This window comes from Schistocerca americana, chromosome X (assembly GCF_021461395.2).
Source record: "Schistocerca americana isolate TAMUIC-IGC-003095 chromosome X, iqSchAmer2.1, whole genome shotgun sequence".
In the NCBI taxonomy this organism is placed as follows: Eukaryota; Metazoa; Arthropoda; class Insecta; order Orthoptera; family Acrididae; genus Schistocerca; species Schistocerca americana.
The window spans coordinates 359,953,676-360,025,764 of NC_060130.1; the positions used below are offsets into that span (position 1 = coordinate 359,953,676).

Below are 72,089 nucleotides of genomic sequence, written 5' to 3' on the forward strand. Positions count from 1 at the left end.
GTGCCGATTAGCCGTGACAGCATCTAAAACACCTACTTGGACATCATCATTTATTGCAGGTCGTGGTTGACTTTTCTCATGTGGCTAAACACTTCCTGTTTCCTTAAATAACGGAACTATCCGGCGAACACTCCGGACACTTGGATGATGTCGTCCAGGATACCGAGCAGCATACATAGCACCCGCCCGTTGGGCATTTTGATCACAATAGCCATACATCAACACGATATCGACCTTTTCCGCAGTTGGTAAACGGTGCATTTTAACACGGGTAATGTATCACGAAGCAAATACCATCCGCACTGACAGAATGTTATGTGATACCACGTACTTATACGTTTGTGACTATTACAGCGCCATCCATCACAAAGCGAAAAAAGTGGTCCAACTAAAACATTCATATTTCTTTACGTACTACATGAATATTTAATAAAAAATGGGGGTTCCTATTTTAAAAAAACGCAGTTGATATCCGTTTGATCTATGACAGCGCCATCTAGTGGGCCAACTATAGCGGCATCTGGTTCCACCCTGCAAGCTAGACGAGTTTCGTTCTTCGTAGATTTTTCGTTTGATGCTTATTTCGTGAGATATTTGGCCTGGTCACTATCAATGGACCACCCTGTAGAGTTACAATCGAAAGTTAACTACTTTTCAGCATTAACTCATACACATGCACTTCTATGTGATGATCAATGCAAAGCATACTTGCCTCAGGGCTTCTGAACTTTCGTTCTGTCTTAATGTATGTAACAACTCATCCCTTTCCTATGCTATTTCTGGATGAGTAAGCTGCAATAGTGTACTTTCTTATATGTAACTTATCTAACCATGTGGTTATGTGGTGAACAGACTGGCACAGGATGTCTGTCTTCTCAAAGCTCTCTAAATTTATCAAAAAGACGAAAAGCTCTTCTACCGAATTACTCAGTCTTCCAATATTTTGATGAAATAAGCTAAAGTTACCTTCCTGTGAATTATTAAGCATTTTGTGTGGCTTTTATGTTATTTTCATTTCTTGCAAAACAGGGTTCCTGAATCCTGATCCAACTTAGGAAAAGCCCCTCTGACATCAATAAGTACAGGCATCTTGCTATGTGTGATGATAGCCCAGTGTGTATTAAATGCAAGAAGCTCAGCCAACCTATCTTTCCCTCTCCTACTCAGGCGTAGGCCTTATCTATACTACTGGCCATTAAAATTGCTACACCAAGAAGAAATGCAGATGATATACGGGTATTCATTGGACAAATATATTATACCAGAACAGACATGTGAATACGTTTTTACTCAACTTGGGTGCATAGATCCTGAGAAACCAGTACCAAGAACAACCACCTCTGGCCATAATAACAGCCTTGATACCCCTGGGCATTGAGTCAAACAGAGCTTGGATGGGGGGTACAGGTTCAGCTGCCCATACAGCTTCAACACGATAGCACAGTTCATCAAGAGTAGTGACTGGCGTATTTTGATGAGCCAGTTGCTCGGCCACCATTGACCAGACGTTTTCAATAGGTAAGAGATCTGGAGAATGTGCTTGCCAGGGCAGCAGTCGAATATTTTCTGTATCCAGAAAGGCCCATACAGGACCTGCAATATGTGCTCGTGCATTATCCTGCTGAAATGTAGGGTTTCACATGGATTGAATGAAGGGTAGAGCCATGGATCGTAACACATCCGAAATGTAACGTCCTCTGTTCAAAGTGCCGTCAATGGGAACAAGAGGTGACTGAGACATGTAACCAGTGGCACCCCGTACCATCACGCCAGGTTATACGCCAGTATAGCGATGACGAATACACGCTTCCAGTGTGCGTTCACCACGATGTCACCAAACACGGATGCGACCATCATGATGCTGTAAACAGAACCTGGATTCATCCGAAAAAATGACGTTTTGCCATTCGTGCACCCAGGTTCGTCGTTGAGTACACCATCCCAGGCGCTCCTGTCTGTGATGCAGCGTCAAGGGTAACTGCAGCCATGGTCTCCGAGCTGATAGTCCATGCTGCTGCAAACGTCGTCGAACTGTTCGGGCAGATGGTTGTCGTCTTGCAAACATCCCCATCTGTTGACTCAGGGATCGAGACGTGGCTGCACGATCTGTTACAGCCATGCGGACAAGATGCCTGTCATCTCGACTGCTAGTGATACGAGGCCGTTGGGATCCAGCATGGCGTTCCGTATTACCCTCCTGAACCCACCGATTCCATATTCTGCTAACAGTCATTGGATCTCGACCAACGCGAACATCAATGTCGCGATACGATAAACTGCAATCGCGATAGGCTACAATCCGACCTTTATGAAAGTCGGAAACGTGATGGTACGCATTTCTCCTCCTTACACGAGGCATCACAACAACGTTTCACCAGGCAACGCCGGTCAACTGCTGTTTGTGTATGAGAAATCGGTTGGAAACTTTCCTCATGTCAGTATGTTGTAGGTGTCGCCACTGGCGCCAGCCTTGTGTGAATGCTCTGAAAAGCTAATCATTTGCATATCAGAGCATCTTCCTCCTGTCGGTTAAATTTCACTTCTGTAGCATGTCATCTTCGTGGTGTAGCAAATTTAATGGCCAGTAGTGTAGTATATTCCCATCTTCTAATTGTAGCAACTGACACTGCACTCATACACAATGTGATGAAAAGTATCTGGAAACTCCCAAAAGATACATTTTTCATATTAGGTACATTGTACTGCCACCTACTGCCAGGTACTACATATCAGCGACCTCACTAGTTATTAGATATCGTGAGAGAGCAGAAGCGGGCGCTCCATAGAACTAACAGACTTCGAACGTGGTCAGGTGTCTGGGTGTCACTTGTGTCATACGTCTGTACGTGAGATTTTCACACTCCTAAACATCCCTAGGTCCACTGTTTCCATTGTGGTCGTGAAGTGGAAACATGAAGGGACATGTACAGAAGAAAAGCGTACAGACTGACTTCGTCTGTTGACTGACAGAGGCCGCCCGCAGCTGAAGATGGTCGTAATTTGTAATAGGCAGACATCTATCCAGACAATCACACAGGAATTCCAAACTGCATCAGGATCCATGGCAAGAACTATTACAGTTAGGGGAGAGGTGAGAAAACTTGAATTTCATGGTCTCAAGGCTGCTCATAAGCCACACATCATGCCGGTAAATTGAAAACGATGCCTCGCTTGGTGTAAGGAGTGTAAACAATGGACGACTGAACAGTCGAAAAATGTTGTGTGGAGTGACAAATCACGGTACACAATGTGGCGATCCAATGGCAGGGCAAGGATATAGCGAATGCCTGGTGAGGCTTCTGAGGCGGGGTGTTATGGTGTTCTTGTGTTTTTCATGAAGGGGCTTGCACCCCTTGTTGTTTTGCATGGCACTGTCACAGCACAGGCCTACATCGGTGTTTTCAGCACCTTCTTGTTTCCCACTGTTGAAAAGCAGTTCAGGGATGGTGATTGCATCTTTCAACACAATCGAGCACCTGTTGTGGCGGAGTGGTTGCACAAAAATAACATCCGTGTAATGGACTGACCTGCACAGAGTGCTGACGTGAATTCTATAGGACACTTTTGGGATGTTTAAGAACACTAACTTCATGCCAGGCCTCACTGCCCAACATTGATACCTCTCCTCAGTGCAGCACTCTGTGAAGAGCGGATGGCCATTCTCCAAGAAACCTTCCAGCAGCTGATTGAACATATTCCTGCGAGAGTGAAAGCTGTCATCAAGGCTAAGGGTGGGCAACGCCACACTGAATTCCAGCACTACCGATGGAGGGTGGCCCAAACTTGTAAGTCATTATCAACCTGGTGTCTGGAGTTCACAACAGTGTTTCCCCAGGGCTGGTCAGGGCACTGTAGAACCTCTAAAAAACTCACATTTGTGTATGTGGTTGCTACTCCTATTTCATCCAGGTCACCCATTATTCAGTAATTCCTGTTCTTAGCCAGGCTGTTCTCTGCTCCACCAACTATAGTAACCTGATCCTCTTTGCACAAGTTTCCTATGTCCTCTATCACCCGGCTGAAGCTAGTGCTTGTCTTCACAAACTTGTGACCTAGTATTCTTCCACTAATTTGTCCCATACTATCTGGCCTCCACCTCTCTTATGACTACTACCTAGCAGCAAGTCTCTTTTGTTCCTACTCTCATTTGGTACTGACCTACATTGAGTTGCTTTGCTAGAAGTCTGCTGCACCCTACAGTTGGATCAGTAACGATCATAGAAAGACCAAATAACTGACATAAAACATAATTGTATTCATAAGGATGTAGACAATGGTTCAGTTCTTCGCCTTACATCTGATCAGAATTCCAACCGGAAGATATATAAACAAAGTCACTATCAAAAAGAAAAGGAGTGGACAGATAGTAAATCATTATCAATTGCTTCTTTAAAGTCAGTCAGCAAAACTGATAACGTTGCTTAGCACAGATTCTTGTCCTGATTATGTTTAACTGTTCTTTTGCATGTATTATTTTTGATACATTAGGTTTTATGTCTTCAGTAATGCTTACAGCCTAGACATACTTTACCTCAATTCACTTCCATTCTGTTTTGTACCTGAATATGAAGTCTTGAAAGAAACTCTCTTCTCCGTCACCTAATCAATAAAATAGTGATTTATAAATCTGCTACAAATTACTACAACCCTGGCAATGAAAGCTCACACCTACGGAACTTTGTTATTGTATTAATATAGATCATTGGTCTATTAGTTATGACTGAAATACATAATACAAGTGGCTTACCTTTTATATGCATCCCCAATTCTACACAGCATTTGTCATCATTGTAGGTTTTTCTGGGAGGCTGCAGTGCATATGTTAATCTGGTTTGTAGTTTTTGAAAAATTCACGTAGTGAAGGACGACGTCGTTCAACATATGGGTTCGCATATGTCAGGTGGGAACCTATTGTATCACAATGTGGACAGTAATGTTTAAAATACTCGCGAAGTGTTATGTTGCTTCTCATAACCAAGTAACGCCTGAACGATTGATGCTCTACCTCCTCCTCCTTCTCCTTCTCCTCCTTCTTCTCCTCGTCCTCTTTCTCCTCCTCCTCCTTCTCCTTCTCCTCCTCCTCCACCTCCTCCTCTATCTCCTCTTTCTTCACCTTGTTCTCCTGTATCTCAATGTCCACAATGAGCTCATCCGATTCCTCCCTCTCTAGCTCCTCTCCCTCCGTCTGATCTTCCTCTGCTTCTGGCTCCTCTACCTTCACCTTGTTCTCCTTTATCTCAATGTCCATAATGAACTCATCTGATTCCTCCCTCTCTAGCTCCTCTCCCTCCGTCTGATCTTCCTCTGCTTCTGGCTCCTCTACCTTCACCTTGTTCTCCTTTATGTCAACGTCCACAATGAACTCATCCGATTCCTCCCACTCTAGCTCCTCTCCCTCCGTCTGATCTTCCTCTGCTTCTGGCTCCTCTACCTTCACCTTGTTCTCCTTTATTTCAATGTCCACAATGAACTCATCTGATTCCTCCCTCTCTAGCTCCTCTCCCTCCGTCTGATCTTCCTCTGCTTCTGGCTCCTCTACCTTCACCTTGTTCTCCTTTATCTCAATGTCCACAATGAACTCATCCAATTCCTCCCACTCTAGCTCCTCTCCCTCCGTCTGATCTTCCTCTGCTTCTGGCTCCTCTACCATCACCTTGTTCTCCTTTATGTCAATGTTCACAATGAACTCATCCAATTCCTCCTTCTCTAGCTCCTCTCCCTCCGTCTGATCTTCCTCCGCTTCTGGCTCCTCTATCTTCACCTCTGCCATCTTGTTTCCTGTCTCTGCATTCTTCAGCACTCTCTCTTCTTGCTCATTTTCTTTTCCCCTTCCCTGGCTTGTAAAAGACTCCAACGATGCATCTGCTTCACCTTCACATACCCCGCATTCTGCCAAAGGGAATAAATCATTAGTATCCAATTAGGCATCAGCATAATATGAGCAGTTAAAAACAGCAAAATTACATCTGGCATTAGAATGAAGTGTATGGGTCTACATTCCACGTTAGCTTTTGAATTCCCAGAGGAATTTCAACAAAACTTGTTACATACATCTTTAATGCCAAGATACTATTAATGCAGGAGTAAGACACCCCTAGTACCACTGTGGGTGTGATGGGGGTCTCAATGTGGCTCTATGATAAAAATTGGTAATGGAATATTGTAGAGCTGAAGTCATTGGGATTGTTACATTGATTGGTTACAGTCATGATGATGTTTAATCCCTCGAGGTGGACACTGTGGTAGAAAGCAGTAACATGTAATTGCTGGTGGACCCAGCAATGCTTTGCAATAGCTGAATATGTTTTGGAACTGGATATACATCCTACACTCCTTCCCCCCTCCCCCCTGACCACCTCCACCTCCCCCTCTCTTTGTCTGTTACTCCCCCCTCTCTCTGTGCATCACCTCTTCCCCCTCTCTCCTGTCTTTGATACAGTTCTCCACAGTCATTTAATGAACAAAGTAAGAGCATATGGATTATCAGACTATTTGTGTGATTGGATTGAAGAGTTCCTAGATAACATAGTGCAGCATGTCATTCTCAATGGAGAGAAGTCTTCCAAAGTAAGAGTGATTTCAGGTGTGCCTCAGGGGAGTGTCGTAGGACCATTACTATTCACAATATACATAAATGACCTTGTGGATAATATCAGGAGTTCACTGAGGCTTTCTGCGGATGATACTGCGGTATATCAAGAGGTTGTAACAATGGAAAATTGTACTGAAATGCAGAAGGATCTGCAACAAATTGACGCATGGTGCAAGGAATGGCAATTGAATCTAGATAAGTGTAATGTGCTGTGAATACATAGAAAGAAAGATCCTTTATCGTTTAGCTACAATATAGCAGGTCAGCAACTGGAAGCAGTTATTTCTGTGAATTATCTAGGAGTAGACATTAGGAGTGATTTAAAATGGAATGATCATATAAAGTTGGTTGTCAGTAAAACGGATGCCAGACTGAGATTCATTGGAAGAATCCTAAGGAAATGCAGGATCATTTAGTAATTGCGAAAGCGTTATGGAGATGATAGATAAACTCCAGTGGAAGACTCTGGAGGAGAGACGCTCAGTAGCCTGGTATGGGCTTTTGTTGAAGTTTTGAGAACATACCTTCTCTGAGGAGTCAAGCAGTATATTGCTCCCTCCTATGTATATCTCACAAAGAGACCATGAGGATAAAATTAGAGAGATTAGAGCCCACACAGAGGCATACCGTCAATCTTTCTTTCCACGAACAATAAGAGACTGGAATAGAAGGGAGAACCGATAAAGGTACTCAAAGTACCCTCCGCCACACACTGTCAGGTGGCTTGCGGAGTATGGATGTAGATGTAGATGTAGATGTCCCCCATCCTTCTGTCCTCCTACACCTGTATCTGATCTTGGACCTTGTTTATTGTTGCTGCAAATGAAATTTTCATTGGGAATTTAAGTCAATTAAATTGAACATGTAAATCACTTAGAATAATTTGCATATGGGGTAAAAGAGATTCTTGTCCAGAATAGTAGCTTCAACAACAGTATTTTGCATAGTTTAATAAGATCACAAAGTTTTGGATGATTCAGATTCCCTAGTAGTACTCTAATCATAAACCAAAAAACCACAAGTACAACTTTCCTGTTTTCTGTAATACTGATGGCAGGGAAGAAAACAATACAGCACATTTTTTGTCTTAGTGTTTGAAAATATATATAAGGGGAAAGAATAATATGAGTGGAACAATTTGTCTAATGGTTTACATGCCCTCCTGTCATAGCTGGAACTGAAGGTGACAAAGAAATTGAAGATGCACATTTTGAAACCACAGGACAAAAGTTTTTTTCCTATATGCAGCCCATGCCTATCAGAGTGTTCATTACTGCATCATGTTAAAAATATGAAGTGAGCCAGTCAAGAAGTTTTCAAGATTTTTGGTAACAACATTTCCCTTCAAGTATCGTGTGAAACTCTGAAGTAAATCAGCCAAGTGCTTTTTGAAATTTTGGTAACAAAGTTTCCAGTTTATGTATCATGTATACACTTATAAATTTTCTTAAAAAAAGTGTAGCATATGTCTATCTCAATGTTATTAGCATATCATGGAAAAGTCTGAGTAAATCAGTGAAAAACTGTTTGAGAACACTGGTAACAATGTTTCCATCATAAAAGTTATATACATATTTGTATAAAAACACACACACACACACACACACACACACACACACACACACACACACACACATGATAGTGTATCATGTAAAATATCAAGCACATCAATCAAGTTTGTTTTGAAATTTCCGGTATCAAAATTAGACAAAAACTGTATAGATTTATTTAACCTGATTTGATCAAAGCCGTCAGGACCTCTCTTACTTCAGACCAGCATTTCACTTGTGCAGCACATTTTTTTACATCATAATTGCCTAAGAAATAACAAGTTTGATGTGACCAATTGTTTTAAAACGATTTGAGTGGTTATAGTTACAATGTGAGTAAATAATACTGTGAATTAATTAGGTTGACAATGGAAGTACTTCCACTGTGGTTGCCACTGCCACTAGTAATGATACTAGTAATAATAATAATAATAATAATAATAAGGACAGTAACAATAAGATTATAGCAATAATGATAGTGGTCAATGCAAAAAGAATTTATAGGTGTACAAAATAGGTGTCTTCCAATATAATGAGTCCTAGGGAAAGGAAATTTAAGGAGGCTGCACCAGCTAAGAGTACTGCAAAATGAGGAAGATCTGGCAGGAAAGAAGAATGTACAAGGGTAACAAGTGTGTACAGGGACAATGGCAATAGCTGTTGTTGCTTTATTAGTATGTCATTAACTGTCTTCTGAAGATGTTACTCAGTTCTCTAATATGACACAAGAGGTACTTCCACAGATCACTGCCTGCTACTGAGAAGAACTCATAGAATGCGACTAAATGATGGAGTGTGACAGAAAGGATTTACCTCTGATGTGAATGCCTGTTTCTGCCATGTTGTTCAGATAAGAGCATTGAGGTTGAGGAGAGATATGAGGGATGGTGTACATTGATGAGACAGTAGAGAAGGCAGAATGTTCTGTGCTTGTCTGCACACAGCCAGAACAGCTGTGCATATGATGTTGAAATATGATTAAAGAGTCAAATATCACAGATATAGCAAACACAACCATTCATAACCAGTTCCAGGCTGCACGAGCTTTTCTGAGAAAGACCTTGCAGGATAACATAACAATTGGAACTATACACATTTCTACAAGTTCATTATTAGGTCAGTAGGGAAGAGCTTTTTATGTTATTGTAGGGTATGGGGAGAAGCTGATGTCTTCTTGTACACTGCAAAAATGTGCTCAGTTTATATTTTCATATATTATTACTCCCAGATTCTTTACTGAGGGAGAGAAGTTGATATTAGTACTATTTAGGGTTACAGATGATAGTGATTCTTGATATTTTGGGCAAATGAGCTCAGAATGACGAACCAGTACCACATGGGTTTTGAATGGGCTGAGCTTTAACTTTATATCCTGCACCCATTTTGATAGTGCTCACAGCTTTGCATTGAGATTCTTGATAGCTGTCTTCAGGTTTATTGGTTTTGCTCTTAAATACAGCTGACAGTCATCAGGGTACATGTGGTATTTGCAGTGGGACAAAACTGATGACACATCATTTACATAGTTTACATACAATGAGAGGAGTATAGGAGCTAATATCAAACCCTAGGAGACACCTGATGCGTAGTGACTTAACTAGCCCTGTTTATGGGCCTCAGGAAAACATTTGTGTTTGAGGAGCAGTGGAAGACACTTGTTAAAATTGACAGCACTCAATAAATAATAAACTTCACGTTTGGACTGTAATGCTACCATCACCAGTAGATGCTGATCTGATATGCATATGGCTTTATTTGAGGGTACTGCATGTAACATGCTTTAGATAGGATATTTCGTGGCTACAGCTGTTTACCCCCATGAAGTAATCAATGAGTCTCTGTTTCATTTGTACGTAGAAATGTGTGGTTCAGAATTAATCCTGAAAAATAGTTCTCTTTTAATTGTAACTGTATACAGATCCCCGCAGGAATATTTGAACTTTTTATGGGGAATGTGGATTCCTTAGTGTGCTGTCTGTCAGATATTAGCAAGCAGTTAATAGGCTGTGGTGATTTCAGTGCAAATTTTCTACAGGATTATGATAGAAAAAATGATCAGGAAATCTTACTTGGATCCTACAATTTGATCTCAGTAATTAACTTCTCAACATGAGTGAATAAAGATGGCACACCCTAACTGGTAATGTTTCCTCTGATGAAGCTCAAATCAAGAAAAATAGCTGTTTACCTAGCAATAAACACGAAAATAACACAGTTAGTTAATGTTTTAGCTGGTGTTGCTGCAAATCCTCACATTATCTCTCAGCAAATTGCACAATGTTCAGGAATTTCGCAAAGAAGTGTTCTGCACATACTGCATGCACACAAATGGCATCCATTTCATTTATAGCCGCATCAAGAACTGCATGGCGATAATTTTCACAATCGCCTGACTTTCTGCTACTGAATACAGGAACAACTGACAGTCAATAATAATTTCATTTCATAGAAACTTTTCTCTGATGAATCAAATTTTATGAATCAAGGTCAAGTGAATTGCCATAATATGCATTAGTGGTCAGTGGGGAATCCCTATTGGGTAAGGCAAGCTCAACAACAATGCCTATCAAGTGTCAACATTTGGTGCGGTATTTTAGGTATGCAGGTAATTGGGTCATACTGTGTAGAAGGTAATCTGACTGTTCAAATCTACAACAACATTGTGGATAATGTTTTACCAATACAAATGGACGATGTTCCACTTTAAATGAGACTGGAAATGTGGTTTCAACAGCATAGATGTCCAGTGCATTATTCAAGACTAGCTTGAGTAGTTTTGAATAGAAACTATCCAGGTTGATAGATTGTACGAGGAGGTCCTCAAATGCGGCCCACATGTTCACCTGATTTCCTGTGAGGATGGGTAAAAGAGAGAGTTTACATGGATGTACCAACAACCCTCAAAGAGAGACAGCAGCAAATTCTCCATGAATGTGCAAACATTAGTGCAGATACACTAATACATGCTGTATTGTCATTCAGACACAGAGTTGCAATGTGCATTAGAAACAGCAGACAACCTTTCAAACATTTGCTGCACTGAAACACTTGTGAGAAGCGGGGGGACTCACAGTAATCAAGCACCCCGAGATAGTGAGAGACAAGGGTGCTCACCAAAATCAAGCATCCCAAAGGGAACACATTACTACTATGTCCACGTCATTATTTTTGAGCGACAGTAAATGTAATCTAAGAATGCATTGTGCAAGGGTAGATGGGCTTACATGATAGCTTTACCAAAAATATCAATAAAGGTATTTTGATTGCCTTAATTGGATGTGTATTTGTTTCAGTTAGTATTGTTTTGCAACAAATGTCACCATATTTATAGTGCCATCTATTATAAAACAAAAGAAAATATTTTTTCATGGAGAATCCAAATCTGCAACAAAAAATAAGTGTTCCTATTAAGATTTCAAAGTCACCCCTGTCTCCCAGCCCCAGGGGTGGTGCAGGGGGTTCGAACGTTATGTTAATGAATGTACCTCTTTGAGGTGAACAATGTTTATTACCACTTTTTTTAATCTGATGTATATTTCCCAAAATATTCTGGCAACCAGTTTTGAACACCTCACCCTGTATATGAAAATACATTTTGTCTAATATACAAAAAGCAAAATTAATTGTTTTTGTAGATGAAACTAGTATTAGAATTAGTTCTTTTTGCAGGTGACACTAATATTGTAAGCAGTCCAAAATCATGTACAGCTACACAACAAATGAAATGGTAAATAAGTTTCTTAGATAATAATTGACTGGTTCTCTGCAAATTGTCACACCCTCAATTTTCAAAAGACACAGCATGTTCAGTTCTAGAATTAAGTATCACACATGATGAGGAATTAATAAATAGGATGGAAACTTCCAAAATTCTTAGGGGCCCATACTGATGAGAATTTAAACTGGAAAAACTGTGTGTGTGTGAAACGTCTAAAACAACTTAGTTCAGCCACATTTGCAGTTAGAATCGTTGTAAATCTTGGCAAGAGACAGATCAAAAGGAAAGTGAATCATTTCACATCATTACAATTTATGGTGCAAATCATCCATGGAACATGAAACTAACTAACTCACTGGATACTGACGAAACTTGTCCATCTGTGCACTAATAAATTACAAGGATATATAAATGTTATAACTTCAAGTGAACAGATATATTTCAAGGACGATGCAATACATGAAAGTCACAGATCAAGTAACAGAGTAAGACGTGTGTCACTTTAACAGTCAAATCACAACTGAGTCCAAGTCTAGCGGCCGCTGGCTGGCTGGCTGCTTAGGTGGCACTGCTGCTGCATGGCTGGCAGACAGTGCTGCATGTAGAGGACGCGCGTAACTGAGCGGTGGCACTTTGAAAGATTGGCAGGTCAACACAGTTTTCCCACCTTTGAATTTTTTGCACAGGTCTTGATGGAGGTGGCCTGTAGATTGCTAACATCCATAGGTGTTGTTTGACTGGCCGTAAAGTCTCAAGGGGGAGGCTTCCCTTACAGACGGAAGTGTCCCCGATGATAACGGGTCGAGATGACAGGAGACGTGGGGGTCTAATCTGCTGGGGCCCCTTGCACCAGTCTGCCCATTGTGGGAAGTCCGGTTATAACAGGAGACATGGGCGATGTGTTCACATCCATAGGAGAGGGAGGCGAGTAGAGTTGCTCCGACAGATGATGGTCATCTGGTTCCTGCATGGGCACATCTCCTGGCGGCGTCAGTTCTTGTGCTGGCACTGATATGATGGTGAGAGGACTGCGTTGTGAGTAATGAGAGATTCCAGTATCCCAAGCGTCAGGTAGAGCCAAAGGTGATGTAGCGGCATCCAGAACAGGTGTTGCCAGCACACGAGGCCAAAGCTGGTCTGAATGATGCACTGCAACACCCGTGTCTGTCTGGACTTCATACAGGCGTCGGCCACGGTGTTGTAAGATGTGGCCGGGACTCTGTTTTCGCCGCCTGCCATATCCCCGTACACATAAAAGGTCACCGGTGGTGAACCAGCCAAGCGAAGGCACCCGCGGCTGTGAGGTGGAAGGCCGCAGAAGATGAAGTAGCGTGCGGGGCTGTCGGCCATGTAAGAGCTGTGGTCGTAAGAAGCCAGAAATTAAAGAAGCACATCATCAGCAGCAGAAGAAGTCAAGAGTTTTCTCATCTGAGCCTTAAATGTGCGGACCAGTCGTTCAGCCTCACCATTTGACTGTGGATGGAACGGAGGGGCCGTGACATGCATGACGCCGTGACGGGCCCAAAAGTCCGCAAAATCGGAAGAGGCAAATTGCAGACCATTATCAGTAACAAGAGTAGAGGGAAGGCCTTCCAAAGAGCAAATGCGAGCTAGAGCATTGGTGGTTGCCGCGGTGGTAGACGACGTGTAGCAGACAATGAAAGGGAAGTTAGAGTAGGCGTCAGTAATGAGAAGCCAATAAGTACCTAAAAAAGGTCCCGCAAAGTCAACATGAATACACTCCCAGGGCTTCTCATGTGAAGGCCACGGTGACAGAGATGACTTCGGGGTGGTGGCCTGTGACGCACAAGGGCCGCAGGCAGTGACCATGTGTGTGATTTCTGAGTCGATGCCAGGCCAGTACACATGACGGCGTGCCAGAGATTTTGTGTGAGAGACACCCCAGTGCCCTTGGTGAAGGAGGCGCAAGACCAAAGCATGCAAAGACGCAGGTACCACAACACACGGCAAAGCATTTTCGGTGGAAAGGAGGATAATACCATACCTAGCCGTGGGGCGGTAACGCAAAGCATAGTAGTTCCGCATTGGATCAGAAGTCTTAGTGGATGGACGATCAGGCCAACCCTTCTGAATACAGCATAAAACTCAGGGGAGGGTAGCGTCAGAACCTGTAGTAGCCGCCAGCCGGTCCCTGGTGATGGGGAACCCGTCCACAACATGCTGCTCAGCAACATCCAGGTGGAAACACAAAAGTTCGTCCCTATCGAATGCCAGATGAGGACCCATGGGAAGGCAAGACAGTGCATCAGCATTCGCTGGAAATGAATCTCATAATTGAAATGAGACAAGTAAAGAGCCCAATGCTGGAGGCGGTGTGCAGCCTTGTCAGGAAGTGAAGTTGATGGATGAAACAAATAAACAAGTGGTTTGTGATCTGTAACAAGATGGAATTTGGATCCATAGAGAAAAACACCAAAGTTATGAAGGGCATAAATAATGGCCAAAGCTTCTATTTCAATTTGAGAATACTTTTGTTAGGCATCTGTGAGCGTTTTGGAGGCATAAGCAATGCGTTGTTCAGAACCGTCAGAAAAATAGTGCCCTAGGACTGCACCAACCCCGTATTGAGAGGCGTCCGTGGCAAAAACAAGATGTTGGCCAGGTTGATAAGTAGCCAGGCACGGGGCCTGTTTCAGCATAGTATTCAATTTCTGGAAAGCCGCATCGCATGACGTGGACTAGTGAAAAGGCACGTTTTTATGCAACAGGCGCTGCAACGGCTGAGCCACCAAAGCAGCAGATGGTAAAAACCTGTGATAGTATGCTATTTTCCCCAAGAAGGCCTGCAGTTCCTTAACAGATGTAGGGTATTCAAAATTTAAAAGTAAATAACATATCAGCAGACAGCTTGTCTTTTAACAGGACACATACATGCTGACATTGTTATAACTTCAAGTGAACAAATATATTTCAAGGACGACGTAATACATGAAAGTCACAGGACAAGTAACAGAGTAAGACGTGTGACACTTTAACTGTCAAATCATAACTGAGTCCAAGTCTAGCAGCCGCTGGCTGGCTGGCCGCTTAGGTGACACTGCTGCTGCATGGCTGGCAGACAGTGCCGCATGTAGAGGATGTGTGCAACTGCGCAGCGGCACTTTGAAAGATCGGCGACTCACAACAATAAAGTTGTCAGGTGAGTGCTTGGAAATTAAATTTGTGTTTATATGGATCCCATGTCAATGAGGAGGGAGATGTAAAATTCATAATAAGAATAGATCATGAAATGGAAGCAGACCCTGCCAGATTAATCTTAGAAAATTTAACTCTTGTAGTTTTCATGATACAGTGGGATGTGAATGAATTTCATGAAAAATTTTGACACCTTACTCTGGTATCCTGCAGACAAAAATATTATTAAATTATATGAACTTGTGAAGTTTTTCACAAAAATCTGTATCTACAGCTAAACTATGGAAACAACTGTTACATGCACCTGTTTCATTCATGCATTGAGTGAGTGAATAATGTCCATTTAAAATCATCTCTGTGTGCAGTAATTAATTTAATATTGTGTTTATGTCACCTACAGCAGTGATACACAGATGGGCTGTGGTATGTTCCTACTTTCTTCATTTAATACTGGTTCTTGAAACTTAGTAAAGAGGATTTTATGTGACAGTTGATGCCCATCTTCAATGTCTGCCATATCAGTTTTATCAGGATTTCCATGATGCTATCTCATAAGTCAAATAAAATTGCTGTCATTTGTATATGTACAGCATTCCCTATTATTACCATTTGTTTTGGGTCCCCATATTTGATCAATATTGTAGAACAGTTCACACAAGAAATTATAAGTTGTCTCTTTCTTGACTGCCTATATTTCATATGAACACAAATTGTTTCCCAAAGGTTAGCTATCAGACCAAAAGTATCTGGTCACCCTTATGTAATACAGAATTGGCCACTAGGTACCATCAGAGATGGACCCACCAGTATAAAGGAGAAATTGTCCACTAGGTATAATCAGAAGTGGCCCCACCAGTATAAAGGAGGTGGAGAGCATTGTGTTGGTGGCAGAGAAGTATGAACAGTGGACTGAGTTGCTCAGGAGAGCTCAGTGATTTTGAACATAGACTAGCCATTGGATGTCATGTGAGTAACAAAACCATCACAGACTATTCAGTCCTTCTAAAGCTGCCCAAGTTGACTGCTGGTGATGTGACTGAAATAAAAATGTGAAGTAAAAACCACAGCTAAACCAAGACCAGGCAGATCTTATGAACAGATAGACAGGGAGTGTCAAGCACTGTGGATGGTGGTTGTAAAAAATTGTATGAAATCAGTGTAAGCAATCACTCATGGGTTCTGAAGTACTACCACTAGTCCATCTGGCCCAATGACTGTATGTATGGAATTAAAAGGAATGGGATATAATGGTTGACCACCTTTTTGTGAACCACACATTTCTGTAGTCAATGCTAGGTGATGGTTAAAGTGGTGTAAGGAGCAATGCCATTGGACAATGGATTACTGGAAACAAGTGATTTGGAGTGATGAATTCCATTGTACCCTGTGGCAATCCGATGTATGTGTCTGAGTTGGTGAACAGTCTGGAGAACATTACTAGCATCATGTATAGTACCTATAGTGAAGTAAGAGGAGGTGATGTTACGGAGCAGGGGTGTTTTTTGTGGTTAGGTTGTAATCCCCTTATCAAGCATAAGAAAAAGTTAAATGTGGAAGGATCTGAACACATTTTACACCATTGTGTAACGTTTACAGTAGAGGAACACTTTGGAGACAATGACTGTTTTGTATCAGCATGACACTGCACCTTGTCATCAAGCAACATCTGTGAGGCAATTGTTCATTGACAGTAACATTCCTGAAACAGACTAGACTCCCCAGAGGAACAACCAGAACCCAATAGAATGCTTTTGATATGAGTTAGAACTGTGACTTTGCTCCATATTCCAGTGTCCAACATCACTAACTTCTGTGGTTTCAGCTCTTGAGGAAGAAAAGTCTGCTATTTAGAATCCTTGATACTTCAGTCATTGGATATTACATTTCAGAGTTTTGTGACCCCACAATTTAAATTTCAGAATATTTCAATCAAGTATCCAGCTTTACACTAATTTCAATCAGGGTGTGACTGAATATTTATAAAGCTTTTTGTATATAGTACGTCACTATAGACAACTGTATCATCCACTAAAAGCCTGAGAATGTTAACATTGTCTGCCTGGTTCTTAATATACAACATAAACTTGAAGAGTCATAACACACTTCCTTGTGGTCTGGCTAAAGTCTCTTCTACATTGAACCGAGCAAGGTGGCACAGTGGTTAGACACTGGACTCGCATTCGGGAGAATGATGGTTCAATCCCGCATCCGGCCATCCTGATTTAGGTTTTCCATGATTTCCCTAAATCACTCCAGGCAAATGCCGGAATGGTTCCTCTGAAAGGGCACAGCCCACTTCCTTCCCCATCCTTCCCTAATCCGATGAGACCAATGACGTCACTGTCTGGTCTCCTTCCCAAAACAGCCCAACCAAACCACTCTTCTACATCTGTTGCTATCTCCCCATCTTAGCCAACATACTGTCTCTTCCCTACCAAAAAACTGATGTGATAATGTGCCAACATGCACTTCATAAATTAAGGAATATGGCATTCATCCAGTTTCCTTAATCCATGGGATTCAGAATGCCATGTGAGAAAAGCATGAGCTGGATTGCACATGGCTACAGTTTTTGAAACCATTTCTGTTTTGAAAAGTGTAGCTCATTCAGTTTGAGATACTACGTTAGGCTGGAACACAGAATACATTCTACGATTCTACAACAGGTTGATATCAATCATACTGAATAGCAGTTTCTGTACATAGCTTCTGTTATCTGTTTTGTAGATTAGTGTCACCTGCCTTTCTTCCAATTAATGGCCACAATTTTATAGTTTGCAGGATCTACAGTACATTAGGGTTAAGAGAGGGAGCAGGGATTCCATTTTACTTAGGAGACATTGTTCAGTCCTGATGATTTTAGCTGTTTGTCACATCACTGACAGTAATATTTGCATCACTCGCCTTGGCATTGGTTACAGAATTAAAATGGAGAAATAATCCTAGATCCTCCTCTCTTCAATGGAGTGCTGCACTATGGTGTCTGGCCCACATCTTCACTTCCAAGCACCTGCCTAGTTAACATAAATACCACACAGCCAGAATAGGAAAGCCAGCAGCCTACAACAGGATGCTGCCTACTGCCATCCAGGCTGTACTGTCTCTTCAGAGCTCCTGGCAAGTTGTGTGAACACCTTGTAACCATAATGGTAGCACCCTCAGTTGTCTCAAATATGTATCATAGCTGGATAGTTCCTTTTCTACTTTCATTAAAAGATCTTACTCCAGTTTAAATACTATTCAGTCACATTGTTGTTACCACCTGTCAAAAGCCTGACTAACCACCTTTTACTGTGTTGGCCACTGTAACACGTGCAGGAGCAAAGTATGTGAGGTTCTGGAAGGTACTGACAGGGAATCCATGGTGCGAACAGCCCCATCAAGGTGTTCCAACAGATTCTCAATTGGGTCTAAATCTGGGGAGTTTGGGAGGCAGTGAGGTATAGTAAACACATCCTGGTGCTGTTCAAACACACATAAACACTGTGAGCTATGTGACAGATTGCTTATTTAGCAATGTTTGTAAATTTTCCTTTAGGAATGATTGGTTTCCTGAACCTCAGTAGTAAAGCCACTTTATAAAAAGGGGGAAAGGGATAATGTAGATAATTTTAGACCTATGTCTATGCCATCATTGTTTGCTACAGTTACTGAAAAGGCTCTGTAGATAAGGATAATTGATCATTTTATATCACACAATTTGCTATCAGATGTACAGTTCGCCTTTAGAAGTCATTTAACAACTGAAAACGCTATATTCTATTTTCTCTGTGAGGTACTGGATGGGTTAAACAAATGGTTTCAAATGCTAGGCATATTTTTTTTTATTTAACTAAGGCATTTGATTGTGTTGATCACAAAATATTGCTCCAGAAGTTGGACCATTACAGAATACGGGGAGCAGCTCACAATTGGTTCACCTCTTACTTTAGCAACAGACAGCAAAAGCTCATTATTCACAATGTGGAGAATGGCTGTGATGTGGGGTCTGAGTGGGGGGTGTCCCAGGGATCAGTGTGGCGCCACATTTGTTCCTTACTTATATAAATGAGATGTCCTCTGTTGTTATGGGTAGATCTACAATACTTATGTTTGCTGATGACTCTAGCTTGGTAGCAAAGGATGTTGTGTGCAACACTAGCCTGGTTTAAAATAGTGCAGTTCATGACCTAAGTTTATGGCTTGTAGAAAATAAACATGCTAAATCACAGTAAGATTCAGTTTTTACAGTTTCTAACACACAATTCAATAAAACCTGACATTTTATTTTCACAGAATGGGCATATGATTAGTGAAACCAAACATTTCAAATTTCTAGGTGTTCAGATAGATAATAAACTGTCATGGAAAGCCCATGTTCAGGATCTTGTTCAAAGACTTAATGCTGCCATTTTTACTGTTCGAACAGTATATGAGGTAATGATCGTTTGATGGGAAAATTAGTCTACTTTGCTTATTTTCATTCACTTAAATTGTATGGTATTATATTTTGGGGTAATTCTTCCCATTCTAAAAGGATATTTTTGGCTCAGAAGTGGACAGTTCAGGCAATAAGTGGCATAAGTTCACAAACCTCTTGTCAACCCCTGTTCACGAGTCTGGCTATTTTGACATTGGCCTCTCAATATATATATTTCTTATTGTCATTATTTGTTAACAATATTAACTTATTCCTAGTAATAAGCTGCTGTTACTCAGTTAATACTCGGCATAACTCAAACCTGCATTCGGATTGAACTTCCTTAACTCTTGTGCAGAAAAGTGTGCAGTATACTGCTGCATCCATTTTCAATAAGCTATCACTCAAATTCAAAAATTTTAGCAGTAATCCATGTGCTTTCAGATAGAAACTGAAGAATTTCCTCATGGGTCACTCGTTCTATTCTGTCAAGGTGTTACTTGAAAAATTAAGCAGATTCTTGTTGTGTTGCTGCTTGCATTTACTTGAACTTATAGATTGACTTTTTTCAGGTTCACAAAAACTTTATATTTATCTATTATTACTTTTATGTTGTAATTTCATCTACTGATATGTTCCATGACCTTGGAGATCCTTGGTCCTTCAGAACTTGATGTGTAAATAAAAAAATCAAATTGCATTGTTCTACTGGCAGATGCCATTGTGCCAAGGATACACAAACTGCATGTAAGGATGGACACACGCTTGTGTTGATCCACTGTGTCTTCCAGAGTGACAAGATCATCCAGAGAATGCCATGAAAACATTCCCAGACTTTAATGCTCACTTCTCTGGCCTGGACCATTACAGGATGTTTGCTTTTAGATGTTTCACCCATACATACCAGTATCCATCTATCCAATGAAGCTTAAAACATGATTCATCTGAAAAGAAAACCTGTCATGACTCAGTGGACGTCCAGTTACAGTATTGGCATGAAAATTCCAGCCTTTGCTGGCAACAGACAGCAGTCACCAGATGTGCTCGAATCAGGCGCAAACTGTGGAGGCCCATACACAGCAATGTTCACTGAATCGTGATTGAGCAGACACTGTTGTTAAGCCCTTGGTTCATGTGAGTAGTCAGTAGGTCAACAGTTGCAAATGTATTTGCCAGTACACATCTCTGCAGCTGTTGTTCACCCCTGTCATCTATGGCCTGTGGGGCACCACAGTTGTCTTGGTACCAAACTCGGATAGTGCCGTTTTGACATGCACAGTATACTTCAACCACAGTTGTGTCTGAGCAGTTAACAAACTTAGCCATTTTGGAAATGCTTCCACCCTTGGCCCAAAAGCCAATGATCATGTTCTTTTAGACTTCAGATAAATGGCTCCATTTCTGCATTATGACAATGACTCCACTGTTTTTCACATCCACCCGACATGCTTTATATACAATGAAGTCGGGTGACTCCTAGATAAACTCAAAAAAATAACAGAGGAAAAAGTAGTAATTGTTGCTGGTTTTAACATAGATAAAGTATGCAAAGGAATCGTGTCAGCTAAGTTCATTGACTTTAAGTTCATTGACTTAATTCAAGAATCTGGCTTTGTATTAAATTTAACTGATTCTACTATGGTAAATAAGTGAACATTGACTTACAGATGATATTTTAACAAATTATACATTTACTGACACTGCTAGATTCCCTTTCAACTTAGGACTCTCGAATTGCTCTGCATTCCTTATCAAATTTCTGGACATAAATAAGGAAAATGGAAGTAAATATTTAATGAAAAAACGGTTCCCTTAAAACAACATACACTTACTATTCTAGATTAAATGGGGCAGATTGGTCATTAAATCACACCTCATGTTCAAAACATTCTGATAAATTTTAAAAACTTTTTTACACATTTGCAATTAAACATTTTCACCCATTTCCACCCATAGTCTGCCAAAGAAAGGTAACAAGTCACCAATAAAAAGAAACAGATGTATGCTTAGGTGAAATTCAGTAAAAGTCCTGGGTTTATGAACTATGTTAAATCACATAAAAACTGTAGGGAGGCTGTCAAAGCAGCCAAGGAAATAGTAAACAAAGTCATTAAAAAGCAGAGAAATAAATCAAAGCTAGTAAGTACAGTTGCCATATATGAACTGGGAATCAAATGTACCGACAAAGAAATTTCTAAAATAAAGATATGAGAATAAGTAATTGAAAATCCTACTTGGATTTCAGACAATTTTAATCACTTCTTCATGTCTGTACTAAAATCTGATGCTGATATAGACTCTTATTGAAATAAATTAGGGAGAGTGCTGTACTGTTGAACACTTTTCGGAGAGTCACCTCTAACCAGTTCTGCAATAGGAGTTCCATATATTTTCTTCTTCCATGTCCCAATGCATTCACTTTTTGTATACTGCTGTTTTTTTTCAGAAATTACAAAAATTACTACAGAAAAGTCAGTTTCTTCCAAATGTGAAAAAAATTTTCTCCATACAACATGGTTATATAGCTAGAAACAAATATTCTACTGAAAGTTAAAAGCACTCTAGTCAAAAATGTCTTGTGAGTACTGTATTCACTAGTCTGCCTGTTACATTACTACTCTATGTGAGAATTATAACCAATGTTGGTAGGTCACTAATAACAGTAAACAGATATTACCGCAATCTATTTTTTACATTATGTGTTTTGGCCATAGCCCACCAACAATGATTTGTAATTATTTAAATATGTCTGCTTGTGTCTGTATGTGTGGATGGATATGTGTGTATGTGCGAGTGTATACCTGTCCTTTCTTCCCCCTAAGGTAAGTCTTTCCGCTCCCGGGATTGGAATGACTCCTTACCCTCTCCCTTAAAACCCACATCCTTTCGTCTTTCCCTCTCCTTCCCTCTTTCCTGATAAGGCAACCGTTGGTTGCGAAAGCTAGAATTTTGTGTGTATGTTTGTGTTTGTTTGTGTGTCTATCGACCTGCCAGCGCTTTCGTTCGGTAAGTCACCTCATCTTTGTTTTTATATATATTTTTTCCCATGTGGAATGTTTCCCTCTATTATATTGATATCATTAATTTGAATCCAACAATTATGTTTGTTATTGTCACTGTTGCATTTCGAAATCTTTTCTGTTGTCTTATTTTCCTCTTTCTGTTTTTGCCAGTAGTTTCACTTTGTATTCACCTTCTCCTTTTTACCGTAATCTGGGTCTTTAAATATGTCTGCTTGTGTCTGTATGTGTGGATGGATATGTGTGTGTGTGTGTGTGTGCAAGTGTATACCTGTCCTTTTTTCCCCCTAAGGTAAGTCTTTCCGCTCCCGGGATTGGAATGACTCCTTACCCTCTCCCTTAAAACCCACATCCTTTCGTCTTTCCCTCTCCTTTCCTCTTTCCTGATGAGGCAACCGTTGGTTGCAAAAGCTGGAATTTTGTGTGTATGTTTGTGTTTGTTTGTGTGTCTATTGACCTGCCAGTGCTTTCGTTCGGTAAGTCACCTCATCTTTGTTTTTATATATATTTTTTCCCACGTGGAATGTTTCCCTCTCTCTCTCTCTCTCTCTCTCTCTCTCTCTCTCTCTCTCTCTCTATATATATATATATATATGTATATATATATATATATATATATATATATATATATATATATATAAAAAGCAGTTGTAAGCAAATGGTAATCAAAAACAAGATATCATACAGAAACATATGTCACACATTACACTGTAGGTAGTACAAACAATGCATACCACGTAACAAAGTTGATAGAATAATTTTAAACACAGTTGGTGTGACAAGTACAAAATCACAATTATAATCTGCTAGTGCCAAGTAAACAAGAATAATGTTGATACATATTTCAAGGAAATATTTCCTGCAGCTGTAAATGCACACTGTTATCAGAGAATCATTTTGTGTATGTAGCTTAATTAGGAAATGACTACTACTGAAGAGACATAAGTTGGTAACATGGCTTATATGACAAAAGTGTGATTAGTTCACGCAGCTGCAACCTACACTGCTCCTTCATTTACAACAGTGGAGTTGTTGGTGCTACTTCACTACAATACCGTAGGACCTCACATATGTCAGTGAGTGGGTGCTGGATGGAATATGCTGTTTGACTGAATGCTTCAGATTTTTGCTGGTTTCTGTTAATTGAGGACTTGAGTGAGAGCTGATGCTGGAGTAAGCAAGCAAAAAAGGTAGCATGGAGAGTTTCAGTCTGTTCAATTTACTATGTATATAAACACAAAAATATCCAGAATAAGTCTTCTATGACAGATTAACTATAGTACAGGAGTTATAAGTCATTGTGCCTACAGACAGCTACATCCTGTTCATCTAAGATGAATGCACATGTAAACAATCGATTTTCTTGCCACTTGACATTGGCTGCATTGCTCAAGCATCAGATGTCTTAAGAGCACTGGAAGTAGGGCTTACTTGTGTATTATGTACTTTGTGGTTATTCTAACCCAAAGAAAATTGTGATAGCCTCAATTGTTTTAAGTTTCTAAGTTAATCACTGGCTCATCTTTTAACTCATGTAGTTCTTGTATGAAATCTCAATGGACAGGAGTCAGTTTCACTGTACATGCTATGGGCACAGAATCAGCTCAGTATGACTGTGTTAATGCTTGCCACTCATTCACTGAGCACTGCAAAGAAATCATGACTACAGCACCAGATTACTGCAGTTTTACTGAAATTATAATAAATAACTATAAAATGTTAGCAGCAATTGACACTCCCCCAAACTTATACAGAACTATTTATGAATACAACACTGTATACTAATACAATGTTTAGCACTACAAATGAAATTTCTCTGTTGATTACAACCTATAGAATTCATCTTCCAGTTATCAATACTGACTGATTACTCCACATATCAGATGAGTGCAATGAGTGAGTTATGAAGTATTTTGGTATTCTCTCCTTGTATACTAACTATAATTTCTCATTAAATTTGACTGCATTATTTATGACATATTGATTGGGTTACAGGTTCAGCCTTCCTAAATAAATTTTACTGATAAGAGTCATGTGTTTCCTACTCTGCTGCAAGACTTGATTTGATTCCAATTCAGCAGTTTGTGTGCTAATTTCAATATAAATGCACCATATTTCAGAAAAATGTGGACACTGTTTACTTGAACTTTATAGATCATAATCCTAAATATTGGGTATCTATGTTAGAAACTAGCTGTGTTGTTACCACAGCATAGCGAAAACCAGTTACCAAGAAAATGGAATAAAAATAGGAATTCTTCTGTGTCAAGATTAGTTCCAGGGTACCACTCAATAGAAACTGCACTATCTGATCAAAAGTGTCTGGAGGAAAGGCAGCCCATTCTTTCTCAAGAGATGAAGCCAAAGAAGATAGGGATGTTAAGACACTGGGGTTTGGAGTAAAGTCAATGGTCTAACCAAGCCAAACTTGTTCCATTGGGTCAGGTTGGGACTCCTAACATGCCAGTCCATTTCAAGGATTCTGTTGTCCACAAACCATTGCCTCACAAATGCTGCTAAATGACAGGGTGCATTGTTATGCTGATACAAATGATCATTTTCTCCAAACTGTTCCTCTACTGTATGTGGTACACAATGCTGTAAAATGTGTTTATATTCTTCACATTTAGTGTTTCCATAAGTACAATAAGAGGACCACACTCTAACCATGAGAAACATCCCCATACCGTAACACCACTGTCTCTGTACTTCCTTGCTGGCAGGTAATGTTCTCCATGCATTTATCAAACCAAAACAAATCCAAGAGGTTGCCACAGCACTATAAAACAGTCATTTCCAGCCAGTCATCTTCTGTCCAGCTGCTTCACTCTTTACACCATGTCAAGCATTGCTTAGCATTAACTACAGAAATGTGTGACTTACGAGGAGCTGCTTGGCCACTGTACTTCATTCATTTTAACTCTGTGTGACAATCACACTAGCTGTACTGTTGGTAGCTCTTTGGAACTCATGACAGATTCCTTTTCCTGATTTCACATGACTGTTTTACAGTCACTCTCCACAATGCTAAATGGCCCCTGCCCATCAGTACATAGGTCTGTCTAGTCTTGGTTTAGCCGTGGTTGTTCTTTCACATTTCCACTTCAGAGTCACATCTCCAACAATCACTTTTGGCAGTTTTACAAAGGCTGAAATGTCCCTGATTGCTTTGTTACTCACGTGACATCCAATGGCTAGTCCATGCTTGAAATCAGTGAGCTCTCCTTACCAACCCAATCTTCCATTTCTGCCCTTTCTACTAACAACAGATTAGTTGCCGCACTCCCTTCATACTGACAGGTCTGGCTCTCATAACATCTAGTAGTCAATTCTGCATCACACTGAGTGTTCATATTTTTTTTAATCTTGTAGTCTATGTTTCTGATCCTTACAATTGCATAAATGAGATATGGTACTGGTATCCATACAATTGCCAATCATGACAAATTCTTGCTTCCAGTATATCAATTTTTTTGACAATACATGTGACCTGTTCATCTCACTACCACTGTATTAATTTTTCTGTGTTATACTCTAAGCAGTAATTTCAAGTGCTATTTGTGATTCTAGGGACATTTGGGAATTCAACAAGTTCCAGCTACTCGTTTTGTCTAGTCAACTAAGAAACATATGCAGGTAACTGTACCATTTGTCCCATGTTTTATTGGTCAGAGGCCTCATATTTCCCTTTCAATTTAATGCATTACATTTCATTCACACTTAAGTAGCAAGTTATTCATTCATTCATACATTCATTTGTACATGAAGTTCCATAAATTGTATCATGCAGGACAACAACCAGCAGTGAAAACAGGACAAGTTAACTTTTAAAAGCCACATGCAAACACTGTAGGCAATCTTCTTTGGAGTACAGTTAATTATGGTTAATGCTAAACTTCTTTTTCTGGCAGTCATATGACTTACTTCTACACTACTTTATAAATGTGCAGGTAATTTAGGAAGAAAGTTGCTTCTTTAAACACACGAGTGCTCATCTTCTTCTACTATTCAGCTACTGTTTGTATCTAATATCCCACAATTTCGGAGACCAATATGGCTGTCTACATTTGGAAAAGTTAAAATTCTTTCATGTAGACTGGAAGTTACATTTAAAGCTTCTGATAAATTATGGAAAGAATCGCTAGTAATGTACTCATTTACTTTGTTTTCCAAAACTGGATATTTCCTAATTTCTGTCTGGTCTCTACTAATGACTTTGGCATCCATACTGATTCCTAGACAGGGACTGATTAGTGAATCAATCAACATCACCATCATCATCTCCCTTTCAAGTACTTTGTTATTGCCTATTCTGAACTAACAAACAAAATCAATCTCATCTTTTTCAAGGTCTTCCATTATCTCTTTTCCCATTCAGCTTGTGGTTCATGATCTTCCAAGGAATTCTGTGATATGGTATTCTCATGAGGTGTTGTGTCCAGTTTTCATGACATGTTTGATTTTTTACACTCCTACTTAAAATACTTAATTATGTTCTAATAGCTTCATTTCTAATCATGTCTCTTCTTGTGCAGCCCATGCTCCCCCTTGGAAACCTCTTCTGTACTGTGTGTGTGTGTGTGTGTGTGTGTGTGTGTGTGTGTGTGTGTGTGTGTGTGCGCGCATGCAGAGAGAGCTTGGAAACTTACATCAGAGCCCAAATAAAAGATTTAGGAGACTTGTTCTAAAACTGAATGTTTTAAACATTTTTGAGATGACTGTATATTTTCCTTGGAATGCCTTTATTTTTATTTTATTACTATAAGCCTTAAAGTTTTAGTTTGTGAATTTGTAGTTTGGATGGTATACTGATCTTTGAAGGTCATCTTCATTCTTTGGAACAATAACGATATCATCTGCAAATAGAAGCACACCCAGGTATTCCACATTTGCTATCTTAATTCCTTTGTTTACTTTACCTTTCTATTTAGAAAGAATGAAGTCAATGTAAATATTAAAAATCATAATTCATCGCCCACACTTCATCTTACACATTCATTCTCAGTAGCTTTTGAGCACTAGCACTTTTTCTTGCAATAATACACACACTCACACACATAACCACAAAGACACTATGTCTTTATGGTTGTGTTTGTACTATTGCTAGAAAAAGAGCTACATCTTGAGAACTAATGTGAATGCTGCTTCTTGCTATGTGTTTCCACACTCCATGCATTGATTAGCCATAGCTGAGCAGTTGTCTTCCCTTTATTTTACATATGGCTCCATCCAGGAATTTCCACTATTGTTATACATTTGTTAATCGATTCATACCTGTGCTTAATAGGGAATCCACAATAAGACATAATATTGCATTGGCTATCATTGGTCACATGGTAAAAAGCCTTCTCAAGGTGAGTAAATGTCATAATTAAGATTATCAAGTGAACTTTTTTCAAAGTTTATATATAGTATAACCACATAACCTGGTTTCACAATGAGATATAACAAAAATATTAGAGAAATCCTCAGCTTGCCAGTATGTATGTTCCCCTATTATACTATCATTAATGGAGGAAATTTCAATCATCTAACAATTAGTTGGGATAATTAGAGTATTGCATGTAGTGGGCATGACAGGACATCCAAGACTTCTTAGAACAGACAGTTCAGAAACCCAATCATGGCAATAAATTGACCTGACCCTCTGAAGATTTCCATACACTTATATCATTTTGCACCAATGATTACCAAACAATGAGTAAAAAGGGAAACTTATATGCATAGAAGATTCACATGTCCAGTGAAATGCAATAATGTATGCACCTCAAGGAGGAACTCAGGACATTTGTCTTTGAGCAGAAGCATTTAGGGGAAATATGATTCAAGTTTAGAAAAATAATCAACAAAGTAGTGGACTGATATGTACCTGGCAAAACAGCTCAACATGGTAGGGACATCCATGGTATACAAACTCTGCAAAGAAACTTTTAAAGAAACAGTTAATGCCACAGAATAGTTGTCAAACGAAGCATAGTTTCATAGAAAAGAAATGCTGAAAGAAACATGTCTGGCTGTCAAAAGGACAATATATGTGAAATCGTCAGTGAGTATTGTAGTGGAAACTTAGTGAAAGACCTCTTACAAGGCTCCAAGAAATTCTCATCATATGTTGAGACTCTCAATGATACAGGAATGATATTTGAAGGTAGAAAAACAAATGCAAATTGTGATACAGGAATGTTTCCCCAGTTTAATTCTCATAGCTCTGCAAAGATGGTGACACTGAGAAACAGCTGAAAGTGCTGAAATCAGACAATTACCCAGCATTGGATGGAATTCCAGTAAGTTTCTCTACAAAATTTGCTCCTGAGTTAGCACTTCTTTTAACATAATATATTTTACCTCCATCACACAAAAATCTGTGGGTAGTGGTTGGAAAGAAGTACAGATCACACCCATCTAAATGAAAGGTAGTACTGGACCACAAAACTATCAACCAATATCACCGACAAACATCAGCTGTGGAGCCTTAGAACATAATCTGAGCTCAAATTTAATGAGGTGTTTTGAATAGAATGAGCTCCTCCACACAAACTACCAAAGTTTCCAAGAATGTTGATGATGATGAAAATGAAGATTAGTGTTTTAGAGCACAAAATGGTGAGGTCAACTGTCCTCTTGTATGAAATAAATAGTTGTAAGTGGCAAATATCTATTAAAAAACAATAAATGTTAAATCCAAGTTGTATTAGCAAACAAAAATCTTCAATACGACACATATTTTGGGACTTATAAAATACCAACCATAAAATGTAGACAAAATGCAACAGAATAACTAGCTAAAATTAAGGATAAAATACTAATAAAGGTACAGTGAAAAGGGCCCATATTATTGTGGCTGGATGACTATGTACAAATAATGGGTGACCAAGCCACTCTGCAACACATTAAAATCTCACACCCAATGTTTTGGAAAGGAGTCCTCATGTCATACAAAATCTTAAACCATGATCCACACCTGTCTCTTTATCAGTTAAAATGGAACGAAGTCATGTGGGAGACATAGGTCTGCCCTCAGGTCTTCATATAAAACATATTCATTTTCCATGTCTTTCTCTGAGAAAAAAAAAGTATCCTAGGGGACTGTTTCCACATATTTAAGATGTTTGCGTAACTGTTAAGTGAAGAATTTAGATTGCTTTCATTACACATATATTTAGTAGTGCCGTAGCTACTTGGGGAATTATAGGTTTTAAATTCTATCTTTTATTTCTTTGCAAAACATGTAAATTCCATATCAAGCATATGTAAATTTTGGCCTAATTGTGTGGGCATAAAAGTATCGAGTTTTATCAATATTTTAAGTGCATTACATTACTATACTAATAGTATACACATGTATTAGTGTTCCACAAAACTTTAGTGACTGTTGTTAACAGTTAATAGAGTATTACTATTATTGTCTACACAAATTTTGTAAAATTCTTGTAAACAGTCATGGATGAGAAGTGTTTGAGCTGCTGTAGGAAAGTTAGGTCTGGTGTTCTATGCAGCTGTTGTGACAGATGCTCACATTGGGGGGAATGTACAGGAATGTGAACTGGGGAACTAAATTGGTCTTCTCCATGATACTGGAAAGTATGTTCAAGGGATAGGTGAATGTGATTGAAGTTTGTATGCAACAGACTTACACCAGAAAAACAACTGTTGCATAAAAAGTAGAAAGTAGGTGGAAAATTTTGTTGTTAGGTAGTAGCCATGGAAGGTGTGTAGACTAGATCTTGCAGGAAAACTTAGATGACAGGTACCAGGGTACAAGATTTTTTCAAGCCAAGTGCATGTCCTAGCCAAGTGACAGAGGATGTAGCATCATTGTGCAAGGGTCTTATGGCACAGAATCATGTTGTGAAAGTGATTGGAGCTTGAAATGGTATTGATAGGGATCATGGCTACAATAATGAGTGCAACCTGGTACAAATAGCATGTGCAATGAACCCTACAAACATTGGCTTGGTTCCAGCTTTCATGCAGTATGACTGGTCACATTTGAACAGCACTGTCAGAAATGTCTATATGGAGTTAGGTTAGCTGCTTCAGGTGGCTACTATGTCGGGCATAGGTTTGGTTCCTGTTGATGCTATTGGTAGGTGGGACTTTATTTATTTGTGTCAGAAGCATTTACGATGTATAAAATAATGTAAAATATTTACATGCCATGTGTATGTATACAGGGTGTTTATAAACGAACATTGGGGTTTTAATGCTATATAATATTTATTACATTAAACTTACAGTTATAAATTATATGTCAAATAAAAGAGCAACTCAAACAGTTTTACCATGAACCTTATAAATGTTCAATATGAGCGCCATTTGTCACACAGCACACATCAAGTCTATAGCAGAGTTCTTCCCAAACATTGAGAATTGAGTCTTCAGTGATTGTAGCAACAGTTTCTTCAATCTGATTTCTTAATTCAGGGAGGACTGCTGGTAGTGGAGGCATGTACACATGAGCCTTGATGAAGCACCAAAGTAAAAAATTGCATGGCATTAGGTCGGGTGAACATGGAGGCCATGCAAAGCAAGCCAATGACATGGCATGCTTTGCATGGCCTCCACCTGCACCCAACCTAACACCATATGATTTTTTACTTTGGGGCTTCATCAAGGATCATGTGTACATGCCTCTGCTGCCAGCAGACCTCCCTGAATTAAGAAACTGGATTGAAGAAGCTGTTGCTAAAATCACTGAAGACACACTTATCAACATTTGGGAAGAACTCGGCTATAGACTTGATGTGTGCTGTGTGACAAATAGTGCTCACATTGAACATTTATAAGGTTCTTGGTAGAACTGTTTGAGTTGCTCTTTCATTTGACATATCATTTATAACTGTAAGTTTAATATAATAAATATTATAAAGCATTAAAACCCCAGCACTCATTTATAAACACCCTGTATTTCCTAGACAATTATTTACACTTTTGCCAGCCAGAAGTTAGCAAACTCTATTGCACTTGGCATTGCATGTAGCAGGTCTTCTGTTGTGCATCTGCATGTGAAGCTGATTCCTACACATGGTGCCCATGCACTTATGAGGTGGGACTTAACAAGGCATGTCCTGCATCTCAATAGGAAAGGGAAGAGTGAACTGGCCAGGGTGATAGCAAAATCTTTAAGGGGGGAGGGGGATGGGACACTGAAACTCATGGTGATACCTCTGTTTTAGACTAAGATCATTGTCCAATGATTCACCATTGAATGAAATTAAGCTTAATGAGAAGCTCAGACAGGGAGGTACTAGAAATGTTAAAATACCACAAGGTTCTCATGAAAGTACAGTGAAAAGTGATGTTAGTATATCACATGAATCCCATAAAAGTACAGGAAAAATAATGTTAGTATATTGCATCAGAATATAAGGTGACTAAAAAACAAAGTAGGTCAGCTTCTAGTTTGTTTAGAAGTTTTAGAAACTTTGAGTGGAATAAGTGTACTATGCCTGTCTGAACATCATATAGTAACAAAAATGGAAAAGGTAAATGTAGGTGGGTATAAGTTTTCAGCACATGTAGATAGGGGCACTATGGAGAGAGAAGGAATTGCCATACATGTTAAAATTTAACATAGTGTGAAAAATTTAGAAACAAAAAAAATTGTGATGAGCAACATATAGAAGCATGTGCCTGTGAGCTTAAACTAAATAATAGTACTTTTAGAATTGTAGCTGTGAACAGGTCCCCATTGGGAAATTTTTTTATATTTGTGAAAAACTTGGATTCTTTGCTGTGATATCTGTCACAAAGAGAGACACAAATTATTGTTTGTGGGGATTTCAATATAGATTTTCTGAAAGAGTCAGATAGAAAGCATGACCTTGAAGTGTTACTTGGTTCTTTAATTTTGACATCAGTTACTGATTTTCCTACTTTGGTAGTACAGGAAGGCAGCACATTGATAGGTAATGTTTTTATATAGACCAAGATAAGTTTAATCAAATAAAAACATTTCCTGGTAAGAATGGTCTTTCTGATCATGATGCACAGCTAGTTACATACAGTATATGACATAGCTCCATACAGTAATGCAAATCAGTCATCCAAAATAGTGCATATAATTAAAGTTTAAGCAATTACAAATCTTAAAGAGAAAGCTTTCGACAGTTAGTATGGGATGAGGTGTACAGGGAACCCAGTACTAATTTAAAATTTAACCTATTTCATGATAAGCTTGCAAGTATATTAAAAAATGAGTTTCCTAAGGAAATAGTGTAACATAATTGTGAGAAACCATATAAAAAGCCATGGCTTACTAAAGGGATAAAAATATCTTGAAAACAGAAAATGGAAATGTATCCTGTAGCTAGAAGGAGAAGTATTCATTGCACAAAAGCATGTAATACACACACAACACAACACAACACAACACACACACACACACACACACACACACACACACACACACACACACACACACACACAGAAGAACCAATGAAACTGGTATAGGCATGCGTATTCAAATACAGAGATATGTCAACAGTCAGAATACAACACTGTGCTCGGCAATGCCTATATAAGACAACAAGTGCCTTGTGCAGTTGTTAGATAGGTTACTGCTGCTACAATGCCAGGTTATCAAGATTTAAGTCAGTTTGAATGTCGTGTTATAGTTGGCGCACAAGTGATGGGACACAGCATCTTCAAGGTAGTAGTGAAGTGGGGATTTTCCCTTACGGCCATTTCATGAGTGGACGATGGGTATCAGGAACCCAGTAATACATCAAATCTCTGACATCCCTGCAGCCAGGAAAAGATCCTATAAGAATGGGACCAAAGAACAACCAAAGAGAATTGTTCAATGGGACAGAAGTGCAACCCTTCCGCACATTGCTGCAGATTTCAATGCTGGGCCATCAACAAGTGTCAGTGTGCAAACAATTCACTGAAACATCATTCATATGGGCTTTCAAAGCCAAAGGTCCACTTGTATACCCTTGATGACTGCATGAAACAAAGCTTTACACCTTGCCTGGGCCTGTAGGCGCCGATTTTGGACTGTTGATGGCTGGAAACATATTACCTGGCTGAACGAGTCTTGTTTCAAATTGTATCAAGCAGATGGACGTGTACAGGTATGGAAACAACTTCACGAATCCATGGACCCTGCATGTCATAAGGGGCTGTTAAAGCTGGTGGAGGCTCTATAGTGATTTGGGGCATGTGCAGTTGGAGTGATATGGGACCCCTGATACAGCTAGATACGACTCTGACAGGTGACAAGTATGTAAGCATCATGAGCGCCTGCATTCATTCATGTCCATTGTGCATTCTGATGCACTTGGGCAGTTCCAGCAGGACACAGGACAATGAAACACCCCTTGCATCCAGAATTGCTACATACTGGCTCCAGGAACACTCTTCTGTGTTTAACCACTGCCACTGGGCACCAAGTTCCCCAGACATGAACATAATTGAGCATATCTGGGGTGCCTTGCAACATGCTGTTCAAAAGTGATCTCCACCACCTGGTCATCTTACAGATTTATTGCAGCCCTGCTAGATTCATGGTGTCAGATCTCTCCAGCACTACTTCAGACATTAGCCAAGTCCTTGCCGTATTGTGATGTTGCAGCACTTCTTCGTGTTCATGGGGCTGCTACACAATATTAGACAGGTGTACCAGTTTCTTTGGCTCTTCAGTGTGTGTGTGTGTGTGTGTGTGTGTGTGTGTGTGTGTGTGTGTGTGTGTGTGTGTGTGTGTGTGTGTGTGTACGTGTGTGCGTGTGTGTGTGTGTCTGTTCCACATCATTTCGAAATGTTGTAGTCATGATTTATGGTACAAGTATTAATGTAATATAATGTTGAAGTATACTGTACTGACACCAATGTTCCACATCTTTGACACACTGCCGGCCGAAGTGGCCGTGCGGTTAAAGGCGCTGCAGTCTGGAACCACAAGACCGCTACGGTCGCAGGTTCGAATCCTGCCTCGGGCATGGCTGTTTGTGATGTCCTTAGGTTAGTTAGGTGTAACTAGTTCTAAGTTCTAGGGGACTAATGACCTCAGCAGTTGAATCCCATAGTGCTCAGAGCCATTTGAACCATTTTTTTTTACACACTGGTGGTTCCTTGCAATGTAAGAGATGCTCATGTGTCAATGGGGGGATGTCTCCCTGTGAGGCTTGTAATAGCTACTTTGCTCATCACGGTGAGAAAGAAGTAACCATGGTCAAACTGAAAGTTTCACTGACCACAGATTATTACTCCTCATTTCCAGCCACTGAGCCTTTCACCAACACATGGTATTCTGGGTCAAGAATGTGATTACAGACTGCAAGTGGACTGAACACTGAGCAGGAGGTAGAAGGGAACAAGGCTCCACAGCAGCCACATTAGTGAGTTCATTTCCCCAGAGCCTTACAAACCCTTGAACAAACTACTACTTTTTCCTTTCTTATCAACAAAAGGAGAGTGCTCTGGTCTTCTTGCACCATCATATCCATTGAGTACATCGAACCAACTGACCAATAAGAAGAAGAGCAATTTGGGGATGACAGCAGATGAGGAATTTCTTGTCATGATGCTGTCTCAGCTACTGCAGAGCCCTCGGGATAGTAAACAATTCTGTATAATAAACTGGAAAATGCTTCAGGAGCCCTATCCTAAGAATAACTTGCAGAACGTGACCAAGCAGCTGATAAACCATAGTACTTAGACTCATTCAAGTAGACACTAACAATATCCAGGTGTCAATTTAAAACTCCCTAACATCTATTATTATAAATATAATCTGGGGTACAATGTTTCCTGTGCCCATTCACTTCTAAAAGTAACATGGACCACTCAGTAGCTAGGAGGATCTACTACTCCCCCCCTAGCTTTGGACCTTAATGCCCTCCAGCTGCAGTGCCCAAAGGCTCTCCCTCACATGGATTTCAAATGGCCTCATTACTCATAGGTGATCATGGATCAGACATCCAGTAATGGCTGGGTAATGGAGGCAAATGCTGAAAGTTTTGGAGCACAAGAAGATGTGGATGCTTGGCACAACACAGGAGAAGACATTAAACAGAGAGTGGAGGTTAGCAGCCTCTCCACACAAGCTAAAAACTGGGTCTGTTTGATAAGCCATTGTTGAAAGCCTTACACCATGATGGTGAAACACACCCAGTACTTTGAGGTATGAAGACCTCGCTAATCCACAAATCTGACATCCATATTCTAGCCAGGATCACACAAAGGCTTTATAAAATTGGATCAGACATGCCCTGTCTGCTCCATAAGACCTATGAGTGATGCATTTGAGAAACATTAAAGCCTTGAGGCACCACAATTTAAGTTTCTTAACATGTGGAAATCACATTAGGCTCTCATGAAACATGAGGCCCAGATACTTCACCTTTTTCTTAAAAGTGAGAATTGAACCCCCAGTTTTAAAGCAGGTATATTAAAAAGAGTGGAAGCAATTAAAATTGACACACACAGATTTCTCCAAAGAGAATTTGAAACATCTGGTGTTTGCCCATTCCTCCAACTGCCTGACTGGAAAATCCAACTGTTGAGTAATTGTTGCAAGGTTGAAGGATGCTCAGAAGATGGAGAAGCCCACCCTGAAGAAAGAAAACTGTATGGGACTTCTTACAATGGACATGATACTGTTTATCATGAAGGTGAACACTGGAACACTGTTACATTTAAAACACTCCCCTGAGGAATGCCATTCTCCTGCTTAAAAATGTCTAACAGGACAGTGCCAACCCTATATCGAAAAAATCTTTCTTAGAGGAAGAATGGCATCATAATATTAAGGAGACATCTGTGGAAACCCCAGACGTATAGCTCCAACACAATATTTAGCCTTCAGGAAGTTGCATAGGCCTTTTCCAAATTGAAGAACACACCATCAAGGTATTGCTTACGTAGGAAAGCTTGCAAAACTGCTGCTTCCAGCAATACCTCCTAAACCCACACTAGGAGCGACTTATTAGTGACTTGGTTTTGAGAATCCACACAAGGCACTGGCTGACCGTTTGCTCCACTGTCTTTCCTAACCATTTGTGAGACTGATACTATGAAATGAAATGTGCGTTTGGTGTCATTGTCCGGGAGGCCTCTTTCGGGGCAGGTCCAGCTAACTTGGTGCAGGTCTTATTATTACACTTCATGATACACTGGGTGACCTGTGTGCTGGTTGTGGATGAAATGATGATGAAGACAACACAACACGCAGTCCATGAGTGGAGAAAATCTCTGACCCAGCCGGGAGTCGAACCCAGGCCCAACGAATGGCAATCCGTCACACTTACTCAGCTATCGGGGCAGACACTGATACTACGAGTATGATAATGACTGGAGTGAGTATGATCCTTCCCTGATTTTAAAATGGGGATTACAATAGATTCTTTCCACGAGTTTGAAAATACTCTTGCAATTAATTTTCATTAAAGAGGTGAAGGAGGATCTCCTTATACAGGACATTCAACTGTTTCAACCTGCTGTATGTTTCACACGGTGACTGGGGTCAGTATCACGAGCTACTGACAATGCAGAATCCAGCTCCCACAATGAGAAAGGCCAGTCATATTCCTCCATGTTTGTGGAATGGAAATCCCAGGCAACCCTCTCCTGTGTCACCCAGTAACAATGGAACACTAGAATTAGCCATAATGTTCTTATATATTTCACCCATTGTCCAAGCGATGTCTCCTGGCAATGTTCAGAGGCATCCCTGCTCTCGTACAGTTCTGTAGGGCACTGACTGAAACACTGCAGAACCACCCTTCTGTCTGAGATGGCATGATGGCAGAATGACATCATTCCATGAAAGGACATGATGCCTCTTAGGTGCTGCATCAGAATCTTGGTGAATCACAGCTGTAATGTAATACTCTCAGTCCTGGGCGCATTCACAGTGCTTGAAAACAGCTAGGTGGCTGTAAAGCATTGAGTCAGCCATTCTGAACAGCCATCTCATCAGCTTCCTTTCAGGATCTGCTTCAGATGAGATAGTGGTCATTTCCATGACAGTCATCATCCACCTCTGGCTGAGGAGCACCTGCGAGGACAGATGAGCAGGAAGAAATCAATCTGTAGCAGTTTGGAATAAGTAAAATGCTTTATATTTGCATGACATCCTTAAGCAGTTACCAATGGGGTAAGTGGTATATGCATTAAAGTCTCCTAAGAGAATAAAGGAATGGGACAGTTCAGCAATGAGCTTGTTTGAACAGCTCACTGTTAATGGGCTCATGGAGTGGCAGGTAAGCCTAAATGCCATGAATTAAGAAAATCAAGATGCTGTTTGAAGATCTCACTGTTAATGGGCTCTTGGAGTGACAGGTAAGCCTAAATGCCATGAATGAAGAAAATCAAGGGATGCACTATTTCTTGGTTACCAAACAGCATTTGACTCAGTACCATACCAACAGCCACTGGTTGTAGCATTGCGGTTAAGATCACAGATGAGGAGTGGAATGTGTCCCTGATGAACACCACTAAACTTCATTTTGTCCTGTCACCAGTAAGCTTGCCTTTTGTGTAGAAACAATAGCCCCTAAGTACAGGTGCCTCAGTATGTTAAAAATGAGTCTCTTGGAGACGGGCACAAAGATCTGTTCTGTATGAGGAGTCTCAGTTCCTCCAAATGGATGCTGTGGCCATACATATTCCACTGAAGTATAGAAGCTATTCTAGCATAATGGTTTTAATTTATCCATATCTTTGTGTTGGCATGGTGAGAAACTGGTAGAGTGAGGGAGAGTGGAGCAGCTGTCTGGGTCTACATGACATTCACCTCATCACTCACATATGCCAGTGTGTCACCTGATGGCACCTGGAGCAGATTTTGACCCAGCTGTCATGCTCCTTTCACAGCCCCTTTTCCTTCCAAGTTTGGTGTGGAAAGGGGGGGATGAGGGGCACTCTGTTTTTAGGGTGCCCTCCCTGTACTGAGTGTTAGAGATTTGCTCTTCTCTTGTGTTACAGCTGTCCGTGTTGCTGTATTTTCATTCTGTTTGCTTTTTCAGATACAAGTGCTGGTACAGATGTTAGTGGTGGCTTCTGTTTCACTGGATGTTGTTTGCATTGAAATATTTAACTTCACTGATGTAACATAGAAGGTTGCAAAGATTTTTGTAGCCTTATATTCTTCCTTGGCTTCAGCATAAGGGATCTGCTTTGTAACTTTTATTTCTTGAATCTGAGGAATAATTGTGACTGTGTTGTTACAAGCTGCCACTGATTTCAGTTGACTCCACATTCAGCTGTCATCACATTTCACCCATGAAATACAATGCTTAAGAGCATCAAATGTTACAGTTTACTATACACATGTACTTTTAAAGTGTCATCCTCATATTTAAATGCAGTACTGCATTCATCTCTGTGGTGACTTACAAATTCTTCTAAACACATCCAGGTCAACTTGTAAAGCTATACAACTCACTGCTCCTATTCTTCCACTGAATCAATAGAGGTGTTTATTTCACTTTCAAGATAAGTCCATTCAGAAAACTTCACAGGGTGAGGTAAGGTGATCTTGGAAGCCCATGTACAGGCATTGCTTGATCTCTGCATCTCGAACCATACTGGTGCACTAGATGTAGCTGTACAACAGCAGCAACATGTGCCAATGTCACATCATGCATGTTATGTATTTTCCAATGTTGCACAAGAGGTATGAGTGACATTTGAGCCTGCTTCCATGGGGACTAAATGGAAAAGTTTACATTTCATATAAATTTGTACTAACATGTACAATATTTCATACAGGAGTCAGTAGCAGCTGGTAACCACACATTTTCAGTTGTCTTGCAAGAAACTAATTTACAGATCCAAGTTTACTGCACCTTTTTAGCTTTCGTTATCATGTAATTTCACCACTACCAGTTTTTGCCATTCATTATAATACATCCTATATACTAACAACACGCTGCAACCATGTGACTTCCACATAACAACACATGCAGGTATCATCTCAATCGTTATCTGGGACAGACAGTATAAGGAGCTGGAATATTTTGTGACTAATGGTGCACCATAGCAGAAATAGCTAAACATTTCAATAACAGGGGGCTGCAAGTGAGCATCGACTAATGTTTAAAGCTATTTTTTTTTTTGTCCATAAATCATATTTCACAATGATATTAGACATGTCTTGCTGCTAGTTTTATATAGAATAAACAAATTTCTAAGAAATTCATCATTTACACAAAATAATTTCCTTGTATAATAATATAACTGGTAAGCAATAGTAATACACAGTGATGATATATGCTAATAGCCTGCAATAATTTACACAACAGTCTTTCATACATAAGGAAAGCCTACAAAGTTATATGTTTTTGCCACATAGCTGAAAATACTAAAAATACATTTATACAAACTGAAAATTGGTGATGTAGATCATATATGTGTAGCCATAATGTAGAAAGTATTTAGACATTTATACATAGTATTTTCAGCACTACACTGTGGTTTCAATTTTTCTTCTTGCAGTACATTTTGTTTCCTCCTATAAATGAAGTGTTTTACTCCATTTCCCACTTTATATTTGTTGTATGAATTTACCTGCAAGTACTGCTTCACTTATATCAAGCCCAGGGGTGAGAAATTCTGTCAGTTTTTATTTCAAGGCACTAAGTCTCTTTTTTTCACTGGGATGTGCTAATATAGCCATGACAAGAGTGGAATGTCAATTAGTATGAACTGAGCATAAGGACAACACAACATCCAGTCCCCAAGTGGAGAAAACCACCAACCCAGCCAGGAATCGAACCCAAGCCCTTTCCATCAGTCATCAATTCATCACGCTAACAACTCAGCAACAAAGGTGGACACTCATTTCCTTCATGAACTTTATGATAGGTGACACCCTGTTATAAGGTAAGCTTCCTGCATCTGTCGGGTCCCTGTCTGCCATTTTCAATCTGTTGCTGCAGAAATGGTAAGTTTCTCTAGTTCTAGTGCTGTGGTCATGAAAATTTCTGCTTGGGGATACTTTACAATTTACCATTAAAAGAAGTATTATCTCGTATATGTTCAAACTTGGTGCAGATAGAATTTTAAATTCTTTGAATTTGTTTTTGCAGCAATAGCAGGAGCAGCAGCAGACATGGAAACAACCATCCGTGGGGCAGCAAGTAGATGGAAAAGGACGCCTCCTTCCCATCTGAAGGATTTTTTAATTGCAGATATGACGAAAAAGAATCCACCAAGATAAGTAACATTAAATGTCTTACAGTACTCCACCAAAATATTCAGTGTGTAAAAAACAGAGTGCAACAACTGGAAGTCGAGTTACAAATCTCAGACAGCACTGTTATCTGTATTACAGAGCACTGGTGTAAAGAAAGTGGAATCTTATATATTAATTTACCCTCATATGTCCAAGCATGTTCTTATTGCAGAAACACAATGAAAGGTGGAGGATCATGTATTTATGTTAAGAACGGCATTAAATTTAAAGTCAGAAATGATATTATCATGCTAAGTGTAGACAAAGATTTTGAAGTGTCAGCAATACAGATAGTTGCTATAAATATGCCCAAGAAAGTAACTATATTATGCGTATATCATTCTCCCAGTGGTAATTTGGAGATATTCTTCTCAAAACTTATACAAAGCCTAGAACTAGCATTGACTCTGAAACATAATATCCTTTTGTGTGGGGACTTTAACATAAATACAAATAAAACAGATGACACCAGTAACACATTTATGAATATCCTACATAGTTTTGGTCTATCATCACTAGTCAACTGTGCAACAAGAATAACCACACGTTCATCATCTACCATTGACCATGTAGCTACAGATGTAGGCAGAGAAAACTATGATGTACTTGTCAAAAATCTGAGACTGTCTGATCATCTATGTCAGATTATAAAAGTAAAAGCTTGTGTAAAAAAATAATCAAAACTGCATGTATATAAAAGAGTTTACTCTCCATCAGCTTTGCAAGAGTTTTCCTTTAAGTTAGCACATTAAAGTTGGGAAGGAATATACATAGAAACTAAAGTGAATAGCAAGTTCTCCAATTTTATGTCTGAGTTTAAATTAAAATTTGAAGAAACATTCCCCAAAGCATTAATTCCCATTGGAACAACAACCGACAATAAATGGATTACTAGAGCAATTAGAAAAAGTGCTCAAATTTGTAAATACCTAAACTCCATTAAAAAGGACAATAGTGATTCAGTTTTTTTTTTTTTGCACTACAAAAGCATCTACAGGAAGGTACTCAACACTGAAAAAATCAGCCAATGATAAGTTCATAAATTTAGCCAATAATAAAAGTAAAGCTACATGGGCTGTAGTGAAACAAGAAACAGTAACTGTGAAGCAGAGAGGTATAAACAAACAACTCAGGAACAAGGAAAACTTAGAAAGTACCTGAAAGAATTAGCAAATTTTGTGAATACCTACTTTAGCAGCATTGCAATGAACTTACAGAATTTTTTTTCGAAAGGTGCTAATCAACCAATACAGAAGCATATAGCAAACTCAATGGTATTGCTTCCAACTACTGAAGAGGAGGTATGCGATGTTGTAAGGCAATTAAAGAACAAAAACTCGGCAGGTTTAGATGAAATCCCAATGTGTGTGCTGAAAAAATGCATGAACAGTATCAAAGCTCTACTAACAGAAATCATAAATTAATCCTTCAAAACTGGTTGCTTCCCTGGCTATCTGAAGCATGCCAAAATTTTACCAGCTCACAAGAAAGGTGATGTAGAAAACATTGAGAACTACAGACCAATCGCCCTATTGTCATGCTTTTCCAAAGTGATAGAATCAATAATGAAAAACAGGCTTTTGAGCTACCTAAGTAAATTCAACCTCCACTGCAATGACCAGCATGGTTTCAGGCCTGGTAGGGGTACAGAATCTGCAATAGCACAATTTACAAAAACAGTTTTAGAAGCACTAGATGAGAACAGTTATGTAACTGGCCTTTTCCTAGACCTGCCTAAGGCATTTTATACAGATAAATTAGAGGCACTAAGAGTAAGGGGATTGGTTCTCAAATGGTCTTGTTCATATCTAGAAAACAGAGTAAAGTCTGTAGAGATCACACATGCCTCCAGTGGATCAAAGTACATTGAGAAACATATATCTGATCCACAATATATCAATACTACTGGGGTCCCTCAAGGAAGTGTACTAGGCCCTTTATTATTTCAGGTGTATATAAATGATTTCCTGCAACATATCAGCCATGGAGAGAAGATATTGTTTGCGGATGACAGCAACATAGTAATCACCAGTAAGACACCAGCACAAATTCTACTGAAGTGTTGAGGGATGTTCACAAATGGTCTCATGAAAACAAAGTAACTCTCAATGTAAAGAAAATAAATACAATATGCTTTAGAATGAACAGAAAACAGAGTCCCTTAAATTTAAGACTAGATAACATCTTCATAGATGATGTACCTACAACAAAATTCTTAGGGTTGCACATTGACAGCCAAATGAAGTGGAATGAACATGCTATGAAACTTTAAAAAAAGATATCCACAACATGTTATGCACTTAAGAGTCCTTGTATATGCATGCAGTAGTGAATGTTTGAGAACTGTATACTTTAGTTACATTCATTCAGTAATCAGTTATGGTATATTTTCTTGGGAAATAGTGCTCAGAATTTACAAACAGTATTTAAAATGCAAAAGAGAGCAGTAAGAATTATAACAAAAAGCAGTAAGTGGGCCCACTGCAGAGAACTTTTCAAAATGTTAGAAATTCTAACTGTTCCTTGTGAATTTATATTCCAAACCATAGTGTACATCAAGAAAAATATAGAAAATTATAGTACAAATAGCAGTTTTCATAACTATAGTACAAGAACAAGTCACTGTCTTCACCTAGACAGGGGGAATATACATAGGACTCAAGGTGTAAAATTGTATAATAAACTGCAGCAGAAAATAAAAGAAGCAGATAACATGTACCACTTTAGAAACAATCTTAAATTGTTTTTGCAGGAACACTGCTTTTACACTATAAGTGAATTCCTTAGTACAAAATGATTGTAAATAGCTTTTGTTTCACAATATTTTGATAAGGAGCAAAAATGATTGTAAATAACTTATATATCACAATGTTTAACTACATGTAACAACAAACTGTATAAATATATGAATGTACACAACTGACATCATCCATACATTTTAAAATGTCCATAGGTGGCTAAATAAATAAATAAATAAAAATGATTCACATGGTGTTAGTTTTTCTGTGCATCTGATGGCTTTCTTTTGAATTTTGAAAATTCTCTGGATATATTTGTCCGCTGCTTCTCCCCATATTGGTATACAGTACAATACATGTGGGAAGATAAGTCTGTAGTGCATTTTTAGCAAGGTTTCTGTGCCCACCATACAGCACATTTTTTCATCAAGAATTTATTTGTGATTATTTTTTGACAGATCTTATCAATGTTGTTCTTCAATTTTGGAAATTTGTCCACCTCTATTCCCAGAAACCTATTACAGCACACTTCTTTTAAGTCTGCATCCTCAATGCTCAGAATAAATTCCTCTGAGCTATTCGTTCAGTTAAAATCAGAATAGATAATTTTCTCTGTATTTCCAGCTTTATGTTTCATTTAAACACATTATTGTCTGTTTCCAACAAATGTTTTTTATAATATCCACAGCTTTTTCTCTTATGCCATAGCAGTCTGGTACTTATAGAAGAATTTTATGACAGACACAATCACAAGTTTATGAACACACTAGTTAGCTTCCTTTAATAATCCAGGGCCTCAGTTATGTGTGCTGTGAAATCTGCCACCAGTCTTAGTGAATCTCTCCTTTCTACTAAACTCATTTTGCATTTCATTTAAGATGCTTTGCTTTTCTATGAAATTTATCATACTGTCTTTAATCACTGCTTCTACTGCTTTAGACTGAACAGCTGTAGTTGTTATAGGTCTATAGTTGCCTGGATCTCGTTTATATCCTCCTTTTGATACTGACACCGCCTTCTTCTTTCTTTTAAAATTTTGGAAATACACCTTCCTTCACTACTAAATTTATCAGGAGAGTCAGAGGCTTGTATTTTTGTTTTTTTAGTACTCTAGTTTTTCCCAAAACTTCCATTTCACTGTAGGCCACCCATCTGGGGCTTTCCATTCTCATTGTTACTGTTATGTTATGTATGAGAAGTTTATTGATTGCAGCTATCTAGTGCTGTTTGAAAATGTTTTACACTTGTTGTTGATAAGTCACATCTTTCCCTTCCCTTGTCAATAATATATTTGTATCTTTTAAGGTTGGGACTCTTTTTTGTTCTGATTTATACAATTATAGACTATTTTGAGATGCTAGAAGATGTTTATGTTTCTAATTTTTTGTGCCTAGAATTTCTAATTTCCTTCTGTTATCATGCTTGTGTATGTTTTCTTCTTGCATCTGTGCACCTCATGATGGTCCTGTCCACCTTTCTGGTAATTTTCATCTCTTCCTTTCTTAATTTATATGGTGTCCCAGTTTTCATTTGGTTTACCCCTAATAGTTCTGCATATTTTAGGACAAGGTATGCCTATGTGGTGTCATAATACATCACAGAAATATTCTCAGCTCTTTTCTACACTGGCCTCTATGTATACATTATCCCACTTTTCTGTTTTTAACAAAATTTGTAGCCTACTCAAATTTCCAAATTTAGTTTGTCTAAAACCAGCCACTATGTTGTCCTTATTTCTCTGTTAACTCACAGTTCAATTGTTTGTCCAAAATGGTCTGCAGTAACAGTATTCACAACGTAAACTTTTTGTCTGTCTGTAAGTATATTTGACAGAATATGGTCTACTAATGTGCTTCATGTTTCTGTATGTTGTATTTTTCACATGAAACTGAAGATTTATGTCTTCAAAATGCTATGCAAACTTATTGCCAACCACTGCCTTTCAGCATGTCTGTGTTTAAGTCACCTGCTGTTACTGCAAAAATATATTTCTTCATAATTTTATGCAGAAGCACATCAACTCAGAATAAAAAGCTTTCAGTGCTTGACCTAGATGATTGATATATTCTGACTGAAATGCATTTTCCCCACATGAACTTTATTTCAATTGCCGCTGCTTCAAATTAAAAGTCTGTGAAATTGGAGATCTTATGTGGAGAGCAGTAGCCTACTTTGCTCTCAACATATACAGCTATACCCCAACTTTTATGTAAATAATATCCTATATTTTTGTATTCCATTCAATGGAAAATCTTTCATTTACTTTCCTTTCAACCATACCACTATTACTATTCCATTCAAACAGGAGGCCCAGTGTTACTGACTGACCACAGTATCATCCTAAGCCTACATGCATCATTGGATGCAGATTTAGAGGGGCATGGTGTCAGCAGACTACTCTCCTGTCCGTTGTCAGTTTACGAGACCAGAACCGCTACTTCTCAATCAAGTAGCTCCTCAATTTGCCTCACAAGGGCTGAGTGCACCCCACTTGCCAGTGGTGCTCAGTAGACCGGACGGTCACCCGCCCAAGTGTCAGCCAAGCTCGACAATGCTTAACTTCAGTGATCTGACGGGAACTGATGTTACCACTGAGGCAAGGCGTTGGCCTCCATTCAACCGTTTTCTGTCACTATGAAAATGTTGGTTACAGCAGCAGCTAATAACACTTCTAATTCTTCTCATTTGTTATTGGCCATTTTGATGCATTATTTTTCAGTTGATTTTTTAAAAATCTGTTGTATTTGTTTTGTTGCTTTCTTCCTTGGGTGCTACAAATTTTGGTCATTTTGTGTGGGCTTGCTGTTCCTGGCACTTCTTCAGATGGGTACAAGTGCTGCCCCAGCGGCTTTGTTATTGAGAATTCTTTTTAAGTCATCATTTTCTGCTATAATTTGTTTTGTCATATAAAAGTTTATTGCCTTCAAAATTTAGGTGCATCTCAGTTTTGGTGTTGAAGAATTTGTCCAATTTATCTATATCCACTATCTCATTTATTGAAATTTAAAACAGGCAGTTCTCACACTACCAAAAAAAATGTTATTTGTGTTGTGACAACAAAAACTATTATCTGGATGAAGATCTTCAGTGAATAAACAACAATAATTTTGTATTCGGAAAGTCAGTAGTAACTTCTATTTCTCTAGCTAGCTTTTATAGATAGTCCATAGCGAAACATTTATATATTATGGAACAGTCAATCATTTTCTTACTTACAGAACTGAGTTATGGGCAGTAAAACAACATACACAGAACACCTCTGCTACAGAATAGGCCAATAAGACTTACACAAGGAGTTAACCATAGAGAAGTGTGCCATGGAATGATAGTGTTGGAAAACTACTTGACAAAGTACCGTATATACTTGAATAATCCGCCCCCACAAATAATCCGCACACAGCCAGGACTCTACGCGTACCTACAATAGCAAAAAAAGAAATGTGAATTATCTTGTTTAAGAATTTGTTAATACGGTATGTGCAATAAAATATTTTAGTCAATACTGGTATGTTTCCTCTCTTACCACTCTATTCATCACTTTCATCATCATCACTAGGGGGAGAATCACTGTCGTCTTCACCTTCATCCCATAGAGCGTTGTCCTCTGTACCATGCAGTGAATTTGTGATTCCCTATTTTTTGAAGGATTTTTCCACCAGTGGTTGTGGAATGGAGTCCCATGCACTTTTCACCCATTCACAAATCTGGGACAAATCCAGCTGTTTGATTTTTCCACTAGGTGCGAACTTATGATTTTCATCAGCCATCCATTGCGTATATCGCTGTTTAAGAGCAGCTTTGAATGGCCAGTTTATACACACATCTAGTGGTTGTAGGACGGATGTTAGGCCTCCAGGGATAATGACAAAGTCAGTTTTCCATTTTTGTAATTTGTCTCACACTTCCTTAGTTGTATGTTCACGGAAGCTTTCCAGGACCAACATGTTGTGTAAATTCAGTAACACACCAGGACGACGTTGCCTAACATGTGTCACCCACTCAATTATAAGTTTGTTGTCCATCCACCCTTTTGGATTTGCTCTCACTAATACCGTTATGACTTTTACTGATATTTTTGGAATAGATTTCCTTTTAAATATCACATAAGGTGGTAGCTTTCGTCCATCGCCAGTTACACACAACATCACTGTGCATCTTTGTTTCTACACTGCCACCAGTTCGTATCATGATGCTGGATTCTCTTTTCCTGTTCACTGTGTTGTCAAGCGGCATCTCAAAATAGACTGGTGTTTGATCCACATTACCAATTTGCGATAATATATAGGACTGTTTACAGCACAGATTTATCACATAATGATAAAAATTCACTATTTTTTCCTCATATTCACCTGGAGGCCGCTGAGCGATAGTAGTTCTCCTCTAGAATCCTAAACCATTTCGGCTGAAAAATCTTGATAGCCAGCCCCGGCTAGCTTTGAAGCTGGTAATGCCTAGTTCTTTGGCTAAAGACAATGCCTTAAGTTGGCACATTTCACTCGTCACTGCACATCTGTATTGTTGCTTCTCAGTCTTTTCTCGAGGTCCGGATGCTTCGATTTTTGGCCGCAAAATGCCCAGTGATTACTATTAATTCCTTGAAGCTGCATTTTATTTTTTTGCCAAACCCGAATACGACTCTCACTCACATTGTACTTTCTTCCTGCTGCACGGTCTTCAATATTCTCAGCTTCTTCAATAATTTTCACTTTTTCTTTAGCAGTGTACGAGTGATAACGAGAACTTGTAGCCATAATTAACAAGCTTGCTGACGTTAATACTTCACTCCTAACATGCTACTGATGCATCACAGACTGAGGCCGCAACAATGCAATAGTATAATGGGATGTATTGTTGGAGGTGGAGCAGTACCAACAATGTTTCAAATAATCCGTGCACCCCAGTTTTTCGTTCTAACATTCAGGAAAAAACACGTGCGGATTATTCGAGTATATACGGTAATATTTACACTATTCTAAATTATATATTTTGTGACATAATAAAGTGAAGTAACTAAGTCTAATGATGTACATGATAATAACATGAGGATAAAATATATCTATCTTCAACAAACGATAAAATGAGAAAAATAAGTTGAATAATTTCAATACAAAGTTAAAATATTTACTGACACAAGAACTTTTATATGGCTTTGAAGAATTTTAAGTGGGATTTCTGATGTATTATATGATATTGCTTGACTTACAAATCAGTCTGAGGTAGTAGCATATGATCTGTATTAAAATATATAAAGTATGTGTAATAGGCATGAATTGTGTCACATAACCCCATTATTCATGTTCCATAGATCCCATCAGAAAGGAAAACCTCCAGGGATGTTGAAGGAGTCAAATCACACATTAAATAAAGAAAAGGATATTGTGAAAACTTAATCTGTATGCTCTGTTAACAATAAAATATCACTATACTGCTTAATACAATTCACATTTATGCCAATTAAATAAAGTCATGTAAATTAGACATAAAGTTACTATTTTAAAACAAAACTGCAGCCTCCTCAGTTGCACTAAGTAGCTGCTGTTTGTAGCTTAATATTGATTTTATTACACTGACGTATCTCAAAGAAAATAGCTGTGTACATCTGTATGTGCTGAGTCCTGATTAAAGAACATTACCTTTTTGTCTTACTGGTTTACAACAAACACTGCTAGTTTCCAGGTAGCTATCAGAACTTTTCACTTCTCAAATATAAATATTCAAATAATCTGTAGAAGGTGGCACTGATGCATGTTCCTAATATTTGAAATTTATCTCAGGTTTCCAATATATTGCTTTATGTTTGGCAGTTTGTTGAATACCTTCAGACCAGGTACATAACTCCAGTCTGAATGTTAAGTTGGGAGCCAAAGTCGACATGAAAATTATTTTTATTTCTTGTATTGTTATTCCATACATCATAGTTCAGCAGAAAATCATTTTTATTGTTATCAACAAAAAAATTAATTTACTTATTAATTGGAAAATGAGAATAAAAAATCCATAATCCTTGCAAAGTCTTGCAGAGTGCTACATTTGGTTATCACATCAATTTTTTGCTTGCTGTGAATTCAGCCATGGTGAAAATAAGCTAACAGCCTTCATATTGAGATCCATCAATAAGAATTCATTGATAATTTGTGCATTTGTGTATGGAGTAAATAAGCGAAAGCCATTGCCTGAATTCCTGAAGTGAGAGTCAGCTGGAACTATGCGAAATGAACACTTATTCAGAATTAGAGAACTTTTTATCATAAACTGTCATAATTCTTGCCTCAAGTGTTGCAGCCACAAGTTAGTTTGTAATATGAAATGGAATGTCTTGTTCTCAGACATACCAGATATCATTTCTCAAGAACACTGAGATGACATTTGAGTCAAAACTTTCCACTTCTTTGAGTGCACAACAACAGCATCATCTAAAGGGCAAATTTTTGTAGTTGACCCAAGACTTTCTAGTATGATATTAAGTGAGCCTAAGCAATTCCTGCCATTTATTAAAATGAGTTTTTCAGAAGAAAAGTGTCCAACTTATAACAACAGGACTTAATAATCTGAGTAATATTATTGTCAACTGTGATATACTCTGCCTAATTAAAAAAAAGAACATCCTGAAGGAAAGGAGAGAATGAAATAAAACTTCATGGGCTGAGAGGATATGTGACATTATTTCATAGATTACAAATCTGAGTCAAATCGACAGAGGACTAGAGGCAGTATCAGCCCGGTTATCTGTTTAGACATTGTACAATCTCTGGCCTAGATGCATACACACTGATTAAGGGGGGGAGGGGGGAGGGGGGGGGAGGTTGTCATAAAGCCATTGTATTCACTCTCCTAAGGCAAGCTGGCTCACAACTCTTGTAACTGATCCTCAGTATCCTGGATACAGGCACTGGGACAAAGTTGACATATGATCTGGTCCCACACATGTTGTAATGGAAACAGATATGCAGCTATTAACAGGTACAGGAATAGCCAATCAAAACACAGACAGTCATAAGAGACATGTACCATGTGTGGATGAGCAGTGACCTGTTGAATAATGGCAACAACTGCCACACGAGAGGCAACACAAGATGACTAACAGCTGTGAGGTAAAGCTATACCAGCATTAACAAGAACATACACATGGGTCAATAATTTCCTACTCCAGTTGCTGCTAGTCTCTGACAAGTAATGTGGGATGACACAAAACTGTAAGGGATAAAACTGTAGGAGAACTTGGAGCAGACATTGGAGCCCAGAACTGCAACAAGACCACAGTGAAGCAGCAGGTGCTGGTGACTGAAATGCATGATAAGCTCCTGTGCCGTCAGACCATGAAAACAGAAATCAGGCCACAAATCATGGACATCAGCCACAGCTGGCTGCTGTCCATGCATGATAAACAACTGTTAGGAGCAGGAAGATTTCCATGACACCGTTCTGGGTGTCAGTACCCTGTGACCAGCCTTCATGAAGCCATTCTGTCATCAACATGTTCTGCCAATTATGCCAGAGCCCAGCCATTGGCCTATTCCAGATGGTTTCGAATAACATTAAGATGTCACACCCGCAAAAACTGCAGCTCATGGAAGCAGTAGTTAACCATTATGAGATTTTCACTCTGCAGCAGAGTGTGCGCTGATATGAAACTTCCTGGCAGATTAAAACCGTGTGCCGGACCAAGACTCAAACTCAGTACCTTTGCCTTTTGCAGGTAATTGCTCTACCAACTGAGCTACGGAAGCACGACTAATGCCCCATCCTCACAGCTTTACTTCTGCCAGTACCTCATCTCCTACCTTCCAAACTTTACAGAAGCTCTCCTGCGAACCTTGCAGAACTTGCTACCTTACTTGGGTAGCTCTGTTGGTAGAGCAATTGCCTGCGAAAGGCAAAGGTCCCGAGTTCGAGTCTCAGTCCGGTACACAGTTTTAATCTGCCAGGAAGTTTCATATCAGCGCACACTCCGCTGCAGAGTGAAAATCTCATTCTGGAAACATACCCCAGGCTGTGGCTAAGCCATGTCTCCACAATATCCTTTCTTTCAGGAGTGCTAGTTCTGCAACATTCGCAGGAGAGCTTCTGTAAAGTTTGGAAGGTAGGAGACGAGGTACTGGCAGAAGTAAAGGTGTGAGGATGGGACGTGAGTCGTGCTTAGGTAGCTTAGTTGGTAGAGCAATTGCCCGCGAAAGGCAAAGGTCCCGAGTTTGAGTCTCGGTCCGGCATACAGTTTTAATCTGCCAGGAAGTTTCAGTGGTTAACCATGCTTGTACCAGCCCATCAGTGTGTTTGGCCAGCTGGCCAGTGATTGACACTCACCAGACTGTGAAGGAGGTACCCTGCCTGCCTGCCCAGCCCAGGCAGCAAACTCTGTTCCAGCCACCACCACCTTGGGGTTGCTTGCTATCACCAGAGTCCAACCAGGAGTTGGGAGTCAGATTCTGGGCAGCACCATGAACTTCCATCACACCAGCTAATGTTACCCACTGCCTGCTTCAGTGCGCAGCCAAGCCATGAGCGTTCTCCATACCATCACCATGTTAGCATAAGCATACCATGTCAACACCCCACTGTGCAAGCAGCTTACCTGTCTGTGTCTCTGGCCATCACCTCACTGGCTGCTACAGCACCGAATACTTAATGAGGAAGAAAATGCACTTGACCAGCTGCACTAGCAAGGTGGACTCATTGAAGAGTTGTGTTCTCTCTCATGCTTGACCACAGCCAGTTCTGATCAGTTTCATGATGGAATCCAAGATTTATAAATTAGTAAAGAAGCAATAAAGAAGTATTCTACCCTCATAGGGACCCACCTTTGCCACTATCCACATTGCCAATTTTCACCAGAGAATCCAGCCCATGATCAACCACGCGTCTTTCATATTACAACTGATTTCAAGTATACTGCTGAAGATAAAGATCATGGAACCCAGAAGACTGTAGCCAGAGCCATAATTCTGTAGCAGCACCTTTATGAAGAGGGAAGGGATGTAAGTGGATGGGTGATAAGAGTGCTGAAGATTCAACAGGAATAATAACAGGTATGAGTAGCTGCACAGAGTTTTTTCACTCATGGAAATCATACATGCTTTATAGCTTTGTATCCTTGGTGTTCTATATGTCAGGTGAGGATTCAGATGTACTATTTGGCAAAGGTCTGAGTGCCAAACCCCTAATGCCAGTAACTTGTGCATAATGTAACTTGCAGGGGCCTTCAACCCTGTATTCATGTAATTTGTCAGAATTGCCATCAAAAGGTCATTACACAAGCCAGTGCCAGGAGGGTGCCTGGATTAGATGTAGAAAACAGTGGGTGCTGGGAGGACTTAAGAACAGGTTGAATTAATTGTAAGTTTTGCTTTTGTAAAATTGAATGGGAGCTGTAAATAGTTAAAGTTTAAGTGAGAGGTTAGAGTAGCTTCTAGATCACACTCAGATTACATGGATTATCTGTATATTTGGAACCTAGCATGTTTAGTAATATGGTAGATGTAACCAGTGACAGCTCAGTACTGACTAAGTACAGAATAGTTTAAGCATCTGAATGGAATCGAATGGTTAAGATCTTCCATCTTTACATTATGGGTGACTGACCCATAGTAGCACTATACTCAGATACCACATAGATGCAAGATGTTTGTCAGACATGATGACACCAATTGAACCACTCCAGGTTTGTCAGAATACAGTGAACAGTAACTCCACCACCAATGTCTTTAGAAATTTGTTATTAGAGGAGAACATGGTGCAAAAGTTTTATGAAGCTTCTCAGAGGTGAAAGATGGGCACAGGGGAGTATCTAAAAAGTGACCATGGTCTAAGAAGCAAGTCTGTTGTAATGGGGAGCTCACTAGGAATCCCTAGCATTTGAAACCTCGCATTGTCACCACGCAACCACAATACTGGCTGCTAACTGCACAGTCACAGGACTGGAGATATCCAGTTGAGAAAATAGCATGAGACTATGGAGTGTAGTTGAACTGCTTAGTCAGTGAGTAACTCACAACAGTGCTAGAGGGCTAGTGGTTTTAATGCAAAGCAGAGCAATGGCAATGATAAACAAAGCAAACATTGTACTATAACTAAAACAACAGTTGCTGACATGGACACTTTGTCAAAGAGGAACCCAAGGAATTTCACAGAGTGACAAAGAAGTAGCAGATGAAATATTACTGTAAGACAGGTCAGTGGACTGTGTAGTCCCATATACACTCAACTGTGTGGACAATGTACATCAGGAGTGCAATGATGATGACACATGCTTCACAAGTGAAGTGATATTGAAACAGGTGTTGCGCCATGTAGTTCATGGACAGGAAGCCATAAATCCAGTCCCCAGTCAAATATAGTGAAGGGCAATTGTCCAAGGAGCAGGTACCAAATATAACTATGTACATGGAAGATCATCCACAGCTTAGTAAAAAACCAGTTAGGAACAGATTTCAAATAAGTCTGCAGCAATATGACTGTGTAGTGCATAAGAGAAACTACACATATTCTAGGGAGGACAAGGCACAATCGTCACAGAAACTGGTGTTTCTGCTTTTTCAAGATGCTTGATATAATATACAGGATGTGCATGATATTGACCTACTCCATTATGCACATAAAATTGCCCACAACATAGATTATGATGATTTCCAAGGAAGCAGTGGATGGTTGTGCAACTTCAAACAGTGCTACAGAATTGGACGATGAAAGATAATGAAATTTCAAACAAATCATCAACTTGACAATGCACAGCAGAATCAGCCCGAAAATTTTTTAAATGAGGTCAACAAACTTATCCTATCTTTCACCAAGGAATTTGTTTTCAACTCCAACTAATGAGGATTTGAGGAGGAAATGTGTACAAAACAAAAAAAACAAAAACAAAAAAGACCCTGAAAATAAGAGGTGCCAAGAGAGCTGTATCAAGATCATTAATCTGGATGGTAAATTGGCTGGAAAGTTATTTATTGTGCTGCAAGAAGTTAAAAGTGCTCTGCCCCCTGTGATAGTTTCTTGTGTGCATGATCTTGCAAAGTCAGCCGGGAATATGTAAAAAGCATTGCTTTTGGCCAATAGCTAATCAAAATAACTCACTTTTGCTTGATTCCTGGTTTGTGTATAAAAATCATACTTGTTTACAGAAGCTATCACTCCTGAAAAGTATGTGACCTTGAAATTCATACCACCTGGAACCACTGGACATATTCAATCTTTGCTTGTTTGTTTTTCCATATAGAACATATTATTGCCCTATTTGCAGTTGCACCTTAAAGGATAACCATTTTCATGACAGACTGTTTCACATTCAACCACATACAATCACATTCCATCAGTTCTCATCACCCTATTACACCAATATGATTCTGCATGCAGTCTTTAAGAGTGGAACCTAGCTGAACATAATGCACATTTTGTAGCTCCCAAGGAGTTTGCCCTCTTCCTTGGTGGTTTGAACTTTTGTGATCACTGTAGTGAGCCATTTTAAACCTAGTATTCATGGTCCAAGTTTATGGTTTGTATTGAACATACCTTGAATGTCAACGATGTAAATTTTTGAACTGTAATGTCACCCTGCTGATGCACATGGTGAGTCATTAACAGCTAATATTTTATCTGTTGTAATTATTAACACAATGCCTTTAAATGAGCCTTGCTGAAGATTGAACTTGCGACTTCGCTCTCAAGGGGTTCCCTGGCAGTGAAGCAGGGCCACAGGGTTACTTGTTTTCTCTTGGAATGAGAGGTTTATCATGAAGTACTGGAGATTTATTGTGAAAATGAGAAATAAGAAGTATGAGTATGAAGAAGTATTATGCACATTTATTGATGTGTTATGAGGATGAATTTCGTAAATTGTGTTTTATAGCATTCTTGCTGCTCAATGCAATTAGTTGTAGTAATAGTACTAATTGCAGTGGTAGTAGTAGCTTTATTCGTCTGTAGATCTCTTTTTACAAGGATACAGGACACGTCAAAGTATTTAAAAGCTTAGACCAATTGAAGATATGCTAATTCATATACACATACATTTACAGACTTCTTGTTAGAGACAATCACTAGATTTACTCCTGGTATACAATACTTCTTTCACAAATAACTTATTATATAATGTAATGCCACACTGTTCACTCATATCTCACTATCAGACACTGCACATGCTATACACACATTGTTTCATAACACTTCACTCACTACACACACAAGCACGCGCGCGCACACACACACACACACACACACACACACACACTCACACACACTGGTGATCTCTGGGCAATTTTCTGTACTGCAACTTCCCATTTGCTATCCTGAAAAACTGAGTTAGCATCCCTCTATAATGAGTGACATGTTGAGCTCAGAAAGAGGAAGAGGTCTTAGTCTTGTGCTATGCATAGCTTGGAATTAAGTTTTTCTCGAAAAGGAAAAAAAGAAAGAAAAAAACCTGTTTTATCTAAGTAATCCTTCAGTGTATGAAATGTATTGCATAACAGGCACCTTTTAGCTGCCTTTTCAAATAACGGTATTTTTGAAATTTCTTTAATCTCTTTTGGTAATTTATTGTACAGTTTTATTCCTTGGTAGAAAATGCTGTTTTGAGTTTTATGTTTATTTTTTCTTGGTAAATGTAAGTTGAGTCCAGCTCTTGTCCCATGGTCATCAACAAAGCTGTTTGTGCAGTAGTTCCCAAAGTTATTTTTGATGTGTACTACTAACTTGTAAATGTACTCACACAGAGCAGTTAAAACCCACCATGTTAGGAACAGATCTTTAAAATGAGCTCAACTACTATTTCTGATTATTATTCTTATGGCTCTTTTCCAGAGTTTGAAAATTATGTTCATATTTTGTGCATTTGTTCCCCAAAAAAGAGTGCCATAGCCAAGAATTGAGTGTACATATGAGAAGTATGTAACTAAAAGACACTGTATGTTACACACTGATGACAGGACTCTAAGGCCGTAACATGCCGATGACATTCTGTTTGGAAGTACCTTTGTGTGTTCACACCACTTCAACTGAGAATCAATATTCATTCCTAGAAATTTTGCATTTGTTACACAGCGTATACAGGTGCCATCTACATTTAAATTAACACTGCAATTTTCTCTCTTCAAACTGAAATTCATGGTATTAGTTTTCTTTGTATTCAATGTCACTTTATTGCTTTTTGCCCTATCATAAACTTCCTTGAGAGCTTCATTAGCTTTCTCTGCAAGAAGTTCTCTTGTTTTCTCAGTGACTATAATATTGCTGTCATCAGGGAAGAGAATTTTTACACCATGAGTAACATAACTGGCAAAGTCATTGACAGATATCAGGAATAGTATTGGTCCTAATACGCTACATTGCATAACCCCTATATTAATGTATTTTGGTTCTGATAAGTGTTTTAGTAAATGTTTAGATCTATTTGAAGTATGCTCTTTGTACCCTGTCTGCTAGGTATGATTAAAACCAGTCATTAACTACCCCTCTTATTCCCAATGCTTCTAATTTATTTAATAGAATCTTGTGGTCGACTGTATCAAAGGCCTTAGAAAGATCCAAAAATACACCTGTGACACACACATCTTTGCCAAAACCATCAAGTTCAGCTTTTGTGAATTCTACTATGGCTGACTCAAAATTTTTGCCACTTCGGAAACCAAACTGTGGTTCACTTAAAAGATTGTATTTCTTCAGTTAATTCATTAATATGTACTTCATAATTGCTTCTATTATTTTTGAGAATGGTGACAGTAGGGAAATGAGCTGGTGATTTTGTACATTTCCTGCATTACCTTTCTTAAGCAAAGGTACAACTCTTGCCTGTTTTAACTGCTCTGGAAATGTCCCTGATGTGAAGGACTCATTTATTATATTTGTTAAGAGGCCTGTATAATCTATATGCTTTGTTTCAGTACACACATTGGTACTTGGTCCAAGCCAACTAGCTTTTTACTTATAGTCCTTGAAAAGTTTAAATGACTTCATTCTCTGTGGCATCATTGTATTTAGTGCAACATTATTCACAGGGGTTATATTTGTTTTGGGGAACTTTCGCTGCAACTTCTCTGCAATACCTGAAAAATGCTCATTTACATGGTTTGCTAAGGGTTCTGGATGATTTATTACCTTAATTAAAATTATATTTTAATACCTTCAGCTGCTGACCGGCATTGATATGTATCAACGGGGACAGGTGAAAATGTGTGGTGGGTCACATCATCCGTAAACAACCCTTTTCAATCTATACCAGGTACGTTTGATAGGGTTCATGTCTGGAGAACATCCCACTCTAGTTGAACAATGTCATTAGCCTGAAGGAAGTCATTCACAAGATGTGCATGATGAGGCCGTGAAATGTCGTACATGAAGATAAATGCCTCGCCAATATGCTGCTGATATGGTTGCACTATTGGTCAGAGGTTGGCATTCACATATCGTACAGCCATTATGGCACCTTCCATGACCACATAATGCCACCCCGAAACAGCAGGGAACCACCACCTTGTTGCACTCACTGGACAGTGTGTCTAAGGCGTTCAGCCTGACCAGGTTGCCTACAAACATGTCTCCGACGATTTTCTGGTTGAAGACATGTGTGACACTCGTCAGTGAAGAGAACGAGATGCCAAACTTTAGTGGTCCATTCAGCATGTTGTTGAGCCAATCAGTACCACACTACATGGTGTTGTGGTTGCAAAGATGGACCTCACCATGGATGTTGGGAGTGAAATTGCACATCATATAGCCTATTGCGCACAGTTTGAGTCGTAACATGATGTCCTGTGGCTGCACGAAAAGCATTATTCAACATGGTGGCATTGCTGTCTGGGTTGCTGTGAGCCATAATCTGTAGGTAGCGGTCATCCACTGCAGTAGTAGCCATTGGGCAGCTTGAGTGAGGCATGCCATCGACAGTTCCTGTCTCTCTGTATATTCTCCATGTCCAAACAACATCGCTTTGGTTCACTCAGAGATACCTGGACACTTCGCTTGTTAAGAGCCCTTCCTGGCACAAAGTAACAATGCAGACATGATTGAATCATGGTACTGACAGTCTTGGCTTGGTTGAAGTACAGACTACAGGAGCCGTGTACCTCCTTCCTGGTGGAATGACTGGAACTGGTCAGCTGTTGGACCCCTCCGTCTAACAGGCGCTGCTCATGATAAGTGCTTATGATAAGTGAAGTAATAATAGATGATCTCATAAAGGTGCTCAGACACATTTACTTTCATGAAATCCTCTTGCAAAATTTTCTTTGTCTGGTTGTCATAGCCTTATATGGGGCACATGCACTGAAGAGTTGTCATGAAGTAGACATTTTTTCGGAGTGATTCAACTTCTTTACAACCTGTCTGTAGCATTCCATCTGTTCTGAAACAGTATTGGAAATACTTTGTGTGCCATATCTGATTCCCATTGGAAAGCTTGGGTTGATTCTGCAATACGAATTGCAGGTCATTTGTGTAAGATTGCCGTCTCTGTTGAACTCTCAATAAGTTAAATTTGTCAGCTGAAACACATTGTGTGGTACAGGGTGTTTTATATTATGTGATATCATTCATGGCATAATTTAGGTAAAGTTGTTAGTGCCCATTGACTACAGGAGCATATTACTATAAGCTCAAAATACTACCATTAATGTTGAGGTAAGACACATTGAGAGATTATTAAATGATTTAAAATACCTTCTCAAAATTAGGACACCATTCTCCCTGATCCAAAGTTGGTGCCGTTGCAATTAATATCAGTCCCGAATTTCCAGAGGTGCCCACTAAGAAGAGGAAATCATTTCATACTGAAGCCAGAAATGAAGTGAAACACTGAAGATTTTAGATTGAACATTTGGGTTTTATGAAAATACTTGAAGATGACTGACAATCAGGTTGCTGAGGAATGCAAGTTATTTATCAATGAAGGCCATTATGATGTCACAAGAGATTTAGAAGAAGAAATTAAATATTTGAAAACAACTCTTACTTACTTCAAACTTTGAATACATTACTTAGGAACCATTAGAACTCTTGAATAAGAGGCACAAACTTAAAATTTTAAGCTTGTTTCTGAATGTATGTATATGTAAGTCTATTTTTACACTTTTCTGGTGATGACTGTATGTGAAGCAGAAAAGTCTTTTGGTACTTTGACACATGTTAAAAGTGGTCTCAGATCAACTGTGCATCAACAACATCTCACAGATTTGGGAACCTTAAAAACTTGATGCTATGATTCAGACATTTCCTGAGAGAAAGGCTCACAAAGCGGCAGTGGTATAGGCAAGTAGGTTATAATATGCTCCCAGCTGCATGACCTGTGGTGGTTTATATGCAAGTGCACTCATGTCTATTTATTGAAATGTGTGGGCACACCTTGGAACGAGTGGGTATGGAACACTTTACATTGCAGCATTACTGGCAACAGGCATCTTGTCAATGTACAATTCAGTGTAATACTAAGCCTTTCATTTTAAAGTGAAGGGAAAGTAAATAAAACTGATTTAAAAATTAAAATTAAATGGATCATACGTACAGTTTACAATAGTTCATTACTGAGTAGCACCTGAAGCCAAACTTGTAAGTTTGTAATATCAGTTTTCTGGCATGCTACTGCCACTGTCTCCACTCTTACTTAGGCTGTCTCTTTTTCTCTTTCTTTGACACTGCCACTGTTTCCAGCATACCTTGCCAACACAAAAATTCAGAAACAGCCGGGGGGGGGGGGGGGGGGGAGGGGGGAGGGTTACTCCTATGCCAATGTGCTTAAAAAAATTTTGGTCCAGAATACACCCTCTCCTATACCTACATGTTAAAATTCGTTGGTATTGGAGAGTCAAGGCCACCATCCCCACCCCTCCCAAGCCTATGTATGGTGTCCATTAATCACTATTTTTCATTTTCACTCTCTCCTGTCTCTTTTGCTCCCACTCTTATCTCAATGCATCTCTCTTTATCTTGTACTGCCTCTGTCTGTCACTGATCATCAATGTCACCTCTCTCTTTGGTTGCCACTACTACAATCTTCATCCATCTCTCTTCCTCTTTTACTGACACTTTCACTCTGTACCACCATCACTGCCTCCTCTCTCTTTCTCTCCCACTGGCACCATCTTCTCTCTCTTCCATTGCCACTATCTCTCTCCTATTCTCTTTCAGCACAAAAAGCTCGAATAAGTTCGCATACCAAATTTTTGGTGAGGAAGGTGGAATGAGGACTGAGGCAGCTGGTTCCCCACTTATCTGTCAGATTCTTTTCAAGAGGAATATATTCAATGTTTTCTGCTCCAACAGGGGCATTTTTCCACTGCTTCCTCTCTTTTCCCTGCTATAACAGTATATGCAGTTTATATAAAACAAATTCTATAGGTCAGTTAAGATTTGACACTTTATTTATGTACATCAACATATTTATATATGTTGCTAGAATTGTTAGAAATTATAAACAACAAATAAATGTACATAATATAAAATGGATATAAAGCTGTTTGCTTTGTATTTTTTTAGTACTTTGCTCATCAATTGCCATTCACTGAAACTGTCCACTTTATTACTTGTACCATAAATGAGTGAAAAAGTTATTACAAATATTTTACTGAATTTGCAGTCTTTCCAGTTTTACATATTTTTTAAAGTCATTTTAAGTTCTTTTTAGGCTTGTTAGGATTATTTTTAGGCCATTTTTTTTTTTTTTTTTGGTACTGCAGTACCACTTTGGGCATATTTGTATAGACGTGAAGTGCTCATTACCAATGCATCATAAAGTTTTATTGGTGAAAAGTATTGACAGAAAACATAGTTTGGTGACCTCAGAAACCTTTCGATGATCTTACAAAACTTGCCATGCAGCCACAACATCTGTTAAAACTACATCTACGTTTCATACCAGATATTACCAATAATGACATCAAAAAATGTTTCAAAGTTTCCCAGAATATCATCTTTAGAACATATGGCAAAATGTTTGATGATATGCCATGGACAGAAATTACAGAAGTGGCCATCTCCACAACTGCTACTTTTTGTATCAAAAAAATCATCGTTTTTTGTGGTTTTCTGAGGAATCACTCTTTAACAATTGGTGAGTTTATAGTTCTAGACCATGCCCAATGTAAAAGAGCCAAATTATTTGCTCAATTTTCCTGGGCTGGAGAAAGCGAGTTATGATTAAGTTTTTACCCACTACTGTAGAACAGCTACAGTATGTTAATTCTTCTGATAGGTATACAAATGGTCACTAGGTCAAGGGCTATGCAAAGCAGTTGGCCCAGTATCTCCATGATCAATAAAATCTGAAATATTACCACCTGTAAAATTGATTTTTGTTTGCTTGTAGCTTTTTGGAAAGTATTGGTACTGTACACTGCCATGTGTGGACCGATTGCATTTGTGAAGATATGTTTAGTATTTAATAAGAAATGGTATTTATCCTATATTTCACCCACTGAGAATTTTTTGTGCACCTCCAATATTCCTCAAATTGCATTATGTTTAAAAACCTTTGTAAAATAACAATATAACTGGGTTGCTATTTTTGGAGATGAGTCCCAATCACACATTTCACCCAGGGACCAGTCCTGGCTGTCAGCGGCACTGCCCTTGATACCATATATATGCAGTGTGTTATATAAACTGCATAGTAGTACAGCATACACAGTCAAATACTTTTGAGAGATCAGGAAGTAGGCTACAAACTTTCTTTTGTTCTTCCAAAGCTCTGATTATATGTGTCATGAAACTTGCTATGCTTCTCTTTCCTAAATCGATGCTGTGCTTCATTCAGGCCAATTTTGTAAGAAATTTATACAGGGTTGCCACAAGTTTCCTCAAGCAAAATCCCCTGATATATTGCTGATTTCCAGACAAATTTTAGCATTGTTCCCTGACAAATTTGGAGATCTCAAGGGTAAATAAAGACATAACTTGAAAAATAAAAAATTACTTCCACTCCCTATTGCTCCCCCATGTGAGAAAAAAATCTTAAGTACTTACATCAGTATCTTTTGTAATGAACTGGTTTTAGATGGAGAAAGCAAACCAAATATTATATGTGTTTCATTAAGACCACTATTCTTATTTCATTTCAATAAAGCAAAACACATTGGGTGACTAAAAATGCATTTCCTTGGAGTCGCAAGACAGACTTAAATACCTTTATTAATTTCAGAAGTAACCTCAGAAGAATAGTAGGCCTCTGGAAAGAAATGTATGAGGCAGGGAAGAGTTGTGTAACCCAACACTATAGATGACCACCAATGAAATGTTGGTTCTACTATATTCGTTATGTCTATTATTTAACAGGTATTGTGCGATTTTTCTTTCAAGAAATGTATGAGTACATATCATACACACCACCAACAACTGCCACAATTTTTTCTTCTTATTGTCCATACTTTCTAATATATAAATTATTTTTGAAGTACTAAAATGTACTAGAAGAAATAAAATGCCCATGTACTTGCGGTGAGACGGTCGCAGTTCCTGAAATCCATCATCCATGGCCTCTGACCTGCCGAGATGCACTGCAGTCCTGCCTTTAGGCAGACTGATGAGACTAGATCCGATGGGCATGGCTTGCACATTAGTGGGAAACAATGGGCTTCAGATTGGTAGAACCAATCCGTTAGAGATACATGCAGAAATGGCCTGTGGTTTTGGCGTGTCGTGGATGTCCACTCACGTGGCCAGCTATTCACATGCCACACCACGGTGATGAAATGAAACCATGCTGATCAATCCATGCAACAGATAACTTCTTCAAATTCTCTGAGAGGATAGGTAGCAACTCACTATTGCTCAGCTGCAGACAGATACATAAAAAAGATGATCACACTCTTACAACTAAATTTTCGGCCATAGCCTTTGTCAGAAAGTGAGAGGATACACACATTCACACAGTCACAACTCATGTACACGTGATTGACATCTCTGCCCACAGTGTCAACTATCTCTGAGAATTAGATCTAAACAAACCACTCCTTACGCATCCCTGTCTCTCATCGGCAGCTGCTAGGCTAGTGGCAAGAAGATATGGCAGCATTGACTGTAAGCTGAGGGGAATGATAGCAAGGGGAGAAGCACTAAAAATTAGGGAGAACGGAAGCAGTGTCCATACTCAGCTGTTCCCAGCCAGCGACAATGCATGAAAACTTGGTAAACAAACCAATTCATCTACTGAAATGAAATCAAGATTTCTCCAGGTTTTTTTATTCAAAATTCCCGGATATCCCTGATTTGTTTGAAATTCCCTGAGATTCCCTCATCTACAGAACATGTGGCAATCCTGTTATAACTCTGTTTTTAATAGCTATTTCTACAACTTTGGTAAGTTGGGTGTAATTCTTAGAGGTCTGTAATTTCCAGGATCCACCTTGTCACTGTTTTTGTAAAGTGGCACTACTTCACTCTTTTTCAGACATGTTGGGAACAGTGCCTTGTCCATCACCAAATTGAATATGAATGTCAGAGGCTTAACTAGATACTGTGAGCAGTGTTTGATTACATTTGCAAATATTCCATCTGTACCCTGTGTGTCTTTGGTTTTCAGTGATCTAATTATATTTGTAACTTCTGTTTCGTGGGTTGGAAATAGGAATAGACCTTCTGTTTTTTTCTGGTGGAGCTATACTCTTTTTAGTCTGTGTATCATTTTGTTTCATTGGCTTCTGCCCTATATTTACATGACACTGATTTAAGGTGGAACACACTACATGTAGATTAGCCAGTTCATTCCCTTGTGCTATAAGTACTATGGCACTTTCTGTGTTATTTGATTCTTTTCTGTTGGCATTTATGCGTGATCAGACTGTCTTAGTCCACCCCTGATAGCTGAGTGGTCAGCATGACAGAATGTCAATCCTAAGGGCCCGGATTCAATTCCTGGCTGGGTTGGAGATTTTCTCCACTCAGGGACTGGGTGTTGTGTTGTTCTAATCATCATCATTTCATCCCCATCGGTGTGCAAGTCGATGAAGTGGCGTCAAATAGAAAGAATTCCACCCAGCGAACGGTCTACCCAACGAGAGGCCCTAGTCACATGACATTTATATTTAAGACTGTCTTAGAAATATTTGATGAAGTTCCTATTTGATGTTTATAACAGCTCAGTTTTCCTTGTATTACCATCTTGCTGTGATCTCTCTTCTTTTGTCTGTGCATTTCACAGTCTGCTTGACTATTACATTTCCTATATCTTTTATTGTAATACTTTAAACCTGCTCTAGCATTCTTGATATCTCTGGTGACCTATTTCTTCAGGTGTCTAACATTTATCTTTCTATTGACCTTTGAACAAGCTATGTGTATGTGGTGACTTAAGATTGAAATGAAAGTTTTCCATCTTTCTTCCGTATCACTGCTATACAGAGCCTTCCAGATCTGGCATTTGTCAGCCTACACTCTACAACTACATTTCCAGTTTCAGTTTTCTTATTCTGTAGCCCAATTAACTGACCTTGACAGTCTGAAATGACTGTATTAATTATGTAACCTTCCGGCAGGTGCGCCTGCTGTTGTCACACGAGCAGGCACACATTGTAAAATTTACAACATGGTCATTTGTCAGTAAAAACAAACTTGTCTTAAACAAACTATTATATTTATCAAAGAAAGCAGTTCATATGTACTATCTTCCACATTTATAACAAAAGCTTTTCCTCGTTTAGTTCCTTAAATAACAATTTCACCAGTCTTCCTGACATATGTTCACTTTCATAACACCTTACACAGACAATTTCTTTGTGAATTAATTGTGACAACGTCCACAAAAATGAAAAAGTAGCCAATGGCCATCTCCTCGTAATTCTTGAAATGGAGTATCAGGCACACACTTTAGCTACGATGTCAACTCCACCTTTTGTCATGTTGTACTCAATTACGATTTCAGATTTTGTGCGTTTCTTCTTCCACTGCCATCATGTCATGAACAGTAGGCAAAAGTATGCTAGCACAGTTTTTACAAGGAACATATGAAACTGAGATCTTTTCCTACTGAAATTCAAACATTGCACTTCCAATTTCTTCATCTGTTCTTCATCATTGTACCAATGCAAATGATAGTCTTCTGCAGCAAATATTCAGAAAGGAGGCAGCTTGTGTAGCAACTGCCAGTTGTAAGGTTCCTCGTCCTCAGGAGCATTAGATACCCAATATTGTCTTTTGGTTGCATGCTGCAATAAACCTCCAGATTACTGCAATGAAATGTTTTTGCAGCACACAGAGCAAACATTTTTGCCTCATATTTAGCTTGTTTGCTGGCAATGTACTGAATCCATCTACAGCAGTCTCCGTAGGGGTGAAGCATTTCATCTTTCATGGTGAATTCTCTAGGCTGTAAGGACATTGACAGTTGCTGGCAACATACTGAATCCATCTACAGCAGTCTCCGTAGGGGTGAAGCATTTCATCTTTCATGGTGAATTCACCAGGCTGTAAGGACATTGACAGTTAGCAGCAAAAGGATCCAATACTTTACGAATTGCAACAAACTTATCAGTCTTTATCCTGTCATTCCTCATTTCCAAATCATCAAACCGCATACAGCTTAGAAAAAATAGAAACCTATCGTAAGTCATTGCAATCCTAAGCAATAGCATTCCTGTTCTGTCAGCGGCACGGAGTTCCAGTACAATAGCAGTATAGCATTTTCTTATTTTTCTTCTTCTTCTTTAAAAAAAAGAAAAAAACGAACACAGCCATTATGTTGTCGCTTTATGACTTCTTTTTTGCAAGAATTGATGTGTATCTTGCTGTTTATTTATATAGGTATTTGTATAGTTTACGATTTCATCAATAAAGTCAAGGCCAGTTACTTTCAAAAAAGCACTAACTTCATCAATTATACCCATCACCTTTGTCCTTGGATCTGGTGTAATTTGCACTATGTTTTTTCTGTTGGTTTTTGATGTTTTAGGAAACTTGCTTTTACACCAATGTGAAACTTTGTCTTGTCAGTAAAGAACCCTCATACATCTGTTGTCTCTTCAGGATCATCACCATCCCCATCTTCAAGTTCAGATTCACTGCTATGGTCCTATTCAGTGTTTTCATCACTAAAACCTACTTTACTTTCCTCCAAGTCTGAAAAGCCTGGATGGACTTTATCATCACCTTCTTCGAACAGTTTGTGAAGTTCTTTGTCTGATACACTCTTTGAATTGGAACAAAGCATCAAAGAAATGAAATGAATAAATAAATTCAGATGTCTCCAAAACCAAAGTAAACATTTAATATGCATCTATAGAAACTAAAAATATAATGAGCAAGTATAGTTAACCTTTTAGTACACTTTCCTCTGGACACAGGCTGCTGGAACAAAGCTTGCAACTGTCACACCAATAGGTGTGCGTTGTACTTTTTACACTCATTGCTTACAATTCACAGAACAAACTGAGAAAGCTAACCAAATGAACTGAAGCCACTTTAACATTATCAAGGAAACATTAACAATGGAATATATGGCAGCAATGGCATAACAGCTCAAGGTTCAGGCATCGATTAGGCATAAAAACTTCTGCTGTTGTAGTTTTTACAACAGTGCGCCCGCTTGAGGGTTAATGGTAGATTTGTAAAAACATGATTTATTATTGTGTCTCATGATTCAGTGCTCCTTGTTGGTCTATTTGCATGCAGCTTAATATTATAAGTATTTACAACATCGTGAAAACATTTTGTACAGCTACTCCATTCCAGTGTATTTATATTTAGGTCACTAGCTACTATCATGTATGGGAATTCTCTAATAGCTTTGTCAGGTAGTTCTTCAAGTTATATTAAGAAATCATTTATCCTAGAGCCTGCAGATCAGTATGTATCTAACATTAGATTGGTTGGTTGGTTTAAGAGAGGGGGGAAGGGGGGGGGGGGGGGGGCGGAGGGACCAAACTGCTAGGTCATTGGTCCTCTAACACTAGACATTTGTCCTTCTGAAAATTTGTTTGAATTGCTGTTGCTTCAAAACACATTTCTCAACAGTTTGTAACTGGCCATGGAACATACTGCTATCCACTTACAGTGCTATCCCACTACTTTCATGTTTCATTCTTCAAAAATATGACAATCTACAATAATGCTGAAAATTGTACACTTTTATTTCATTTTCAGTCATTCCATGCTCAGTCATTATGAAGATATTTGGTACCTCTGCAGCAAGTAAAACTTTTATCTCCTCCACATTTTTTTTAAACACACTGAACATTGTGATGAAATTTTCGGTACTCAATATTAGTTTCAGTTTCTTTTCTAGGTTCCATTTTGTTTCCTTTTTTGCCTGTGAATATTGGATTCCTGGTCTTTCAGTTACACAGCTTACTCCCTTTGAACTTAAATGCTTTGGTGCATTTGTCACACAAGAGTCTATTTCACAGGAATATTTGTCACTCTCCTGAATAAAAAACACTTTATCACAGTATTTTTGGGCCATATAGTATTATCCATTACTTTATCTCTAAGCTCAAAGACAACACTAACTTTGAAACTGTTATTTAGCCCCTTTGTTTCAAGTTTTCAAATGTAAAGTTGTTATTCTTAGGAAAACTCTTTTGCAGGAAGCTAATGACATTTTTTGGGAGTGTGCCACTTTTGAGTCTGCTAAGATGTAGCCATGCCCTATTTTCACCATTCAGCACTTCATATTTGTGTACTGTACCAGCTATTCTTTTGATCCTGCTTTCATATTTGGTATTTCCAGAAACAAAGAATTCTGTGGTAGTGGACCTACATTCCATTTCATGATCCTGACCAACTTTTGTTGACAGCACTAGATATCAAAATTATGACGGTTTATGATTGAAAGCTTTCTGTTCTTGAATGTCCACTCATTTCCAATATTTACAGCCACCTCTTACTTTATGAATTCATGCTAATCTTAAATTTATTCACTCCACACACAAAAGAGACTGCTGGACTTACATGTATATTTAATATTGGCTCATGCATATTACCTTCTGGCAGAAGGGTTGAAGGGGAATGAAGAAGAGTGAAGGAAAAGGAAGGTCTCATCTGGCAAGTCTTCCCAAGTCTGGGTCTCTGGGCAACTTTTCCAAACTCTACCCCTTTTCTCAAACCTCACTAGTTCTTTTCCTTCACTCATCTTCCTTCCTCTTCCACCCTTCTGCAAGAAGAAGGAGCCACTGCCTGCAAAAGCCTGCAAATTTTAATATCTTTTACATGTGTGTTATTCTGCCATCACTTGGTGAGTAGATTTCTTATCTATCTAGTTACACCACATTTTCAAAAATTGATCTTTTTTGTTGATATACTTTACATTTGGATTATTATAATTCCATAGAAATTTGATAATGAATGTTTTATTAACTTTAAAAAGTGATCATGAAAACACAAGAAGATATAATATTATGAAAAGAAATTCTTCTGAATATCTTAAATTGTTAAACTTTCACTTGAATTTTAGAAATAACTTTCCAAGCATTCTTTATCATTTGAGGAGCATTTTTTTTCAAAACTGGATAAACACAAAAATGTATAACTTTCAGGGAACACATTTTTTTAAATATCATACCGAAATATGAATTACATAAAGGAAGTAATTTAACATTTATACAGCTCTTCTAGGCATGATTCCAACTATGTGTTTGAATTTGGTAAAATTTTCATTGTTTATTTCAGAACAGAAGGACAAATTTTCCAAGTCTTCTCAAAAGTTGATAAATGCAATAATGGAAGTTAGAAGTTTTATCAATATACAATTCTAATTACTTTTTTCCATCTCTTTTTACCTTTAACATTAATTACAAAAAGCTACTTTACTGTTAATTATGCATAGAAATGCAACAATGTACCACAGTATAACAATTAAGTATCATGAATGTTTGATACGAAAAAACAACGGCAAATTCAATTGAAATGCAATATAAAATACTGACTACAATACTAAACTGGAAATCTATTGATCACTTTCAACAATGTCCTAATAAGACTTTCTGTTCCTTCTGGTATGTAAAAATGACTCATACATTTGAAGGCATACTTTTTCTTTTCGTTGCTGACCATGGTCCCTTTTTTCTAAGTTAGCTGTTTTTCTCATCTCTTGGCTGCAGTTTCTGGATATGTGTACCTCAATGTCTACATTGCTTCCTTTCTTCCTTTATAAGTGTCTAACACTGACAGCAGTACCTTCCTCTTAGACTTTTCATAAGCCATCACTCACTGAGCAGTTATTTTGAAAGGCATCTTAGATCGTAGGGCTTTTAGTACACTGAATTTGAGAACCTTATCTTTCCTATCTTTATTTAGCACTTTGACGACACCTTGTCATTCTGGCACATTATAGTATATAGTTGGGTATGAATCATAATGCACAAGTTGTATAGTCAGACCTGTCTTGAATAGAATACTTCACCTATGGAGAACTTTGGTATTGGCTGAATCTGTTGTATATCAAAACATATTAACCACATTCCTATTTCCTCCTTCATTATTACATAGTGCTCCTCTGCCTGAAGGTTCTGTAACCTATGGTTTGTTATTCATTTATTTATTTGCTCCATATCTTGTTCCTTTTAAGAGTCTGTCTTTGGACATCCCTGATGTTGCTTGATATATTGCAGCACATAAAGGTACAATCTGGCCAGCTTTTATCTTTGTGCTTCACTTTATTAAAACAGTAGTCTTCCTTTTTGCTTCTTTCTTAATACTCCTTTGCCATGACCAAGCCTGCTTAAAATGACCAATACTAAGAAGTTTATGTGGTTGTGGTATCCAATAATTTAGTTCCATTGTTGGTTCAGGTGCCAAGTGCTTGGTCTCTCAAAACCAGAACACAGTTTGCATTTATTGACTTCTGCTTTAACTGGCTGGGAGCAAACACTGCTCTTGGCAAACACTCATTGGTTCCAACACCCTATAACAGCAGCAGATATCAGCTTTCAACAAATCCAATTCAATAGGTCATGCAATGCAGTAAGTAGGATTTGTAACTACAAAAAGCTAAAGTTTGAATAATTGAGCATTTGAAGCTTCCTGGCAGATTAAAACTGTATGCCCGACCGAGACTCGAACTCGGGACCTTTGCCTTTCGCGGGCAAGTGCTCTACCATCTGAGCTACCAAAGCATGACTCACGCCCGGTACTCACAGCTTTACTTCTGCCAGTTTCTCGTCTCCTACCTTCCAAACCTTACAGAAGCTCTCCTGCCAACCTTGCAGAACTACCTCAGATGGTAGAGCACTTGCCAACGAAAGGCAAAGGTCCCGAGTTCGAGTCTCGGTCGGGCACACAGTTTTAATCTGCCAGGAAGTTTCATATCAGCGCACACTCCACTGCAGAGTGAAAATCTCATTCTGGAAACATCCCCCAGGCTGTGGCTAAGCCATGTCTCCGCTATATCCTTTCTTTGAGGAGTGCTAGTTCTGCAAGGTTCAAAGGAGAGCTTCTGTAAAGTTTGGAAGGTAGGAGACGAGAAATTGGCAGAAGTAAAGCTGTGAGTACCGGGCATGAGTCGTGCTTTGGTAGCTCAGATGGTAGAGCACTTGCCCGCGAAAGGCAAAGGTCCCGAGTTCAAGTCTCGGTCAGGCACACAGTTTTAATCTGCCAGAAAGTTTCGTATCAGCGCACACTCCGCTGCAGAGTGAAAATCTCATTCTGGAATTGAGCATTTATTGACTTTTGAAAAAATACTCTTCATTTGTTACAACAGAAAAAAATTACACAGCCCTTTTCCATACAAGTAAAAATGGGTAAATTGTAAATTTAAAATTAACTGTAACTATGATTCGGCTGGCATGGAAGGGAGCAGGGTTGGGGTGAGTGTAGCCGTTAACACAATGTGATGTACAAAGGAGGCTGAGGAGTTCAATTAAAACCTTCTATCACAAAATCTCAATAATTTGTTATTAATTCTAATGTTCCTTATTTCAAATAACAACAGAGAGAGAAAGAGAGAGAGTATGCATGAGAAAGACAAAGAAAATCTGCTGATCCAAAAACAGTGGTTTTCAGTGTCTGTGGGATGAATTTTGTCTTATTTATTGATTTTTCTTTTGAATTGCCCCTTTTAAATTTGTACTGGCGAGGAGTCTTGTGTAGTAGTTAATGATCTTACAATTTTCTACATGCTAATTTTTGAATATTTTACCCAGAATGTTAAAGCAACAAATGGGTTAATTTGATTTAGGTATCACTGGATCCTTGCTGTACATGTAACTGATTACTGTCACCTCACCTTTGTTCTTAGGTGCAGGCACCATTGTGCAATGTGCACTCATTACACAGTTCACTTAAAAAGAAAATAAAAATAATATAGTCATGTTGAAACTTCTGATTGTCATTTATATAGCCCCCTGAATAAGATATTGATCTATTTATATGATTTATGCCAGCTCAGGGTGTGCCAGTATTTCCAAATATAATATTGCCATACAGAACTTAGTTTTAAGACTAATTTTTTGCTCTATTATATTAACTTTGTAATGGATATGAACTGCACACACTAAATTTATCTATCTTTAATCACAAAACAGTCAAGAACATAATTTGTAAGAGTTGTTTTCAGTTTATTGGGCACTTTTATACATACCTCAGAATTATTTCAAATGAATAAATGCAGTTGAGATTAAACATAAATGGAAAAAATGATATGAAAAAGTATCCAGCCCTAAAATTAAAAATACCTGCAGATGGTGATAGCACATAGTTTAAACTGGCAATGCTTATGTTCAGCTTACATCTTGTTGTAACCCTACATCTACTTCTACATCTTCATCCATACTCCGCAAGCCACCTGACGGTGTGTGGCGGAGGGTACCTTGAGTACCACTATCGGTTCTCC

The 72,089-nt window shown here is 38.8% G+C and overlaps 1 protein-coding gene across 1 annotated transcript; it reads right to left on the reverse strand.

Annotated features, from left to right (window-relative positions):
• Positions 1-4,527: 4,527 nt before the first annotated feature.
• LOC124556031 (probable serine/threonine-protein kinase kinX) lies at positions 4,528-51,801 on the reverse strand. Its single transcript, XM_047130066.1, has 3 exons — positions 51,675-51,801; positions 5,114-5,889; positions 4,528-4,599 (listed from the first exon to the last, which is right to left on the reverse strand). The coding sequence occupies exons 1-3, from the start codon at positions 51,799-51,801 to the stop codon at positions 4,528-4,530; spliced, it is 975 nt and encodes a 324-aa protein (XP_046986022.1).
• Between the last annotated feature and the right edge of the window lie 20,288 nt (positions 51,802-72,089).

Bases quoted from the DNA above. Each gene is read 5' to 3' on its own strand.
- LOC124556031 (XM_047130066.1), bottom strand. From the start codon at position 51,801: ATGGAAGTTCATGGTGCTGCCCAGAATCTGACTCCCAACTCCTGGTTG. The intron at 5,890-51,674 runs GTACCTCCTTCA...TCCCTTTGGCAG, and splicing joins GGGCTGGGCAGGCAGGCAGG to AATGCGGGGTATGTGAAGGT. The intron at 4,600-5,113 runs GTGAAGAAAGAG...TTTATTGATTAG, and splicing joins TTGAGATACAGGAGAACAAG to GTGACGGAGAAGAGAGTTTC.